A 72,089-nucleotide genomic window follows, 5' to 3' on the forward strand; every position below is an offset into this window, starting at 1 on the left:
GGTGGCGTCTAATTGGAGTTGGCGGATGTGTTTGAGGATGATGCATTGGATGCGGAGACTGATGGGGTGGTAGGTGAGGACTTTATTGTGTTGGGAGGGGAGGTGTTTAGAGCAGTGGAAAAGGGAATGGAGGTGGTGCAGCAAAGGATTGTCTGGATTACAGAGGGAGGAAAAGCACATTGTTCAAAATAGGTGGACATCTGGGATGCTTGCAAGTGAAGCGTCTCCTCCGCCGAGCCGAAGTGGCAGAGGCGGAGGAATTGGGAGAATGGGATGGAGTCCTCACAGGATACTGGGAGGATGGGGTGTGGTCCAGGTAGTTGTGAGAGTCTGTGGGTTTATAGTAGATGTCCAACTGGAGACTGTCACCAGAGATGGAAATAGAAAGGTCAAGAAAGGGGTGGGAGGAGTCCAAGATGGACCAAGTGAATTTGAGGGCGGGGTGGAACGCCGCATCTGCTCGGATGAGGAGACATTCCTCCCTCCATTATCCAGACAGCCCTCTGCCGCACCACCTCCATTCCCCATTCCACCACTCATGACCCAATGGTAATCCAATGAAGAAAATGGAAATGGGCAGCCTGCCCAAGGCTCGAAAGGTTATTAATTATCCATAGAATCAAAGCAAGTCTGATCAGTGCCTCAGGAGGTAAGGGCAATAGATTGGATGAAAATGAAGTGTTTGAAATAAAAGGTCTGCACAGAAAGCAAAAAATCTTGGATAAGGAATTTGAACGTTAAGAATTGTAATTCTTCAATTCTCCACTTGGTGGTGCTGCAACAAGAATTTAAATTTCTCAATTACTCGCTGTTATATTTGTCACATTCGTTACATTTTCTGTTTTTTCCCACACTGAGGTTTCACTGACACCCCCCAAGTCAATGAATCATTAAAGTGATTTCTTTCTGGTATCTTGAGGATATATTTTGTACTAATATCTCTTTATGGGCCTTGGTGTCAAATTTTGTTTTTATTTATGCTCCACTGAAGACTCTAGGTATGTTTTACTATGTCTGAAGACATTTTGCAGGATTTTAAGGTCTCTGTGACTTAAGCATAAAAATCTAGGCTGATATTCTAATGCACTACTGAGGGAATGCTGTACTTTCAGATGTGCTGTCTTTCAGATGAAATGTCAAACTGAGTCTGCCCTCTCAGGGGGATGTTAAGGCTGACCTGGTACTAATCTGAAGAGCAGGATTTATTCTGTGTCGTGGTCAGTATTTATCCGTCAAAAATCACAAAATCTGATCCTCCTCATCACAATGCTGTTCATGGGAGGTTACTGTGTGTAAAATAAATTAGATTAGGTTCCCTACAGTATGGAAACAGGCCCTTTGGCCCAACAAGTCCACACTGACCCTAAATAGAGTAACCCACCCAGACCCATTCCCCTACCCTATGTTTAACTCTAAGGCACCTAACATTATGGGTACTTTAGCATTATCAATTCACCTGGACTGTACCTCTTTGGATTGTGGGAGGGAACCCACACAGACAAAGGGGAAATGTGCAAATTCCACACAGTCATCTAAGGTGGGAATTGAACCTAGACCCCTCATGGTGTGAGATAGCAGGGCTAACCATTGAGCCACCATGCTGCCCCAAAACAGTTACTTTAATTGTACTTCCTGCATTACAACAGTGGCTACATTATAGCAAAATACTTATCAGCCACGAAGCTGCTTTAAGATGAATGGTAGTCAGGAACAGTGATTGCAAATGCAAGTCTGTTTTTATAAAAGTTGTTAGTGCTATTGAGTATCAACATACTCAATTGGTTGCATTCAAATCCTTGTCAAACTCCACTGCTTTGTATCATCCAGCAGGAGTCACTGCAGAGTTTGCAACAACAGAAGCCCTGCCTGATTTCTCCATTTCTTATCTCAATAACATTGAGACTGCAGAATCTAGCTGAAAACCAGCTCGATCAGCATGGACTGAGCACGTATGCTTCCTCACCTTCCTGATTTGCATGAATTCCAAATATTGCACAGTACACTGTAAATACATTTAATCACTGCAGCATAGGAAAGATTGAGGAAGACTTAATTGTTTGTCCACTTAAAAATCACACTACTAAAAACACACTTCAGGCTGTTAAATACTTCTTTGTTTGGAGCAATGTTTATATTTTAAGGTCAGTCAATAGGTTCAGTCAGTACAAGTGCCTGAGAGTCTTTGTCATTGTAGGGTCCTGAAGAAACGGCTAGTGAGATAATTTGATGAATTGGTTTTAATTTTCTAAAACTCCCTTGATCAGAGGCAGCCCCATTAGATTGTAAGATAGCAGATATAACTCCTTTATTCAAAGACAGAGAAAGCAGAAAATTACAGATCAGTTAGCTTCACAACCTTTACTGGGAAAATATTTGAAACTATTATTAAAGACGTTATAACAGGACACTTAGATAAACTCAAGGTAATCAGGTAGAGTCAACATGGTTTTGTGAAAGAAAATCATGTTTGACGAATCTGTTAAAGAGTTCACTGATGTGGTAACACTTATTGTGCATAAAGGGAGTTATACTGCACCTCAGATTTCCACAAGGTATTTATAAGGTGCCAAGTCAAAGATTATCAATGGTGTTGAGGGGAGCACATTGACGTAGATAGGAAATTGGTTCCCAGGAAGCACAGAGTTGGTGTAAATAGATCTATTTTAGGTTGGCAAGATGTAATGAGTGATATATCACAGGGATTGGTGCTGGGACCTCAATTGTTTATAACCTTTATAAATCGCTTAAATGAAGGGATGGATGGTACTGTCGCCAAAGTTACTGATGAGGACAGAGGTTACAAAAATATTGACAGGGTGAGTGGTCAATGATGTAGCAAATGGAGTACAGTGTGAGAAAGTGTCCATTTGGAAAGAATAAGGAATAAACATAGAATCAAAATGGTGGGAGATTGCAGAGCTCTGAGATACAGAGGGATCTGGGTATCCTCATGTAAGATTCATAGGTTAATAGGCAGTTGCAGCAAGCAATTAGGGAAGCTTTTAGAATGTTATCATTTAACCATTTATCTGAGAAGGAATTGAATATAAGAGAAGGGAGGTAAAAGTTATTCAGTACACTGGTGAACGTAGTGTGCATAGCATAATGTGGTCACCTTGTTTCTGGAAGGATGTAATTGCATTGGAAGTAATCCAGAGAGAGTTTACCAGACTAATACTTGGAATGGGCAGATTGTCTCACGTAGAAGGGCGGGACAGACTAGGCTTGAATCAGTGGTGTTTACAAGAGTAAGAGGTGACTTGTTTAAAACATACAATCCTGGAGGATCGTGCCAGAGCATACATTGAGAATATGTCTCGTTTTACGGGTGAATCTAAAATTGGGAGGCCGATGTTTAAAAATCTGGGATTACACATTAGGCAATTTCCTTTTCTCACAGAGAGTTGTGAGTCTTTGAAACTTTTTTCCTGAAAATGTGGCAGAAGTTGAAGCCTTGAATATTTTTAAGGCAGAGGTTGCTAGGTCATCTGAAGAATTGCAGTATTTTACCAGTAACTTCTGCTGCTGGCTTTATAGATTGTAATGCACAAGGAGGTCAATCAATTTCTCTCAACGCACTCTTGAAATAATCCTTTGAAGAAAATAAGGTGAAGATTCAGAATACAGCATTCAGTAAAAAGATCTTACAAAAGCTGCTGGTACCTGGGTTTAAATAACAAATCAATTAATGTTTACCCACTGTTATAATGTCGGAGACAAAGCTAATTTGCCAGATTCCTTCAAACCCATATCACATTGACATTGAAGCCAGAGCCCCTGATCCAGAGACAGGAGCACTACCATGGCTGATGACCTATCCTACCAAAGTCACTGAAAATGCAGACAGGACAAATGAGAGTTATTCTGAAAAGATCCCTGGTAATTCATAACAGGCACTGACACCTGCAATTTAATGGTAGTGACTGGTTCTGACATTGGGCTGGAAAGCTGAGGGAACACACTCCATGGCCATTCTGGAAGTCTGATGTAAGTGAATTTTTATGTAATTGAATAGACAGCCAGGAATTAACAGCCTCATGGGATTGTGATTGCTGTCCCTTTAAGGATAAAGGTCTCAGATCCAAGAGCTCATAGCCAGAGGACTACAGCTCGACAGTACCAGCTGTGCCAACGGGAGTGGTGATTACTGTTGATAATGCACCTTGCCAAGGGCAGAAACCAGAGGTAGCCATGGAACTCAGGTAAGAAGTGGGTTAGCTTGCCAGGGCCAGCAAGGGAACGGTGAAGGCTTGACAGGGACGGGGGTGTTGAGAGTTGTGGGATGCGGTGGGGTCAGCCGACATTATTGAAGGGAGGAAGTCTTTGCAAGGAGACAGCTTTTCCTGTTGGTGGGGCACTGTAGGAACAAGGTGTACTTTTGGAAGATTGCAGCCTCCCCACCAATGGCATTCTTCCAGCCACTTGAGAGACTCAGTTGGCTTCTAGGATAGAAGGCCACCTTTGAACTTGCCTGCCCTGATTTAATTGAACAGTGAGGGCAGAGTTAAGAAGGTGATGAGCTGGCTATCCTTCACCTTCTGTCATGATTCTATGGATCTCCCACACCAGACCTCTACCCTCGTGCCCCAACCTCTGGACTGCACCCACACAGGTTGGATTAAATTCTGCCCATCTGCTTCAGGACAGATGAGGAATAAAGAAATTACCCAGAAAAACTGAAACTGTGAATGTGAAGTTTCATAATTGGTGATAGCTTTAACATAGTTAGCAATGGTAAACAGGGGAAAAAAGGCCTTTTATATATTAACAATGTATAATTTCACTCCTGTCTCCTCCAGAATGACTTGGCACAAACTTCAGACCAGAAGAAGTGTTTTATTTAGGAAAATAAATAATAAGCAGACATTAAACAAAACACTACATAACAAAAGCACACAAATTGAAGTACTAGCTGATTGCTACAAAATTATGAATGTGACAGAAACCAGCGTTCCCCATTCATGTAACTAGAACCTGTGCTTACCAAGCTTGATATGCCAGCCTATGTGAAAAATACATTTAGACAGCTCTCTCCTTACTCAATCTCCCCACAAAATCGTCCATAAATAAGAACTGCCACGTACTTGGCAACACAAACTTTTACTAGGAGTCCTTTTCCTAACGAAATTATATCTGTCAGTGGTAGGGTGGCACATTTATTGCACATTGTAATAAGTTCCAGCGCATTGGAATTTGTCATCATATTTAGGGTTTAAGGTTACACTCCAAACGAGGTGGAATGCCTCTGTTGTAATGCTCGATAACATGTTCTGCTGCACTGTACTTACAGCATTTCAATGTTAAGGAATCAGAACAGATGATCCTCCAAGGTCATATTTGTTCCCTCAACACTGGAAAGTGTACCCTGTTTAATGCTTCCCAGATTGAGCAGCACTTTCTTTTCATTTTGTCCTTCACCATCTTTCTCTTCAACAATTGATTAGTGTTGATCACAGCTCTCTCCTCTATTTCAACTCCGTTCTCTTCACTCAAATCACTGGCATTCTTCCTGCTGAACATGTCAACTATCCTTCAGGCCACTGAACACAGCAAAGGAACAAAAGAATCATTCTGATAAATGAAAATGTGTCCACTTGCCATTCTTTTGAATAAAACTTGTCCATTCTCTTGGTTTTCCGATTTTGCCTTTTATCTGTTGTTTTTCTCTCAATATTGAGGTTCGCTGCACTCATTTTGCCAGTAGCATCCAAGGAATTTTTGGTCTTTATCTTGGCAACCGTCTCCAGGTTTTTAACCCTCCCCATGGTTTATGTTCCCAGACACTGCTTAATTTAGTCTACTACTATTTTATAGAGCAAGGTCCTTAGCAGTTATTTACAAACATACCGTTCTGCTGTCCTTTCACATTTTTTGCAGGTTACGTAACAACACCAATGATACTTGCAACTACATCGTTCTATAATTGTTTCTGTATATGCATTGTATCCCCGACCACAGCACATCAGGTTACAGCTGTCGCTGTGCACAGAAGTCTTGTTGCACTGCCTGCAGATGAAGCAAATGAAGGAAGATCGGTTAAAAATGTCAAAACAACAAAAAAACTATTGTATTTACATGAAAGTAGACATGTAAATGACTGAATACATGTACTGGATAGAAATAGATCTGCCTCATGTATTATAGTCTCACCTGTATGGGTGATCCTAAACTAACGAGTACCAAAAACCTTATGTAAAAAAGACGTATCACCAGACAAATGCTAGATCTGCTCTGTTACCAGAATGTGGACGAAACACTGTGACCTTTACCTATCGTGGCAGAGGGTGGGCGTGGTTTTCTGCTCCTGGCGATCCAAATATGCAGACTCAGCTTTGACACATACAGTCCCCATTGGACAAATTTTCATTCATGGTGGCTCAGTGGTTAACACTACTGCCTCACAGCACCAGGTTCCCAGGTTCGATTCCAGCCTTGGGCGACTGTCTGTATGGAGTTTGCATGTTCTCCCCGTGTCTGCGTGGGTTTCCTCCCACAGTCCAAAGATGTGCAGGTCAGGTGAATTGGCCATGCTAAATTGCCCATGGTGTTAGGTGCATTAATCAGAGGGAAATGGGTCTGGGTGGGTTACTCTTCAGAGGGTCAGTGTGGACTGGTTGGGCCGAAGGGCCTGTTTCAACACTGTAGGGAATCTAATCTAATCTGTTTTACAGGAACACTGCCAAAAATCCACATTTCTTCCATGCTATCAGGGGATGATTTTAGTAACATCAACATAGTTTGCTTCCCTTCCTCCCCTATTGTTTTCTCTCACTTTGTTTCTCTTTGCTTTTCTTTGTGATTCCCATGGTTAAGAGATTTGAGAGCATTATTAAAGTTTCGTGAAAGGAAGCAACAAGCGATAGCTGCCTATTGTCCTACCATTTAATGTCCTTGTGTAATCTTGCTCTTAAAAGAATGATTCTCTATAAATGTTTTACAGCCCTTGTGAGGGCTGTTAGGGTCTCACATCAGTAGAGATTCCCGGTTCTATTCTAACTGCAGAAATGAGTAACACTCAAAATTACTGATGCAGTGCACTTGGTGAAAGATTGTGACAATCAGAAGGGAGACAAGATATAGTGAAATTTCTCCCCAAAATGGCTCATCTGATAAAATATTTGTTAGCCCCCATTCAAATTCATGGTGGCTCAGTGGTTAGCACTGCTGCCTCACATTGCCAGGGACCTGGGTTCAACTCCAGCTTCATGTGCCTGCGTGGAGTTTGCATATTCTCCCGGTGTCTTGCATGGGCTTCCTCTAGTTTCCTCCCACAATTCCAAGATGTGCACATTAGGTGAATTGCCCATGCTAAATTGCCCGTAGTGTTCAGGGATGTGTGGGTTAGGTGCATTAGTCAGGGATAAATGTAGCGTACTGGGGAATGGGCCTGGGTGGGTTACTCTGAGGGTTGGTGTGAACTTGTTGGGCCAAATGGTCTGTTTCCACACTGTAAGGGTTCCATGATTAAATTCATGATGAGAAATATCATTGGGCAAGAACCTGGCAGGTGGGCAGCACCTTTAGAATGGAATATCAGCCAAATGTATCCCATTTTTGCCAGGAGATAAATAAATCTATCATATCCATGTTAATAAATAAAGATAGAAAATGAAGATAACATTAGAATCACAGTTGGTTCAGGCTTTACCTCTCATGAGTACCATAGGAGCCTTGTTTTTCACTTGCTGTGCAGTAGTCAGGTGATCCCACCAGATAAATCAGTTCATTCTCGCGAACTGGTCGGATATCAAGCTCTTTAGGCACAAGTTGTTTTCTTGTGCCAACATAACGGTGAATCACTCTGGTGGCTGCCAGATATTTTGACTTAAGATTAACAGCAATCTTGTTTAGTTCCTGTAATCCCTTCCAGCAGGTCTTTACAGAACATGAACCAGAAACACCATGACATTTGCATTTGGTTTCCAATGAATCAATCAATGCCTGGTAAGAGAAAATTGAAACAAGGTGCTGAAGTAATGCATGTTTACACTGGCTCTCAGTTGGGAGAGCTAACTTTCTGGATGTTGGCACAATATTTTTTGGGTTGCAATATAGCCGAGCAATAGGAGGCAGAAAAATAATATGGTTTTCGCCTTAATAGCCATTTACCTGTCTGCCAACATCATTGTTGTGTTTATTCATCAGTCTGTTCGCCTGTGTTCCAGCTCTGTTGCCTTTCATTGGTGCATCTGCAAAAACAGAGCCAAGCTGCAGCCCATAGCGGAGGTTGTCCCCACAACCACCCCACCTGAAGTCAGGCCCAGGAACCTCAGCTGGGCTGAGACCACAGGAACAAGTTGGCAACTCGCCAGAAGCACAGAATCGAGCTATGGAATGACTGAGTGCAGCAGAAGAGAGTGCATACACGAAGGATGATTCTCGTGTTCCTGCAATACATGTAAAGAGAAGAGGTATGAAGACCAGTCAAATTTCACAGTTACTAACTCATATGATTTTTATGTATACGCACATTTACTCTTTGGATGATATGTTTAACCTGCCCTCTCAGGTAGATGTAAGAATTAACATTGCATGATTTTGAAGTGAGACTAGTTCTCCCAGGATCCCTTAACCACCTACAGCAGTAACACAGATTAACTGGCTCTTATCACATTGCTTTTTGAAAGATTGCACTTCAAAATCACTGAAACACTTTGGGATATCCTGCGGCTGTGAAAGATGCTAAATAAATGCAATCACTTTTAAAAAGATCTTCAAACTTTTATTTTTTTAACATCTAGTTATATTAGTTATATTAACTAATGCGATTAGTTATACATACCGACCCGATTGAAAAAAGAAATAAGAAATCTAATGGATCTTCAGTTGTCATGTTTTTAAGGGATAGCTGATATTGGTGAAGCACTGTCAAGACTTTTGTCCACATTAAGTCTCCAAGGGTCAACAGAGTGAAAAATGTAATCTTTCTGATAGTCTGAATCTACTCTTCATCAATACCTCGCTAACACCGCCTGTCAGTAAAACCACCTACAAATGCAAAGAACTCACTCCAAACTCCAAATAACAGAACTACGATGACAGAGAAGCTCTATTGTGGCTGATGGTTCAAAGAGAACTGGTATGCTAAATAAAACTGGGGCCTACAATTAAAGTTGTAGGACTGAAGATGACTGCACAGTGGTACAGTGCAACAATGGTGTAGAGGCGTTTTAAGATGAGGCTCTGACTTTAAAAGTGAATAAAAAGCAGAGACAGTAATGCAAGCTTCCTGAAGTTGGGGCATAATATTTTGAGTATTCACCACCAAGAAACATCTATTTACAAGTGTAAAAGAAGAAACTCCTACTTTCAAAACTCTTGATAAGACATTCACAAGATATTTGACATCTTTTTAGAATGCTCAATTGAATCTCAAGCAAATTCTGGGTCAACTACACAGTGATTTTGATAAAACCAGACAGCAAGAACAAAAGTCTGTTCTTTGATTGTTATCCTTTATAAAATCCTGTGCATTGGCACAGTTGAGCACATTTCCCATCTCACTCACGCATGAGTAAGACCACTTTACTCATGCACCCTTTGTTTTATGTGTCATGTCTTATTCCAGCTTTGCAGGGTGTAAAAGGTTACAACAGTTCTGTGTTTTTTTAAAATCTATTCAATGGCACAAAATACAAAGAAAGACATTATTCAGAAAAATATCATGAGGCACCTCAGTGTGATTCTATCTCAGGCACAGATAGTAATTACTAATCTATGTCTAATTAGAAACATTTCACTTCAATTGTAAGAAGAATTCAATTAAATTCAATTGAATTCAACCTTTAAAATACTAGCACAACTTCAAAAAGGAGAGTATTAACAGAGAGACTTACATGTACATTTTTTTTTTAAAGACACAGATATCAGGACAGGTTAAAACAGTGTGTAAAAAAAATCAGATCAGAGGTTTAAAATGCAAAAAAACAGGAAATTAAGCTAAACATATGTTCAATGCTGCTAGATCATTTTCTCTGGGCACCACTGTTTTGGAAGGAAGTGAAGGCTTTGTAAAGGGCACAAAGAGATTTACTAGATTGGTTCCAGGGATGAATCATTATGGCTATATGAGCAGAATGGAGAACCTAGGATCTTTCTCCTTCATGGCAGGCTAACAGGGAGATTTAGTAGATACATTTAAAATCTAGATGGTTTAGTTAAAGGACAATAAAGGCAACTGTTCCCAATGCCTGAAGCATCAATAACTAGAAGATTAAAAAAACACACACAAAATGCTGGGGAAACTCAGCGGGTCTGGCAGAATCTTTGGAGAGAGAAACAGCCTGGTATGTATCTTTTTCAGAACCTAAATTCTTTAAAAAAAAGTCATGTTGGACTCTGAATGTTAATTCTCTCTCCACAGATGCTGCCAGACCTGCTCAGCTTCCCCAACTTCTCGGTTTATAGCGTCCTCTTCTGCTTCTCTGGGATGACAGTGTTGTGTATTTCCATGTTATATTTTGGTCTCATTCAATTATTTTGCAAAACATATCACCTTGCACATTTGTGCACTAATTTCAGCAGCCTGTCTGTCTTCTTCACTGTGTACTACGTTTCACAAGCTCACACAAAGAGCAAACTGCAATGACAGAATATTCTGTTTTGTTATGCTACTTGACGGATAAACATTGGCTAGGACACGAGAGAAAAATGCCTTGCACTTCCAAAATAATGTCAAGGGATCTATTGCATCCATTCCAGGGGACAGACAAGGTCTTGGTTTAATGTTTCTTCCAAAAGATTGCATTTCTAACAGTGCAGCACTGCCTAAGTACCATCTTTGGCTTTTGTGCTTCAGTCTTGTGGTGGGATCTAACCCCTGGGCCTTGAAGGTCAGTTACAGTATTGCCAACAACCAAACCACAGAACCTGCTGTCCTTTGGGGTAAGTGGTGTTGAAATACAAGGTTCTATCAGTTCAAGATGATGTTGAAGTGTTTGAGATGACAGTATCTGAAGAGCACCAAATTTCCCAATGCCCTGCCCACTTTTCCCTCACACATTGAACACACACACAATTATTACCTTTTCAACTGCTGTATTTCACAACATGCTGTGTGTGATTGCCTTTCAAAATTTATTTCTTGTAATAGTAAATATTAATTGAACTTATTTGAAATCCTGAGCACATATTGAATTTCAAGTTCCTTGCAGAGTTAAGTGTGTTAATCCTAGGCTAGCAAGCTGGTGCACAACGAGGGACTGCTGTACAGTCAAACATGCTTATCAGTTGGATAGGATTTTAAACTGAGACCTCTCATGCCCCTTCTGGTGGATCCCTTGCCATTATTTGAATGGAGGTGTCACTCCAATATTTGTCCCTCAACTATTGAGGGACTAATGAAACAAGATTCTCTCATTGTTGAGGGAGTTTACTGTGTGAAAATTGGCAGCTACATTTTGATAAGACTACACTTTAGCTGAAAACCTTTTGGGGAGCGAATGGCACTCTTTACACACATGCCATAAATTTTCCTAAATCACATGTTTTTGTTATGGCCATCAAGAGGATAACACTTTTAATAGTTAAAAATCACACAACTCCATGTTATAGTCCAACAGGTTTAATTGGAAGCACACTAGCTTTCGGAGCGATGGTCCTTCATCAGGTGGAGGAGCGACACTCCGAAAGCTTGTGCTTCCAATTAAACCTGTTGGACTATAACCTGGTGTTGTGTGATTTTTAACTTTGTACACCCCAGTCCAACACCAGCATCTCCAAATCACCCTGTCCATGCCCTTCATGATCTTATAAATCTCTATAAATCCCTGGAGCCTCTGACGCTCCAGAGAAAACAGCCCCAACCTATTCAGCCTTTTCCTAAAGCTCAAACTCTCCTGGCAACATACTAGTAAATCTTTTCTGAACCCTTTCAAGTTTTACAACATCCCTTCTATAGGAAGGAGGATGAATTCTATAGGATTGAATGCAGTATTCCCAAAGTTGTCTAACCAGTGTCATGTACAGCCACAACATGACCTCCCAACTCCTATATATCAAAGCCTTTTTCCCAGGGTAGGGGATCCAAAACTAGAGAACATAGGTTTAAGGTGAGAGGAGAACGATTTAAAGGGGACCTAGGGGGCAACATTTCAGAGGATGGCATTTGCATGGAACGAGGAAGTGGTAGAGGCTGGTACAATTACAACATTTAAAAGGCATCTGGATGGGTAGATGAATAAGAAGGTTTGAGAAGGATATGGGCCAATGGGACTGGATTTATTTAGGATATCTGGCTGGCATGGACAAGTTGGGCAGAAGGGTTTTTTTTTCCCACGGGACTCTATGGGACTTTTAAACGGACTGTATGCTAAATCTGCAGGAAACAGAAACGCGCTGTATTTACCTCTGTTTAAGTCTGGATTGAAGCGGGGGGCTAACTGGATGGAGGAGCAGTTCCACCTCATGTCTGCCATGGCTTTCTGACAAACCAGACGTGTCTGCTGCGCCGCGAACACGATACTGGGCATGAGGTCCAGGTTTCTCCGGCAGAGTTGCTGCTGCTCTGGGACGAACCCAGGCCGTTTACAATGCTGGGTATGGTTCCAACCCACAGCGGTACCGCTGACTGCGATGGCGCTGTCCGAGACATAAAGAGACTTGTTCGATGTCTGGGTACGAACTCCGTTTGCAACACTCAAAAAAAAATACACATCCAACAAAGATTTACACAACTTACACATGCAAAGCCAAATCCCAATAAATAACTCTGGGACAAGTGACCCACGAATTTTCGATTTCCATTCTCATTATAGAAGCATATAGAATGTGAAAATCCAAATTGTTTTATTTTGAAATCTGTTCCATCTCAGACCACATAATTAAACCTTTCAGGGACAGAAAGTGGTACTCACAGCCACTGTATAGCGCCACACAGCCGCCACTGAACAAACACCAACAAAAGGTAACCTATTCGAATCTCCATTTTCAAGTTGGTCAAATAAACAGGCGATGGGGCTCGCTACAGACAAGAGTTCTGTCTCTAAGGCGACACCTGAAAGATAAGAGATATTTGTAAATAAACCGAGCAGCTGCCTCTTGACATTTGCATTAATCTCTGAATAGGCCTGGGCAGAATCGCCAGCGGAAAGACTTTGACCCTTCCTGGCTGACATATTCTATGGTGCATGTGGGCCAAAGCAAAGAAACCGAAGTGGGACAGTACCAGCTCCACTTCCAATCGACTCAGTCCGCACTCACACTGCTGCCGGATTGACTGCAAACGGAAGGCTTGGCCAGTTGGAAACGTGACTCTCGCTTTTCACCTCGGATTTGAGGTTACCTCGTTATGTCGTTGACACGAATTTAAACATTCCCCCCCCCCCCCCAGTCGCTGAGATGAACTCCGCCCGCTCTGGATTGATTGCAGCCGGTAGCTGAGGTCGGTGTTTCAGGGCCCCGGTTTGCTGGGGTAACCAGCCATCTGTGTGTCTCGGTGAAGTTTGTGAGGGGGGCCCGGAAAACGCCAGCTTTTATAGGTCTGGATGACGCGAGCTGTCTCCATTCCAGCCAGCGATGTGGCTTTCAGGTGCAGTGAATGGAGCTGACGGCAGCTGCGGGAACATCAAAGCGGCTGCAGACACGGATTCCTATTCATGTTAATCTCGCGCTGGGCAAATACACATAAATCCAGCTCCTGCCAACCCCCTCCCCATGGGATTTGCCCCCAGGGCAGGTCGGCAAAACAAACAACCATTATTGTAGCCCGAGAAACTGGATCCGACGTTGATATTCATGCACGGTTTGCAGAAGAAGCACTGACATGGACTCGGTTCCCAACCCAGACCTACTTTAAACCCCGGACAAAAGCAAGTTACTGCGGATGCTGGAATCTGAAACCAAAAGAGAAAATGCTGGAAAATCTCAGCAGGTCTGGCAGCATCTGGAAGGAGAGAAAAGAGCTGACGTTTTCGAGTCTAACTGAGCCTTTGTTAAAGCTGCCAGACTTGCTGAGATTTTCCAGCATTTTCTCTTTTGGTTTCTACTTTAAACCCCGCAGTCAAATAACATTCCTGAACACAACCGGTCCATTTTTAAAACCAACCAGACGGGTTTAATACGTCCAGCCGCTGTCCAGGTACGCAATAGGTGCTGATCACCTCTCTCTCTCTCTCTCCCCCCCCCCCTTCCCCATCGCCTCTCGTTTACAGTCGAACGAATAATTTAATTTCCCCATCGCTCCCGATACCAACTAGTTTATCAAATGTTATGTCTTCAATACGCACGGCTTTACAGTTTCCCATGTTGAAGTAATCTCCTCGTTGGTGACAGACAAGAAGGGAAATGAAATCAATTCCAATATACAGTACACGCTTGGTACACACACAGCACCATGACTATCTTGTCCTCAAAAAGAGGGAGCTCCATCTATTAGTTATTAATCCATCTATTAATAGCTCCTGTTGTAGCTGTAAATTCTTCTTGGGTTGCCCTGTATCCATTTTGTGAGGTTAGCGAGGGGATATATTTAGTTCAGTTGGCCTGACTAATTTGGCAAAGGTCCATCAGTCGAGACACTGTATAAGCTAATTAACGGGAATGCGGAACTTTTATATCTGCCTCCCATCAATGCTCCGTAGTGCACATAGGGCCAGACATTTGGAAGATTTCACTTTGAAGAATCGGTGCAACAATCTGCTGAGCCTTTGAACTGTTTTTGAAATGAAGGTTTGTGTCAAACTTAGAATTAGCATGAGAATGGCAGAGAGATGAAACAAACAGCGGCGCGCAATCATCGTTTTAAAAAGGGGGCAGATAGCACATTCCCAGCATCTAACGCATACTCACAATACCGGGTATTTGTCCCTACCAGATTAACCGTAGACAAAGCTGCTGAAAATAAAACGTTGCAAAGTAAGGTATGTTTGTATAGCAATCCCTATGTGGAAAGCAGCTATTTAAAACTCGCTTTGATTTAGTTGTGAGGAAACATTACTGTATTGTCTTTTCCCCATTATCATTCCTGTGTTTGACTGTTGAGAAATAAAACTTTCACTGTAATGTCAAAAGCTTTGTTTTATTTTGAAACAAAATTACAGTAACCAATAGGATACGGAAATAGTTTGAAACAAAAACAGCAACTGCTGGAGAAACTCAGCAGCTCTGGCAGCATTTGTGGAGAGAAAGCAGACTTCCACTCAAATTCCAGGAATTCAGATTTTCAATATCTGCAGTTCTTTGATTTCTTTAATGAAAATAATTGTATTCTTGGGGAAAATTCTAGCCTACACAATGAAGGAGACATTTATTCTGCTAATGTAGACTGTTTTCGTAAATGGTTCTCTCTCCTTTGCTACTCATTATCAAACTTTCAAAATCAGCATCATCACTCATTCCTCAAAATATCACTCCTGACTCCTCTGTTGTAATGTTCCACCTCTAGCTTCCCTAAATTCAAAAGCATATGATAGCTTCTCAAATGCTTGCTCATCTTTCCCACTGCTACATGTTGATTCTCTCCAAAGAGGTTTAAGAGTTACAATGAACTGGCCCTAATCAAGGTCAGAAGTGACATACTTTGTGGCTGTATCCCTCCTGACATTTTTTGAACTGCCTGAAGCCATTGATACAGTAAGGATGCTCCCACACCTCCCCCTCACCATGATCAAAGGCCCCAAAGGATCCTTCCACATCTGCTGGAGATTTTCCTGCACCTTCACACACGTCATCTACTGTGTCCATTGCTCCCAAAGTGGTCTCCTCTACATTGGGTAGACAGGTCACCAACTTGAGAAACATTTCAGGAAACATCTCTGGGACATACGCATTAAACAACCCCACCAACCTGTGGCCGAATACTTCAACACCCCCTCCCACTCCACCAAGGACATGCAAGTCCAGGGCCTCCTTCACCACCAGATTCTAGCCACCCAACGCCTGGAGGAAGAACACCTCATCTTCCATGTTGGGACCCTCCAACCACATGGAATCAATATCGATTTCACTAGTTTCCTCATCTCCCCTCCCCCCACCTTATCCCAGATGCAACCCTTCAACTCGGCATCATCCTTTTGAACTGTCCTACCTGTCCATCTTCCTTCCCACCTATCCACTCCATCCTGGTTCCGACCTATCACCATCATCACCCCCCCCCCCGCCACCACCACCTTTGTATTCCTAGCTATCTTTCCCCCAGCGGCACACCTCCTCCTATTTATCTCTCATCCCCCTTGGGCCTCCCTCACATTCCTGATGAAGAGCTTATGCTTGAAATAGCGACTCTCCTGCTCCTTGGATGCTGGCAAATGGGACTTGATTTATTTAGGAAATCTGGTTGGCATGGATGAGTCAGGCGAAAGGGTCTGTTTCCATGCTGTACATCTCTGCGACTCTGAACAAAACATTCCAGTTAGCTGTCAGTCATCATATCACTTGATATTTCTCCATGGCAATATCTCTGTGTTTTAAGAGTCCACTGTGAACCAATCAGAACTCTTTTCTCACATAGTATATCCATGTTCCCTTTTAAACTATAATTCTTGTGAATTGTCCTAAACATTGAAAAATGAAAGGGTTTAATAAGCACTGTTGTTTTTCAGCTATACTCAAGTTCTGTGCTACCAGACAATTAGTCATTACTTTGTTAAAATAGCCCTAACTTTTCTGGTGTGTATTAGCAGATAATGAGCATTTCAAATTCATTTCCTTAAAGGTGTTGTAATGACTAATCTATTACCAAAGTGCTAATATAAAAGAACCTGTAGAGGAGTAGGATACCTCAAAAATAATTTTTGTATCAGAACATAAAGCTGCAGATATGGGATTAGCAATAAAACACACATTTCTTATGCAAAAGAAACAGAAAACATTGAAGAAACCAACTTATTTATGTGTAACTGATTTCTAAAAAACACAGTAAAATAAAATATCCCATGAATCCTAAAAGTACATCATTATTCATAGTTAAACATCACACAACACCAGGTTATAATAAAACAGGTTTATTTGAAAAAAACAGTTTTCGAAGTGCTTCTTCTTTATCAGGACCATAAGGTACAGAATTTAAAGCAAGAGATTACAGTGTCATGTAGCTGAAATTATATATTGAACAAACCTAAATTAAGTCTTTCATCTTTTAGAATGGGTTTACTGGTTTCGGTTTTTTAATATGTAAGTCCCAGAACTTCTTTTAAGTCACATTCTCAAGATAACCTAAGGTTTTATAACAAAAGGTGCCATCTCAGCTCAGACAGTGCTTTTAAAGTTGTGAGGTCAGAGTCTGTCTGTATCCCAATTTTGAGTCAAACTGGTTCTATTTCCAAAGTGGAATTTACAAAATATTACATGGATTGACTGCCTGCAGATTGTGCATTTTTTGAGCAGAATATATATGCAAATATAATTCTGCAAATACAAATTCACCCCATAGACTTATATGTATGTGCACGTGCAGGACAGAGAGCCAGCGCGAGAGAGAGAAAGGGACAGAGAGAATGTGAGTATGTGCATGTGAGTGTAAGTGTTTGCACGTGTGCAAACTTGGTAAAGCGTGTGTGTGTGTGTGTGATGGGGTATAAGCCTGTGAGAGGGTGCATGCGTGGGTGTAAGTGTGGGTGGTTTATATGTGTCTGTATGAGAGAAAGTGTGTATATGAGAGATGACCTGCATGAGTGTGTGAGTATGTAAGAGTGTGTGTGAGAGAGAGAGAGAGTGTATAGTGCAGTGGGGTCACCTGTAGTGTGACATGAACCCAAGGTCCCAGTTGAGGCCATCCCAATGGGTACCGAACTTGGCTATCAGCCTCTGTTTGGCAACTTTGCATTGTTGCCTGTCCCAAAGTCCACCTTGGAGGATGGTCACCCAAAGGTCCAAGGCTGAATGTCCCTGACCATTGACGTGTTCCCTGACTGGGAGGGAACATCCCTGTCTGGTGATTGTTGTGTGGTGTCCACTCATCTATTGTCGTAGCGTCTGCTTGGTCTTGCCAATGTACTATTCCTTGGGGCATCTCTGCCTGTAGCGTATCAGATAGATAACGTCGGCCGAGTCACATGAGTACCTGCTGCGTACATAGTGAGTGATGTCCCCATGTGTAATGGTGGAATCCATATCGACATTGTGACATGTCTTGCAGTAGTTGTCATGACAGGGTTGTACGGTGTTCTGGTCAATGTTGTCCTGAAAGCTGGGCAGTTTGCTGCAAACAATGATCTGTTTAAGGTTTGGTGGTTGTGGTAAGAAGTGGAGGTGTAGGGAAGATGTTCATCCTCATCAATAATGTTTTGCAGACTGTGAAGAACATGGCATTGTTTTTCTGCTCCCGGGAAGTGCTGGACAATGAAGGGTACTCTAGCGTTTGCAATCGGTGTATGTCTCCTGAGGAGATCATTATAGTTTCTTGCTGGGACACATTGGAACTGACAATCAATTAATTGAACATCGTACCCTGTTCTTATGAGCACCTTCAGGTGCCCGTCACGATCGTCCTCATCTGAACAGATCCTGTGTATGCATAGGGCTTGTCCATAGGGGATGGCTGTTTTAGCATGTTTAGGGTGGAAGCTAGAGAAGTGCAGCATTGTGAGGTTATCCATGGGTATCCAGTAGAGTGAGGTGCTGAGGTGCCTGTCCTTGATGGAGATGCATGCGTCCAAGAATGAGACAGATACTACTCTTTGCACAGATACTACACATACACAGGGTCTGTTCAGATGAGGAGGAACGTGATGTACACCTGAAGGTGCTCAAGGATGCCTTCGTAAGAATAGGGTACGATGCTCAATTCATCAATCACCAGTTTCGAAGTGCTATAGTGAGAAACTGTAATGACCTTCTCAGGAGGCAGACTGTGGTTGCAACCAATAGGGTACCCTTCATTGTCCAGTACTTTCTGGGAGCTGAAAAAGTAGGCCATGTTCTTCGCGGCCTGTGACACATTGTCGATGAGAATGAGCACCTTGCCAAGACCTTCCCTACGCCTCCACTTCTCACCTTTAAACAACCGCCAATCATTAAATGGATCATCGTTCGTAGTGTTGTGGGGGAAAACACCAGTCTCGGAGTCAGAATCAGGGTTCAATGACAGAGTTTATTGCACAAGGAAATACCGGAGCTCTGGGGAGAGAAAGACACCAACAGCACTGAGGTCAGCTGCGAGTCTTCTCTTGACCCGGAGCACACATCAAGAAACTTTTATACCTCTGCGATACAATAGGTCAGTGATGAGATTATTGTCTTTGTAACATGGTTTGTTTATGGTAATCATTGCAGAATTGTTGATAGTTTCGATACAGTCTTTGTCATTTCCAGCGCAGCCTTTGTTAATTTCCATGTGTCATTGTCAGTTTCAATGTAGACATTGTCAGTTTCAGTGTCCACATGGAAATCCATTGCTGTAGTAATGGGTGCTATTCGCCCTTCCTGAAAAGGATGATTACTGCATTCCTGGCTATTAGCATTTCATATTGAGTTTGTATCAAGATGTTCACATTTCTATAAGAGGTGTTGGCTGGACCTAGACACTTCAGTGGGCAGTTTTCATTACTCATGTGTATTCTCTCCCCCACCTGTCTTAAACTAATAACTGAGTTGTGAGTGCATTGTGCTAGCATTCTGGTGGCTCCAGGCAGTGTCTGTATCTGCTCTACTGTTTCTCTCCATATTGTGATGCAGCGGCCATTTTGTGTGTCAAATTGGCCAACTGATGGCTCAGCGGCCATCTTGTGTGTCCATGTGCCTAGTGTCACCCTGCACTGTGCCATCTCCCTCTTCAATAGCAAACTGTCCAGCCTTCAGGACAACATCGACCACAACACTGTACAACCCTGTCATAGCAGTCACTGCAAGATGTGTCAGAGCATTGACATGGATACCACCATATGTGTAGGGACACCATCCACCATGTACGTGGCAGGTACTTATGTAACTCGGGCAATGTTGTCTATTTCATATGCTGCAGGCAAGGATGCCCTGAGGAATAGTACATTGGTGAGACCAAGCAGATGCTATGACAACAGATGAATGGACACCACACAACAATCCACAGGGAGGGACGTTCCCTCCCAGTCAGAGAACACTTCAGCAGTCAGGGGCATTAGGCCTCAGACCTTCAGGTGACCATCTTCTAAGGTGGACTTCGGGGTAGGCAACAACGCAAAGTGGCCGAGCAGAGGCTGATAGCCAAGTTGGGTACCCATGAGGATGGCCTCAACCGGGACCTTGGGTTCATGAAACACTATAGGTGACCCCACTGCACTATACACTCTCTCTCTCACACACAGACACGCACACACACATTCTTTCATACTCACACACTCACGCAGACCCTCTCTCATACACAAGCTCTCTCTCATATGCACATGCTCCCACACTCACACCCATGCAAGCATCTTCTCACAGGCTTATACTCCATCACACTCACACACACACTTTACCAAGCTTGCTCACACTCTCTCACATGCACTTGCATTCATGCGCACACTCACATGCACACACTCACTCTCTCTCTCACACTCTCTCCTGCACATGCACACACATATACATTGATGGCGTGAATTTGTATTTGCAGAATTATATTTGCATATACATACCATTTTGCTGAAAAAATGCAGAACCTACAGGCAGTCAATGAAGGCGTCAATCCATGTAATATTTTATAAATTCCGCTTTGGAAATAGAACCATTCTGACTCTAGATTGGGATACAGACAGACTCTAACCTCACTCCTTTAAGGCATTGTCTCAGCTGTGATGTCACCTTTTGTTATAAAACCCTCAGTTATCCTGAGAATGTGGCTTAAAAGAAGTTCTGAGATTTACATATGAAAGAAACGAAACCAGCAAACCTATTCTCAAAGATGAAAGATTTAACAATCTAGGTTTGTTCAATATATCATTTCAGCTGCATGACACTGTTATCGTTCGCTATAAAGTCTGTGTCTTATGGTCCTACTTGACAACTACCTAATGAAGAAGCAGCGCTCCGAAAGCTAGTGCCTCCAAATAAACCTGTTAGACTATAACATGGTGTTGTGTGAATTTTAACTTTGTCCACCCCAGTCCAACACCGACTTTTCCAAATCATGTCTTTATTCATGTCAGAGAAAATTGCCTTCTTTATTACCTATAGAGCTTGATTTTACTGTGGTTTCAAATCCCAGAATTAAGAATCTGATAGCCTCTTCCTGGAATCTTCGTACAACTGAGGGTAAACTTTTTAAGCTTCAAATAACCCCTCAGGATTTTAACACTCTTGTGTTAAAGTAACCTATTGTTAATAATTCTAAACTATCTTCTACCTTTCTCAGCAGCCATCACTTTACATTTCCAGTGTAAGCTAGGAAACCTGCAGAACTGATACTAACAAAGAACTTTTTTGCCCAAGTTAGGGTGTTTCCCTAATTAAAAATCACAGATCTTCTAGACTGGGACACAGCAGTTTCCTTTGTTTGCTTCAAAATTTCTCGATGTAAACAAAAGCCCATTGCTCTTCAGAAAGTCTTTCTCTCAGGTGGGTTTAAAGTAAATCATCATGACTACAGAAATACGAGTTAATCATTAAACTCCTTCTGGCACACAGAAAATCCATATGCCACTAGTTCAAAATCATAAATCCAAACTGAAAAATAAGCTTTATTTATATATAAATCACATATTACATCACAAAGGGCAGAGGTGCTGTTTGGCAGTAATTAAGATTTAAAACACCATTGAAAAATTCACAAAATGCTTATGTGCAAAGTAGAAAACATTACAATTACACACCATTCCATGTAATTCCCATTCAAATCCATTGAAAATGGACTGGCGTAGTTAAGTGGGGCTAGACAAATCTGACAGCAATTTCCTGATTCCCACAATTATGTGCACATGTATAAATGCCAGTACTCTCTGTCTGAATTATGTCATATTAATATGAGCACTGATTGCCTCAGCATTGTTCTTACTACAAAACCGGGATCATTATGGTCCTAAGGCAAAAACTGAGTAATTTGCCAATGCATGAGAAATTCCTATCAATACATTGATGAATTTGTAACAAATCAAGACAATATGTTGAATAATCCTTTAGTTAATCTGCAGTTGGAATACTGTTTCCTGTTGTGGGCACTTAATTATAGGGAAGACGTAAAAGCATCGTAAAAACAGGCGAGATAGGTGCACTAGGATCCTAGCATATGCAAGTGATTATGATCATAAGTGACGGGAAATTAGGGTTATTTTTATGAGCACCGAGAAAGATAAAGGGTAGATTGAGGGGTCTTCAGATTTTGCCAAATTTATAGTGAAAGACCTTTTTCTAATAAAAGATAGCCATAAAGTCATAGAAATGTACAGCACAGAAACAGGCCCTTCAGTCCAACTTGTCCATGCCAACCAGATATCCTAAATAAATCTTGTCCCATTTATTATCATTTGGCCCATATCCCTCTAAACCCTTCCTATCCTTATTTCCATCCAGATGCCTTTTAAATGTTGCAATTGTACCAGTCTCCACCACTTCCCCTGGCAGCTCCACCACCCTCTGCATGAAAAGGTTGCCCTTGAGGTCCCTTTTAAATCCTTCCCCTCTCACCCTAAACCTAAGCCTTCTAGTCTTGAACTCCTTTACCCTGGGAAGAAGACCTTGTCTGTTCACCCTATCCCTATCACCCTAAGCCTCCGACGCTCCGTAGTGGCAAGAATCCACTAATCCAAGATAATGAAGACAAAATAAAAGGGAAGTAAAGAAATAAAGAAAAATATTCTTTATGTAGAGAATGATGAGAATTTACTATTTGTTACAAATTACTAGTTAGGCAAAGTCATTAAATTATTTCACAATAAAATTATAGGATATGTAAAATAGTGTAATATCAAAGACTATGGGGATCAAGCAGAGAAGAAACATTAAACTAGGTATTTATGTAGAGAAAGGTACTGACACAGACTTGGTGACTTTAATGGCTTTTTTATACATTCATGGACTCAAACACAAAAACCAGAACGGACACTGCAGTGCAACATTGAATGGGTGCTACACTGTCAGAAGTGCCATCTTTAAAATGAGACATAAAGTTCCTTGTGTTCTCCGAGTGGCTGTAAAAGATTTCATTGCACAATGTAGAAGAAAAGCAGGGGAATTCTTCCTGGCATCTTGGCCAATTTTCATTTTTACTTGGTTGTTATCATCTTGATGTGTTTGAAAGCACATCATAGCTGCCACATATCCTGCATTGCAGCAGAGACTGCATGTCAGAAGAACTTCACTGGGTGCTTTGGGACATTTTGTGGCCTTGAAGGGTGCTAGACGAATACAATTTTTACTTTCTGTAATATTTGATGATTAATTGAAACGTGTATGTCATTGAAAGTCTGATAATTGAATCAAATGTTCACTCTAAAATCCTTAGATTGAATGCCATGATTGCATGAAACAGTCATGAGTGGAGGTGCATCCTTTGTTACAGAGAAGTAACTGGGAAAAGAAAGATCAAATTCATCTGTATTAGAGTTGATGTGAGGGAATGTAATAGGCCATGCGAACAATTAGTATGAATTGAAAATCAGTCAGATCCTCCTGAGAGTTGGTGACTTTCTGTAAAACACATCTAGTGTTTTATAACTCTTTTAAATGGTTCAAAATTTTCCTCTATTACAGGACAGAAGTGCATGATAGGATCACTATCACAGTTGCTGATAATAGCCGTTGAATGACTGTGTGCTTCCATGACTATTTTAGCAGGTTAACATCATTGTTGCAACCTTGCATAGAGGAATATCATAAAAATATGTAAAGTGTTCCTGCACTATAATAGCCCTCATAAATAGCAAACCCCATGTGCTTTAAGGCTTTAAAAATAGAAAATACTTGAAATGAAAAGGTTAATCATCATCTAAAAGCGGAAGAGATAAGTTAATGTTTTGCTGACATCATCTAATAACACTTTAGGTCCCACATGTATACTAATGTCACTGAGCTATGCCTCATCAATTCATCTCTCTCAATTTCAACAGTGTCTTTATGTTGACAAACTGTTTGTACCACATCAAGTCTGAGGTGAGCCAACATTTTCTCAAATCAAACATTAGGAAAACTGAAGCCATTGTCTTCACCTGAACCACAAATTCTATTTCCCAAACATATCTCCATCTCTGACCAGGAGGGTCTCAAGCTGAACCAAATGTTTGCAATCTTGGCTCTTCTTTGACCCTGAACTGAGATTTCGATCCCATCACCTCTCTGTATTAACTCCCTTCTCTGTCCTTACTTTAGCCCTTCAGCCTCTGAAACATTTATCGATGCTATTCTCACTTCTAATGCAACTATTCAAATGTTCACTTGACCATCCATCCCTCTTTCACCCTCCATAAATATGAAAATCTATCATCCAAAATTGTGTTCTTCGAACTCTAGACTCTTGTGGATTTCCATTTTCTCCTTTCCACTATTGGTGGCTGTGATTTAGCTATCTAAACTGTAAGGTTTGAATTTCCTCCCCAATCCTTTCAATCTCTTCACCTCTCCCTCTTGAAGGTTTTTCTTCGGACCTAATTCTTTGACCAAACTTTTGAAAATATGTCCTAATTTCTCCTTCTTTGATCTAATGTTAATTTTGTCCGATTACACTCTTGTGAATGCTCTTGGATATTCCACTACATTAAAAGTGTTATTTAAATGCAGTTGTAGAATATTCATCAGAATTTATTTGAAATTTGTTTCGATAATATTGGTTTACCTTTATCCCAAAATGAGAGGATTGAAAAATGCAAATACTGTAGTTAAATCAATCAACATTCATGTAACTCACTGAGCAGCTCATTTGCCTTCCTCTCAACAAAGAAAAATGAAAGTGAATTAATTTGTTTCTGTGAGCATAGCATTAATTGTGGATTGAGATTATTTTTGGCACTTTAAGGCACTTTTTGAGATGTGTGTGTCATGGAAAGACTAGCATTTATTGCCTATCCCTAATTGTCCTAAAGTGCTGAGGATCCATCTTCTTGAATTGTTATGGTCCTTCGCATGCAGGTACACCCACAATGTGGTTAATAAGTGAATGTCAGGAATTTGTGCCAACAGTAGTGAAGGATCACTGATATAGTTTCAAGTTAAGCTGGTGAGTGGCTTGGTGGAAATCTCTGAAGTGGTGGAATTCCTATGTATCTGGTATCCTTGTTGTTCTGGATGGCAGACATCACGGATTTGAAAGGTGCTGACAATGAACCTTGCTGACTTGCTGCAGTGCATCTTGCAGATGTTACACACTGCTGCCACTGTTCACTGATATTGGACAAAATAAATGTTCATTTTGATGGATGGCAAGGATAAGTGGCGTGTCTTGTCCTTGATGTTGATGTGCTTATTAAGTATGAGCCACTCACATCTAGGCCAGTGGAGAATGCTCAGTCATACTACTGACTTATAACACATAGATGATGGATATGCTTTGTGGACTCAGGCATTACTTTTCTCAGAATTCCAAGTCTCTGACCTTACTTGTGGCCACAATATTTATATGACTGGTTCCATATCACTTTCCGGCCAATGGTAAACTCAGGATGTTGATTGTAGTTATTGGTAATGTCATTAGATGCTAAGAAGTAGTAGTTAGGTTCTCTTTATGAAGATGTCATTGCCTGACAATTGTGTGCTCTGAATACAGTTTGACATTAACAGTCCAATCTTGAATATTAGAGGGAAAGTGAGGACTGCAGATGCTGGGGATCAGAGCTGAAAATGTGTTGCTGGAAAAGCGCAGCAGGTCAGGCGGCATCCAAGGAGCAGGAGAATCAATGTTTCGGGCATGAGCCCTTCTTCAGGACTAAAGCACCAATGGTATCGTTTCGAAGTTTGTTGATGACACAATGGTTGGTACAGTAGTAAGTTCTGAATGGGACATAAGCAGCTACAAAGGGTTAGAGATAGGCCAAGTGAATGGGCAAAAATCTGGAAAATGGAACATTGTGGCAAAATGTGATATTGTTCGTTTTGGCAGGTTTGAAGCATATTATATAAACGGTTAGAAATTGCAGAGGTATTTGGATGTCCTTGTGCCTTTGCAAAGGGCTTTTACTCAGATGTAGCAAGTAATTAGGAAAGTTAGTAGAATATTATGTTTATTGTGAAGGGAATTGAGTATAAAGGTAGAGGTTATGCTTCAGTTATACAAAGCATTGGTGAGACCAGATCTGGTGTACTGTGTACATATTGACTTCCTTATTTGCAGAAGGGTGTAAATGCTTTGAACAGTTCAGAGGTCCACTAGACTAATATCAGAAATGGCTGAGTTGTTTTATGGGGATAATTTATCCAGTCTAGGTTTGTATCCACCAGCGATTAGAATTGTAAGAGGCAACTTGATAAATGATCCTGAAGTTTTGGCAGGGTGCGTGTGGAATGGATGTTTTTGTTTTCTGTGAGAATCTAAAACTAGGGGTCACAGTTTCAAAATTAGGAGTCACCTGTTTAAGAAGAGAAAGGGATTTTTTTTCTCTCTCAAGAGCATTGAAAATCTTTGGAACTTTCTTCCTGAAAATGTGAAAACAAAAAGGTAGATAATTCCTGATAAGCAAAAGGTGTTGTGAAAGATCTTTGAAAGTAGATGGGAATGTAGAGTAATCATGATCTTACTGAATGGCAGAGGGAGAAACCAAGTGGCCCGCTCTTGTTCCTAATTCGTATATTTCATATGACTTTTTGAGGTTATATTCTCAATGAAATCTACTTTTATCTTCATGTTTCAGGCATGCAATTCTATTTGGTTAGAAATAATATGCTCCGGTAATCCAAAAAAGCCAACAAAAATAGAAAGTGTCATGTGTCCTAGTTTTATGGAAAGGAGTTAAGATCAATATAGCAAGAATGTGATGCTTCAGGTAATACAGTCATAGAGTCATAGAAATGTACAGCATGGAAACAGACCCTTCGGTCCAACCCGTCCATGTCGACCAGATATCCCTAACCAATCTAGTCCCACCTGCCAGCACCTGGACCATATCCCTCCAAACCCTTCCTACTCATTTAACCATCCAAATGCCTCTTAAATGTTGCAATTGTACCAGCTTCCACCACTTCCTCTGGCAGCTCATTCCATACACGTACCACCCTCTGTGTGAAAAGGTTGCCCCGTAGGTCTCTTTTATATCTTTCCCCTCTCACCCTAAACCTATGCCCTCTAGTTCTGGACTCCCCGACCCCAGGAAAAAGACTTTGCCTATTTACCCTATCCATGCCCCTCATAATTTTGTAAACCTCTATAAGGTCATCCCTTAGCCTCCAATGCTCCAGGGAAAACAGCCCCAGCCTGTTCAGCCTCTCCCTATAGCTCAAATCCTTTAACCCTGGCAACATCCTTGTAAATCTTTTCTGAACCCTTTCAAGTTTCACAACATCTTTCCAATAGGAAGGAAACCAGAATTGCACGCAATATTCCAACAGTGGCCTAACCAATGTCCTGTACAGCGCAACATGACCTCCCAACACCTGTACTCAATACTCTGATCAAGAAAAGAAAGCATACCAAATGCCTTCTTCACTATCCTATCTACTTGCGACTCCACTTTCAAGGTGCTATGAACCTGCACTCCAAGATCTCTTTGTTCAGCAACACTCCCTACATTAAATGTATAAGCCCTGCTAAGAATTGCTTTCTCAAAATGCAGCACCTCGCACTTATCTGAATTAAACTCCATCTGCCACTTCTCAGCCCATTGGCCCATCTGGTCCAGATCCTGTTGTAATCTGAGGTAACCCTCTTCGCTGTCCACTACACCTCCAATTTTGGTGTCATCTGCAAACTTACTAACTGTACCTCTTATGCTCGCATCCAAATCATTTATGTAAATGACAAAAAGTAGAGGACCCAGCACCGTTCTTTGTGGCACTCCACTGGTCACAGGCCTCTAGTCTGAAAAACAACCCTCCATCACCAGCCTCTGTCTTCTACCTTTAAGCCAGTTCTGTATCCAAATGGCTAGTTCTCCCTGTATTCCGTGAAATCTAACCTTGTTAATCAGCCTCCCATGGGGAACCTTGTCCAACGCCATACTGAAGTCCACATAGATCACATTTACTGCTCTGCCCTCATCAATCCTCTTTGTTACTTCCTCAAAAAACTCTCAAGTTTGTGAGACATGATTTCCCATGCACAAAGCCATGTTGACCATCCCTAATCAATCCTTGCCTTTTCAAATACATGTACAGGATTCCCTCCAACAACTTGCCCACCACCGACATCAGGCTCACTGGTCTATAGTTCCCTGGCTTGTCCTTACCACCCTTCTTAAACAGTGGCACGTTAGCCAACCTCCAGTCTTCCGGCACCTCACCTGTGGCTATCGATTATATAAATATCTCAGCAAGAGACCCAGCAATCACTTCCCTAGCTTCCCACAGAGTTCTAGGGTACAGCTGATCATGTCCTGGGGATTTATCCACTTTTGTGTGTTTCAAGACATCCAGCACTTCCTTCTCTGTAATATGGACATTTTGCAAGATGTCACCATCTATTTCCCTACAGTCTATATCTTCCATGTCCTTTTCCACAGTAAATACTGATGCAAAATATTTCGGCTGCAGCAAATACAACAGGTACACTCACTCCTGCTGACATTCAGTAATTTCTAAGCCTACAAGTGCTGCATTTTTTATATTCTCACTCTGCAGTAAATCTGATGGAATGTTTGGTTCATCTAAACTCTTGATAGGCGACGTGCCACTGCAGTTTCAGTGTGAATCTCGCTTTTACTGCATCTGGCTTTTATCTGACCTTTTGACCTTTAGGCAGCTAATAGGTTTTGCTAGGCGATTGGCTGGGCATATTTAAGACTTCATGTAATGTTAATTCTTCCAGACAAAAAGCCTTGGGTTTTTGAAGGTCAGTACATTTATTAACATCCTGTTCAATCCCAAATTCTGTTTGTGGTACAGGAAGGGAAAATGGGTTGATCAGAACAGTAATCTCAATTCGAAAGGGTGCAATTTATTTCTGGAAGCAATTTTTCAGATCTCAAGATAGCCACTTTTATTTTCTGCACGGTTTAAGAAAGACATGATGGACAAGTTTTTTTACACAGAGGACGGTTCACATGTGAAGTGACCATCTTGAGGAAGTGGTCAATGTGGATACAATTATAATGTTTAAAAGATTTTTGGATAAGTACATGGATATGAAAGGTCTTGAGGGATATGGACCAGGAGCAGGTTGGTGGGACAAAATTAGTTTGGGATTATGTTCAGCATGGCCTGGTTGGACGGACATGTCTGTTTCCGTGTTGCGTGACTCTATGACTGTATAGATATTGAACTGCCGTTTTAAAATTCCCTTTCTTATTTTCAGGGATTCACATTGCATTTGCTTAACTAAGAAATGCAGTGCCCTCTAGACTTAGTACACTGTCAAAGCATCAAAACATCAGAAACTGTATCATCTGAAAATACCTTTGAGGTTTGAATGCGAACAAAGATACGTAATAATCATTAAATTCTTAATAATTCATTGGAATGTCTGACAGGATGCAAAAGGAGAAATTGAGCAACAATAATTTCTGCAGCTTCAAGATGGAAGGGAAATATGTTAGGATTGGTAGTCAATGAGATAGGCAGATTTTGAAGAGGAAATTGGAATAATTTGCCCAGGAATTCCAGAAAACAAAAGTGAAGACCCTGCCTCAACAGTAATGCAGAGGGATAGGAAACACATAAAATACCATTGTTAACTTGGAAGAATGAACAATGCACAGAGTAGGATATCTGGAAAGATTTGCAGTAGCAGAAAGAGGCACTTTTGCATGTTTTGATACTGATAAGGAAATCGGTATGAAAGACCACATACATGGGCTGATTTGCTTAAATTGTGCAGTATTTTGGTCCAATTCTATCTAAAATAATGTGCATAGTTTTGGCCAATCAAATCGTCAAGTTTGGTTATTTTGGAACTAATTGTTGATGTCAGAAGACTGATTCTGTGAGAGACTGTAAAATCTTGGGCTTTTAACACTGAAATGAAGTGACTGATTGGTGACCTCATTGATATACAAAAACATTCATTTCTGTTACGTTTCTTATATCGAGATTTCTTATGACATTTTAAAATGCAGAAGAAAGCTAGTGGAAATTAGGCAGATGGCAAGAAAACAACAGAATAGCGAGATTAAGTGATTAAAAGCACAATTGTAATTAGTTTTGAAGGTGTGAAGGGAAATGAGGGTATGTAAAAAGGAAAAAAAAATTAAATTCAGCAAATTACTTCAAATTAAAGAGTAGGACCAGAATTTAGAGCTTTGTCCTTGTTTTCATTTTGACCTTGAGCTGAGCTTCTGAATCTATACCCTGTCACAAAGATCATCTGCTTCCACCTCTGTAATACAATGTTTTTAGGTATTATAGAGAGATGTTACATTGTAACACAATGTTTGTGCCCTACCTAAGCACATCTACTGGTGAAACTCTTAGTCATGTTTTTTGTTACCTTCATGTACCTTCTTTTGGTTACCTTCTTTTGGTTGTATTCTATCGACCAACTTCAAAACTGCTGCTCATAACTCACACCAAGTTCCTCTGATCCAGCACTCCTGTGGTCACTCACCTACACTGGTTCTGAGTCCATATTCAATGCTCCTTCTAGTCTCACCTCTCCCTATTTCTGCAACATCCTCTAACTCTCCAAATCTCATCTTGATTATCTCATACTTCTGTTGTCTTATTGTTGATAGCTGTGCTTTCAGCTGAAGTGCTCTTAATCAAGATTTCCTCTCTGCTTCTCCATCTCTCTCTCTCTCCCCTTTGACGTATCCTATAATAACCGTCATTAATCACATTGTAGGGATCATTTCCAACTTGTTCTCCATAGAATTGGTGTCAATTTACATCTAATTGCCTTCCTGTAATGTACCTTGGATTTATTTCCCTACGTTAAAGACATGGTGTTAGAATTGCTGTTAGGTGTTTCCAGGTCTTTTTATATTACTGAGGCAACCACTGTGCTGCTTCTGACACAGGAGATTGAGTTGTGAGACAGATATTATCCCACCTTTGATGTAATTTGCCAATTCGGTCCACTTTATGTTGCACAATAGGTCAAAGCTTTCACGTTAACTTTGAATTGCATACACCCGTAATTCGGGCGCCAGGGTTACAGTGGTGTAAACACCCCTATCGATGTTATTCAGCATGATATTGAGTTTGGAAAAATAAACTAAAAAGTGAGCATAAATGCTATGAAGCAAAGTTAGTGAGCCTTAATTTCCTTATTAGTAACATCCTTCCCCTCTGTCTTTATTGTCTCAATAATAAGTCGAGTAAATGCACATGGGGAAAAATCTCACGCTAAAAATTTGGCAGAAACCGGGTCTGTTCAAAGATTGTCACTTCGAACAAAATCAGCACATGCTGCCTTGGTTTCTGAGTGCATCCAGCAATTCATCCTTTTGAAAGAGCGTACGTTGTCTTAAACGTGCATCTTGAGACATGCAGAGAAAAAAAATTAAAGTGCATTTCATCAAAAAAAAGGCAACTGGGTTGCATTAAAATCCATGGAGTAGCAACTTAAGTCGGCATTGAACATTAAGCTAATTAACAAAGGAGTTGTAAAAATATATGTGTGTGACTGGCGCTGTCGCAAAATGCGTAGTCAGTCTTTGTTGTGCAAATTTCCTCCCGATTTACTCAGCAACATTAGAACACTGTTGCGTATCACAATGTGTTAAAATCGGATTGAACGGTGAAGATCATCATAGAATTAAATTAGAGAATCATTACAAAAATAAAGGAGCCCTAGCAGCGGCACGGAAGCTAACATTCCGGGTCAGTCATGATAAAATGAAACGATAACAAACCCGGAGCAAAACCGATGTCGAGCTGGCAGTCGGATTGCTGAATTATCAGTGAAGAGTAGGATTGTCTCTTTGAGTATCAGAAATCCTGGATTGAAATCCCAGGCGTGTTCTGTTTTACTTTTTCAGAAGATTCAAAAAACAATAATAATAATCTTTAAATGAAAAATGGACATTTAGTTTAAAAATAAACAAAATGGGCTCGTCCGGGATTTGAACCCGGGACCTCTCGGACCCAAACCGAGAATCATGCCCCTAGACCAACGAGCCAACCTTTAAATATACACACAAGTACTGCTAAAGTTAGTGACACTGAAATATTAACAGGATAATTTATATTCGGGAGAAATGGATTCATGTGGTCAATGATGAAGAAACAGCAGTTTTACTCACTGTCAAAGCCGGACAGTTGCTTGGGGGGGGGGGGGGGGGGGTCAATGTTGCACTTTTAAAAAACACACTGTAGCAAATATTTAACCATGAGCTCCCTTCCCAATGAACATTCATAGCTATTTGGAAAAACGGGCGTGTCTTACACAGCTCTCTCAGTGCCAGAGACCCCTAATGACGAGGCGCTGTTGGCTCTATACGGAAGACAATAACCAAGTCTTGTAGCAGCGGCCGTTTTTTCGGGTAAAACATTGCTGCTCTTACCGTTCTGCGATATCAGCAAAGTTTGTTTTCAGAGAATAGAGGGCTGATGCAATGATGATTAATCTTGCTCCCTATTCCTAGCAGCGTCCACCAATTCAAGGCAATTGAAAATTAAAAGAGTCAAATCCAAATCCAAATGCAGGGTTTTAAAAAATATTAAGTTAACCCACAGATATGGGAAAGTAGTTAGGTATTCTTTAATGCAATAGTTTTTATTGATCACATTTGGTCAGGTTCATTCAGAGTTCTTTAGAGGAGGAAAGCACTCTGTTTTCCTGTTTGGAGATATTAATTTATTTTCTTGAGAGGGTAAGAGGGTAAATCGCTCAGCAAGTTATGTGCATGACAATCAGTTAACCAAACAAATACAAATCACAATGTTAAAAATCACACAACACCAGGTTATAGTCCAACAGGTTTAATTGGAAGCACACTAGCTTTCGGAGCGACGGTCCTTCATCAGGTGATTGTCAATTAACCCTGTTGGACTATAATCTGGTATTGTGTGATTTTTAACTTTGTACACCCCAGTCCAACACAGACATCTCCGAATCAAATCACAATGACATCAAGTTTGCATGATAATACTAAAAATGACATAACTGCAGAATTTTGCTATCGTGTTGGCTCGTTGGTCTAGGGGTATGATTCTCGCTTAGGGTGCGAGAGGTCCCGGGTTCAAATCCCGGACGAGCCCAATTTTATTTCAATCCAGGGGAATTTTTAAGTTGCAGAAAGAATTGAAAAGCCTGTTGCTAAACTGTACGAAGTATCACGGCTTGAAATACATTCAGTTTTATTCAGTGTAAACATAAGGATAGCATGCTAGACTTTTTAAAAATTATTGGTTAGGCCACAATTCAAATATTATGACCCTTCCTTTATTCATTCAGGGGATGTGGACAAATTCTGGTAACCACACTTTAACAAGAAAGTGATCACCCAGAAAAAAGTTACAGGAGGGATTTTCTAGAATGATACCATGGATGAAGGATCATAGTAACATGGCCTGGATTTTAATAGCCCTCTGAGGAAAGGCTTGGAAAGTGGCAAAATGGCACAGAAAGCTGAAGTAATGTCTCTGTGGCCTTCCAGTCCCCAGGCCATGCGACCAGCAGTTGGGAAAAACAGCATCCTGAGCCCAACTGAGTCAGTGCTTCAGTGGCCAAGTCAGTGGTCCTTCCCCTCCTCTGGTGGCATTTTAAAAGCAGCTGCTTGGGAGAAGGTGTTGCCTGCCCCAATGGGTTTCAGTGTGGGGACCACCTATCCTGTGCCTTTTGACCCAACTAGAGACCCCCTAACAGCAATGGCCACACCCATACACCCACTACATGTCAGTGGCACTGTCTATCTCAATGAGGCTTTTATGGCGCAGTAAAACATAACAAGGGTGCCCCTAGCTGTGGTCCAGGTTCAAGTCCCATTTCCTGCAGGGATGACAAAACAGATTCATTAGAAAATGTTTATCCTTCGCAAAGTGTGGTGCTGAAGACCCTCTCATTATGATCTAACCAGGACTTTGTACTGCTGAATTGTATCCCTCTCGGAGTAAGAGCGAGTATTCTGCCAGCTTTTTTGATAATTTTCTGTACCTGTAAACAACATTTCAATCAACAATGTACTTAGGTTCCCAAGTCAATTTGGATTTTCAGTTTCAGACATTTTTTCCCTGTTCTATTGTCTTTGGTTCCAAAGCTTTTAGACAACCTCCCATTTGTCCAGTCATTGAATCTATCAATATCTCTTTGTAATTTCATGTCTCAAAGTGCTGACACAGGTTCAACAGACCAGACCAAATGATGTCCTTCTGTGCTGTAAGATTCTATGATTCTATAATTATCCCTTAAACTAAAAATGAAGATCCACTCAGTCTGAAATACCAGGTCATAAAATCTTGGTTGACAGAACAATATCTGAGTCACCATACTGTTATGAAATGTTGCCATACTTTTGGGTGAGTTTGATTAGGAAAGAAAAGAAGATGGTTATATAGCATCTTTCATGACCTCAGGATACCCCAAATGGCTTTACAGAAAATTAAACATTTGTGAAGTCCCAGTGCAACCAAAATGAACACAACAAAGTCGGCAACAGGAGTAAGAAGTTTTCACTATTTGAAAAAGTCCTATTTTAAACTATTATTTGGTCGCCATTTCATCAACAAACATTCATTTTCGATGGTCTCCAGTCTGACTTTCTATCTATTCCAATCACATACATCCTGTAATCTTTCTCTGTTGATCCAGAATATTGTCAGATTTCATTGATACGAGCACCCTGTAGAGTCCAAGCCACTGAGAGATTAGTGTAGAGCCATGTTCATTGAGTTAAACAGAAACACATGCCTTGACTTTTTAGATGGTGCAGGTCGGTTACAAGATAGTGAGTAGGGCTTAGGCTTATTCTGTAGGTTTGATTTACACTCTCTGTCTTACCCGTTTGGCTCATCTTGTCTCTTAGTTATGATTAATGTGGGCATTTTTGCACCATAAATATATATACAGACTGTAACACTTTTATTAGCCTTTGTAATTCAACAATTAATGGTTTGCCATGCCATTCCCAAAGTAGATGCTGAATAAGCCTTGCCCTGAAATTGCACAGGGATTCCATCGTGGCTGTGACAATAGCAGCCTACTGGACTTCCCAGGAGCCAAAGAACTAAGCCATATTCTTCGCGACCTGCAACACATTATCAATGAGGATGAGCATGTCGCCAAGACCTTCCCCACACCTCCACTGCTTGCCTTTAATCAACCACCAAACCTCAAACAGATCATTGTTCATAGCAAGCTGCCCGGCTTTCTGGACAACTCCATACAACCCTGTCACGATAGGCGCTGCAAGACGTGTCAGAGTGTGGACATGGAACCACCATCACACGTGGGGACACCTCCCACCATGTACGTAGCACGTATGCATGTGACTCAGCCAACGTTGTCTATCTCATATGCTGCCTGAGGATGCCTGAGGCATGGTACATTGGTGAAACCGAGCAGAGGCTACGGCAAAGGATGAATGGGCACCGCACAACAATCAACCGACAGGAGTGTTCCCTCCCAGTTGGGGAACACTTCAGTGATCCAGGACATTCGACCTCGGACCTTCGGGTGACCATCCTCCAAGGCGGACTTCGGGACAGGCAGCAACGAAAAGTGGCCGAGCAGAGGCTGATAGCTAAGTTCGGTACCCATAGGGAGGGCCTCAACCGGGACCTTGGGTTCATGTTACACTACAGGTGACCACCATTGCACTGTACACACACACACACAGGCACTCCGATACATATACACACACACTCCTACAGACACACACACTCCCACACTCATACATGAATCCTCTCGCATACTTAGACACTTTACACTCACCCACACACACATATACACTCTCTCTCACACTCACAACCCCCCACCCCAGACAGACAGACACACACATATATACATATATGTTTGTAGGGTGAATTTGTTCTTGCAGAGTTACATTGTACTTTGCTCAAAAACTGCATGAATCCATGTAAGACTCTGTTATCTCACTTTTTAGATTAGAATCAGTCTAAACATTGTGGCACAGACAGGGAACACAGGGGGCGAACACCTTCAACATATTACATGGGCTGACACCAATTGTTACAATCAACGAGGTAAAAACAATGATTGCAGATGCTGGAAACCAGATTCTGGATTAGTGGTGCTGGAAGAGCACAGCAGTTCAGGCAGCATCCAAGGAGCTTCGAAATCGACGTCCTGATGAAGGGCTTTTGCCCGAAATGTCGATTTCGCTGCTACTTGGATGCTACCTGAACTGCTGTGCTCTTCCAGCACCACTAATCCAGAACCAATTGTTACAGTTAACCTGAGAATGTAACTTTTTAAAAAAGTTTTGTGATTTATATATGAAAGAAGTGAAACTATCATGGTCATTCTAACAGATGACAGACTCAACAAACAATCAAGGCATTTTTCAATGTATAATTTCAGTTACATCACACTGTAAACTTTTGCTATAAATTCTGTGTCTTACAATTGTGTACTCCACAACCACCTGATGAAGGAGCAGCGCTCCGAAAGCTAGAGCTTCCAATTAAACCTGTTGGACTATAACCTGGTGTTGTATGATTTTTAACTTTGTACACCCCAGTCCAACACCAGCGACTCCAAATCATATTAAAAAAAGAGTGATTTCTGTGGAAGCATACTGAACATCTGAATAATTGAAGAGTTTATAGCTAATCAGCAGTATGGCATGTAGAGGTTATGAATATGTCCTTAACATTATGCAGTATCACTCCCCTTCATTTCTGTATACTCAGCATCTTTCAGGACGAATTCACTTCCAGCTAACAATAGACTGTAATGAAGAACCATGCTTCAAATGCCAAAATTGGGCTCCGGTCACTTTGACAGGAGCAACATTAATAATCAATATGAGAATGATGGATTATAAACTCAGACTGATAATCAAGCCCTTTTTGGTTGCTTTTAAATGATGCGGAGGCCCAGAGGCTTTCTCCATGCAATAGAAACCTGTCCCATGTAATGTTGTAATCTCATTAAAGATCATGGGTCAGTCTAATTCCTCAGTATTTCCACAATATCTGAACTCACTGCCAGTGAGGGCGATTAGTTTGATTGAAAATTGTTATTTTTACTTTTCTTCAGAGGATGTTTCATCAGAATGAAATTACATGAAATGGTCAGACTCAAGCCATTTGAAACAAAAGAAATGAGCTGCATGATTGCAAGTGGGATCTGTGTTTTCACTGGATTATAAATCTTTTTTAGAAAAACAGAGCCAAAAATATAGCTCATTGTTTTCATTTTCCCTTCAACCTTCTCAACTCAAAGATTTGAAATTCCTTTACCTCTTGCTTCTCGTTTAAGATTCTTCTTAAAATCTTGCACTTTGAAAAGACTTTGACTTATTGTACATAATGTCACCTTCTCTGTGTCGATTGTGTATCAAACTCTTGTGAAGTCTTTTGGTATGTCAAAGGTGCTGCATAAATTAAAATTTTGATTTGATCTAATTTATTATTGCCACATGCATCAAGATATAGTGAAAATTATTGTTTTCCATGTTATCCAGCCAAATCATACCTTACGTCAGTACTTCAATCAGGACAGATTATTGGTTATATTTACTCCTAGGAATTTGAAGGCCTTGCCCATCTCCACCTCAGCACCAGAAGGGCTATTGCCCAAAACATTGATTCTCCTGCTTCTCAGATGCTGCCTGACCTGCTGTGCTTTTCCAGCACTACACTCTCAACACTAACAGGGGCATGTTCTCCACTCCCCTTCCTGAAGTCGATGACCAGTCTTTCATTTTGCTGACATTGAGGGAAAGATGTTGTCTTTATACTGTGCCACTGAGCTCTCTATCTCTTTCAATGTACTCAGTCTCTATTTGAGATCCAACCCACTATGGTGGTGTCATCAGCAAATTTGTAAGTGGGGTTAGAGCTGAATTTGGCCACAGAGTTGTGAGTGTATAAGGAGTATAATAAGGGGCTCAGTACGCAGCCTTGCGGGACTCCGGTCTTGAGGATTATCATGGAGGATGGTTGTTGTCCAGTTGCAGATGCATGATGGTATAGCCCAAGAATCCCAGGGATGTAGGGCTTGTCATATGAGGAGCGGTTGATGACTCTGATACTGTACCCGATGGAGTTTAGAAGGATGGAGGTTAGGGGTGGGGGTGTGGGGGAAGCAGGGGAAGTTGATTGAAACTTACAGCATTCCACGAGGCCTGGATAGAGTGGACTGGAGAAGATGTTTCCACTAGTCAGAGAAACTAAGACCCTAGGGCATTGCCTCAGAGTGAAGGGATGAACTGAGGTGAGGAAGAATTCTTCAGCCAGAGGGTGGTGACTCTGTGGAACTCATTGCTGCAGAGGGCTGTGGAGGCCAAGTCATTGAGTGTCTTTAAGACAAAGATAGATAGGTTCTTGATTGGTAAGGGGATCAAGGGTGACAGGGAGAAGGCAGGAGAATGGGGTTGAGAAACATATCAGATATGATCGAATTGGCTAAATTCAGATTCAGTGGGCTGAATTACCTAATTCTGCACCTATATTAACAACATTTAAAAGGGATTTGGCAAATATATGAATAGGAAAGGTTTAGAAGGATATGAGGAGAAAGTGAGGTCTGCAGATGCTGGAGATCAGAGCTGGAAATGTATTGCTAGAAAAGCGCAGCAGGTCAGGCAGCATCCAGGGAACAGGAGAATCGACGTTCCTGAAGAAGGGCTTATGCCCGAAACGTCGATTCTCCTGTTCCCTGGATGCTGCCTGACCTGCTGCGCTTTTCCAGCAACACATTTCCAGTTTAGAAGGATATGAGCCAAGTGCAGGAAAATGGGGTTAGCATGGATGAACATTTTGATGGGCCTGGACCAGTTTAGGCTGAAGGATCTATTTCTGTGCTGTAGGACTCTATGACTCGATGACTCACTATATCTTATGGCTTTGCCCCCTTACCCAGAGATATCAGGATTACGTTGCTTCGGTCTTGCTTTGCTGTTTAGCACAGACACCAAACCAGGAAGCTGGTGATGGCAGTCAGGACTGTCAAGGGGTATAGCCTTTACTCAGGGGGATCCTGGCAGAGTGAACCAACAGTAGGCTGCAATACCAGTTCAGGGGCCTGGGCATGCTCAATCAGTCACTCGGGCCGCTCAAAATCAGGAAGATCTCCACATAATGGGGCAAAGAGATGCAAGGATGAAGGCCAGCATGGTGACTCAGTGGTTAGCACAGCTGCCTCATTGCGCCCTCGGGCAACTGTCTGTGTAGAGTCTGCACGCTCTCCTCATATCTGTGTGGGTTTCTCTAGGTGCTACCACAGTCAGAAGATGTGCAGGTTAGGGTGGATTAACCATGGGATATGCTGTGTAACAGGGAGTGGGTTTGGGGGGATGCTGTTCGAAGGTTTGGTGCAGACTCAATGGGCTGAATGGCCTGATTCCACACAGTAGAGAACTATGTTGGGGCAACAATGGGATTCATTGCTCATCCTGGGCTACCACCAATCTGGGGTGAGAGACGGGTAAGTATTTTGGAAGGTGCAAGTGGGAGGCACAGTCAGCACCCTTGGCTGTTGGGAGGTACCCCAAGAGAGCACACCCTTTGTGTGAAAAAGTTACCCTTTAGGTCCCTTTCCCCGCTTCCCTTAAACCTCTATAAGGTCACCTCACAGCCTCCTACATTGCAGTGAAAAAAGTTCTATCCTATCCAGCCACTCCTCATAACTCAAACCTTCCATTCCCAGTAACATCCTGCAAAATCTTTTCTGAACCTTGTCCAACTTAATAATAACCTTCCTATGATCGGACGATCTCACCAACATTCTGTACAACCTCGAGGAGAAAGTGAGGCCTGCAGATGCTGGAGATCAAAGTTGAAACTTTATTGCTGGAACAGCACAGCAGGTCAGGCAGCATCCAGGGAACAGGAGATTCGACGTTTCGGGCACAGGCCCTTCTTCAGGAATGAGCAGAGAGTGTTCAGCAGGAGAAGATAAAAGGTAGGGAGGAGGGACTTGGAGGAGGGGAGTTGGAAATGTGATAGGTGGAAAGAGGTCAAGGTGAGGGTGATAGGTCGGAGTAGGATGGAGGCGGAGAGGTCAAGAAGAAGACTGCAGGTCAGGAAGGCGGTGCCGGGCTGGAAGGATCCGGCTGAGACAAGGTGGGGGGAGGGGGGATGAAGAAACTGGTGAAGTCCAAGTTCATCCCCTGCGGTTGGAGGGTTCCCAGTCGGAAGATAAGACGCTCCTCCTCCGACCGTCGGGTTGTTGTGGTTTGGCGGTGGATGAGTCCAATGACCTGCATATCCTCGGTGGAGTGGGAGGGGGAGTTGAAATGCTGTGCCACAGGTTGGTTGGGTTGGTTCGTCCGGGTGGCCCAGAGGTGCTCTCTGAATCGCTCCGCAAGTAGGCGGCCTGTCTCCCCAATATAGAGGAGGCCACACCGGCTGCAGCGGAGCTCCGCAAGTAGGCGGCCTGTCTCCCCAATATAGAGGAGGCCACACCGGCTGCAGCTGCAGTTCAAAATACGTACAACACAGATGGCCTCCTTCTTCAAGGACTGCAATTTCCCCCCCGACGTGGTCGACGGTGCCCTCCACCGCATCTCCTCCACTTCCCGCTCCTCCGCCCTTGAGCCCCGCCCCTCCAACCGCCACCAGGACAGAACCCCACTGGTCCTCACCTACCACCCCACCAATCTCCATGTACAGCGCATCATCCGCCGTCACTTCCGCCACCTCCAAACAGACCCCAGCACCAAGGATATATTTCCCTCCCCTCCCCTATCAGCTTTCCGTAGAGACCACTCCCTCCGCGACTCCCTTGTCAGATCCACACCCCCCACCGACCCAACCACCACTCCCGGCACCTTCCCTTGCAACCGCAGGAGGTGCAACACTTGCGCCCACACCTCCCCCCTCACTTCTCTCCAAGGCCCCAAGGGAAACTTCCATATCCGCCACAGATTCACCTGCACCTCCACCCACATCATCTACTGCATCCGCTGCAGCCGGTGTGGCCTCCTCTATATTGGGGAGACAGGCCGCCTACTTGCGGAGCGATTCAGAGAGCACCTCTGGGCCACCCGGACGAACCAACCCAACCAACCTGTGGCACAGCATTTCAACTCCCCCTCCCACTCCACCGAGGATATGCAGGTCATTGGACTCATCCACCGCCAAACCACAACAACCCGACGGTCGGAGGAGGAGCGTCTTATCTTCCGACTGGGAACCCTCCAACCGCAGGGGATGAACTTGGACTTCACCAGTTTCTTCATCCCCCCTCCCCCCACCTTGTCTCAGCCGGATCCTTCCAGCCCGGCACCGCCTTCCTGACCTGCAGTCTTCTTCTTGACCTCTCCGCCTCCATCCTACTCCGACCTATCACCCTCACCTTGACCTCTTTCCACCTATCACATTTCCAACTCCCCTCCTCCAAGTCCCTCCTCCCTACCTTTTATCTTCTCCTGCTGAACACTCTCTGCTCATTCCTGAAGAAGGGCCTGTGCCCGAAACGTCGAATCTCCTGTTCCCTGGATGCTGCCTGACCTGCTGTGCTGTTCCAGCAATAAAGTTTCAACTTCTGTACAACCTCAACATGATGTACCAGCTCCTATACTCAATGCCCTGGCCAACGAAGGCAAGCATTCCAAATGCCGCCTTTACCGTTGTATTTTCATGCAGAGAGTGGTGTCATAGACTCATAGAGATGTACGACATGGAAACAGACCCTTCGGTCCAACCCGTCCATGCCGAGCAGATATCCCAACCCAATCTAGTCCCACCTGCCAACACCTGGTCCACATCCCTCCAAACCCTTCCTATTCATAAACCCATCCAAATGCCCCTTAAATGTTGCAATTGTACCAGCCTCCACCACATCCTCTGGCAGCTCATTCCATACACGTACCACCCTCTGCGTGAATAGATGGCCCCTTAGGTCTCATTTAAATCTTTCCCCTCTCAACCTAAACCTATGCCGTCTAGTTCTGGACTTGCCGATCCAAGGGAAAAGACTTTGTCTATTTATCCTATTCATGCCTCTCATAATTTTGTAAACCTCTATAAGGTCACCCCTCAGCCTCCGATGCTCCAGGGAAAACAGCCCCGTTCAGCCTCTCCCCATAGCTCAAATCCTCCAACCCTGGCAACATCCTTGTGAATCTTTTCTGAACCCTTTCAAGTTTCACAACATCTTTCCAATAGGAAGGAGACCAGAATTGCAACAAGATTCCCCATGGGAGACTGATTAGCAAGGTGAGATCTCATGGAATACAGGGAAAACTAGCCATTTGGATACAGAACTGGCTCAAAGGTAGAAGACAGAGGGTGGTGGTAAAGGGTTGTTTTTCAGTCTGGAGGCCTGTGACCAGTGGAGTGTCACAAGGATCGGTGCTGGGTCCTCTACTTTTTGTCATTTACGTAAGTGATTTGGATGCGAGCATAAGAGGTACAGTTAGTAAGTTTGCAGATGACACCAAAATTGGAGGTGCAGTGGACAGCGAAGATTACAACAGGATCTGGACCAGATGGGCCAACGGGCTGAGAAGTGGCAGATGGAGTTTAATTCAGATAAATGCGAGGTGCTGCATTTTGGGAAAGCAAATCTTAGCAGGACTTATACACTTAATGGTAAGGTCCTGGGGAGTATTGCTGAACAAAGAGACCTTGGAGTGCAGGTTCATAGCTCCTTGAAAGTGGAGTCACAAGTCGATAGGATAGTGAAAAAGGCTCTGGAATGCTTTCCTTTATTGGTCAAAGTATTGAATATAGGAGTTGGGAGGTCATGTTGTGACTGTACAGGACATTGGTTAGGCCACTGTTGGAATATTGGTGTGTGTATGGAATGGTGGAGGCTGGTACAATTACAACTTTTAAAAGACATCTGGATAGGTACATGAATAGGATGGGTTTAGAGGGATATGGTCCAAGTGCTGACAAAATGATATGGTCCAAAATGATATCAAAGATGTACATTTAATTCTTATGCTATCTGTGGAGGTGCATGGGATTGTAGAAGACCGCTGCATTCCATTCTCAACACTTGATGCTAAATACTGTCCCTTAAGATATATAATCCCTTGGCTAAGTGGTTGGCTAATTATATTACCTTGTTTAAAAGAATTGCCACATGTTAAAGAATATTTTTCATCATCAATTATTGCTGGAAAGACCACATATAAAATCCCGAAGGTTTAACTGATTGGTTTTCTTTCCAACATCCTTCCCTAAATACAATACTCTCAGGCATGTAGATGCAAAAGTACCAATGGACATTGTCCAAGAGTAATTTTTGGTCATGAGGGTTGCCAGGTTATTCAAACAGGTGATGCATCATATGTGGCTCAATCCTGTATTTGCTGAGGGTGTTCAGACCCTTCTTGACCAGCAAAGAACACTATATAATGAAGAGGAACAGATCCCCTCTCTCAACACTCAAGATACTTGAATAATGCAGTCCGCTTGATTGGCATCACATCCACAAACATCCACTCCCTCTGCCACTAATGCTCAGTAGCAGCAGTGTCTACTATCCTACAAAATGCACTGCAGAAATTCACCAAGGTGTCTAAGGTAGCATCTTCCAAACCAACTATCACTATCACCCAAAAGTATAAGGGCAGCAGATACGGGAACACAATCACCTGCTCCTTCCCCTCCAAGCTACTCATTATTCAGAGTTGGAAATGAATCACTGTTCTTTCACTGTTGCTGTGGTAAAATATCAAAATCCTGGAATTCCCCTCTAAATAGGATTGTGGGTCTGCCTACACCATTTACAGTAATGGTTCGAGAATGCAGCTCACCATCACCTTCTGAAGGACAACAGGGATGGCTGATAACTATTGGCCGAGCCAGCCATGCCAGCATCCCATGAATGAATAAAAGAGATTCTCTCTTGCATGGAATACTAAAATTCATTCTCATGTTCCCCGTGGGCAAGATTGCTAACTAACCATACAAGACCTTAAGCTCTGGACTTCTAACCTTCTGTGTTTTTATTATCTCATACACTGAATCATACTTTAAATTGATGTTATAAAGCTACAACTGTGTGCCAAATTACCTAAATTCACTGCCAGTAAACAGCAACTTAAATAAAAGCAAAATACAGTGGCTGATGGAGATCTAAATTGAAAAGTAGCTCCTGTGGTGAGCCAACATGTACCAAACAGGAGAACAGTTTTCATCTTTGTTCTCTCAGATTTATGCCTGGAATTTCTTGGTAGGACAAGATCATTGACTCAAAGGTCCTGAAGCAGGCTAATTCCATCAGCATACAATCATTGCTAAGTCAACAGCATCTGTGCCGGTTCAGCCACATTCAATGAAAGGACATCGGCCCTTTATCTCTGCATGGTGAATTAGCCACTTGGTTGTGATCTCTTGGGCATCCATACCTCTGCTACAGGGACACCTGTAAGTGTGATATGAAAACAGCAGATCTTGACACTGGCAAATGGGGGACAGCGCTGATGGTCTAGACCTCTAGAGGCTGACTAACTGGAATGGCATTGGGAAAGGCAAGCGACTAAAGTTTGGGGCAGCTGTGCCAAGGTGCGGTTGAGAAAGACCACCACCTAAGGTCTTACTGCGGAAGTCAAATGGGAGTCCATTCAGATCCTCCTGGTGCCTCAAATATACGTTAATATAGTGTTGTATAAGTAAGAAATGCCCAAATGCAAAGACTGTAGAGAATTGAGCTGCTCTCGTGATTATGTATGTATATAAAGATGTTTTATGAATAAAGTATATTTTTGAAGTTAGAAAAATAATTGGGAGAGGTGAGCAGAAAACTTCAACTGGTCAAGAAAAGGGCCCAACAAAAACAAAGATGAATCATGCGCACTGCCTTCCTCTGCAGTGAATGTGTCAGAGCCAGCCATGCCAGACTGGATCTCCTGAACCACACCAGGTGACCATTGTCACAGACTTGACCTCTGTGATACAAACCATCATCTTTCAAGATGGAAGTAGCCTGGTTGTTGCTGAAGTATAGTCAAGGTCATTTTATAATTATACTGCTTGACAGTCTATCCCCAGAAATGGCGGCAGATGCTATCTGACCTGTTGAGTATTTCCAGCATTTTCAGTTTTAATTTCAAATTTCCTCACCTAGAGTATACATCAAAACTTAAATAAATTTACTTTTATTGGTGCCATATAAGTAGGAAATTTATTCAAGTACCTCCATGTATTCTGTCTGAGATGTTTAAACAAATTATGCCACAATTGTTTTAGAGACAACATTGCTTAGTTTTTGAAAGGATGTTGTATTTTGCAAATTAGCAGGCAAGTGCAACATCCTTTTAAAATACATTTCACGGTATAAAATGGTGTTGCATTTTCAAACCTTCTTTCCTGATCTTTATCATTAGTCATCGTACAATGTCCTGTCATTACATTACAAATGTGTGAGCATACATTAATATTTTATGCAGTTGAAGGCGAGAATAGACTTGTGAGTCACTAATTTCAAAGGCGTGTTTCATTATGTCTGGAAGGCTCCCCAACAAGATGTATGGCGTTTACAGAACCCCTAGAGTGAAACTGATGCATGATTCATGACAAGTCAGGCTAATTTACTAAAGATGAGCACAGGGACTCCGCTTTCTAACCATTTATCATACCAAGGTTCTCTGGGAAACACTTGGCATTCGCAGACAATTAAGTGTTCCCTCAAATAATCAAAAACGCTTCCCATTAATTTTGAGTTTCAGTGCTAAAGAAATAAAGAAAATAGTCACAGGAAGATTAAGAAAGAAGACTAAAGACTTGGTAAAGAGATGGATTTGGGAGAATGTTTAACACGGCATATGGTAGAGTTCTTAAAATGGTGAAGGTTATAGAGGGTGGGGTTGAGGAGGCTTGGAAGGAACCACTTGGAAGGCACAGTGGTTAGTACTGTGGACTCACAGTGCCAGAGACCTGGGTTCAATTCTTGCCTCAGGCAACTCTCTGTGTGAAGTTTGTACATTCTCTGTGTGGGAGTGCTCTGGTTTCCTCCCATAGTCCAAAAATGTGCAGGTTAGGTGAATTGGCCATGCTAAATTGCCCATAGTGTTGGTGAAGGGGTAAATATAGGGGGGTGGGTTGTCCTTCAGCAGGTTGGTGTGGACTTGCTAGGCTGAAGGGCCTGTTTCCACACGGTAAGAAATCTAATTTGAAGTTGTTAAGTTTGGAGAGGGTAAGCACATTTTACATTACACAGAATAGACCATAAGACATAAGAGCAGAAATTAGGCCATTGAGCTTGCTCTGCCATTCAATCATGTCTGATAAGTTTCTCAACCACTTTCTCCCTGTCACTCTTTATACTCAAGAGCCTAACTATCTCAGCCTTAAATATACTCTATGACCTGGCCTCCACAGTCTTCTGTGGCAATGAATTCCATAGATTCACTACTTTCTGGCTGAAGAAGTTTCTCCTTATCTCTGTTCTAAAAGGTCTTCCCTTTACTTTGGTCTGTGCCCTTGGGTCCTAGTCTCTCCTACCAATGGAAACATCTTCTCAACAACCACTCTGTCCAGGCCATTCAGTATTCTGTATGTTTCAATTAGATCCTCTCCCCATCCTTCTAAATTCCTGATTGGGAGATGCTGGTGTTGGACTGGGGTGTACAAAGTTAAAAATCACACAACACCAGGTTATAGTCCAACAGGTTTAATTGGAAGCACACTAGCTTTCGGAGCGACGCTCCTTCATCAGGTGATTGTGGAGGGCTCGATCGTAACACAGAATTTATAGCAAAAATTTGCAGTGTGATGTAACTGAAATTATACATTCTTCAATGTATAATTTCAGTTACATCACACTGCAAATTTTTGCTATAAATTCTGTGTTACAATCGTGCCCTCCACAATCACCTGATGAAGGAGCGTCGCTCCGAAAGCTAGTGTGCTTCCAATTAAACCTGTTGGACTATAACCTGGTGTTGTGTGATTTTTAACCTTCTAAATTCCATTGAATATAAACCCAGAATCCTCAAACATTCCTCAGATGTTAAGCTTTTCATTCCTGGGACCATTCTTCTGAACATGCTCAAAGGCCAGTCCATCCTGAGATATGGGGCCCAAAACTACAGAATATTCCAAATGTGGTCTGACCCGAGCCTTATAGAGTCTCATAAGTACATCCCTGCTTTTATATTCAAGTCCTCTCAAAATTAATGGCATCATTGCATTTGCCTTCCTAACTACTGACTCAGAGACCAAAAGTGTGGCTCTGGAAAAGCACAGCAGGTCAGGCAGCGTCCAAGGAGCGGGAGAATCGATGTTTTGGGTATATGCTCTTCATCAGGAATGTGATTTTGGCCTTATACCCGAAATGTCGATTCTCCTGCTTCTCAGATGTTGCCTGACTTGCTGTGCTTCTCCAGCGCCATACTTTTCGACTCTGATCTCCAGCATTTGCAGTCCTCACTTTCTCGTAACTACTGACTTAAACTGCGAGTTTACCTTGAGAGAATCCTGGACTAGAACTCCCAAGTCTCTTTGCACTTCAGACTTCTGAATTTTTTCCCCATTTAGAAAATAGTCCATGCCTCTATTCTTCCGATCATAGTGCATGACCTCATACTTTGCCACATAGAGCATAAAGCTGAAAATGTGTTGCTGGAAAAGCGCAGCAGGTCAGGCAGCATCCAAGGAGCAGGAGAATCGACGTTTCGGGCATGAGCCCTACTTCAGGAAGAAGAAGGGCTCATGCCTGAAACGTCGATTCTCCTGCTCCTCGGATGCTGCCTGACCTGCTGTGCTTTTCCAGCAACACATTTTCAGCTCTGATTTCCAGCATCTGCAGTCCTCACTTTTTCCACATATAGCATAAAGACAGCCCCTTTGATCCAACCAACCTCCATCTTGGATTCTATGTTCCAGTCAGACCACTATTGACTGCTGTTATTTATTGCTGAAAAGAGTCAGAGGACTGAACCTTATGTCACAGAGTCATAGAGATGTACAGCATGGAAACAGATCTTTCAATCCAACCCGTCTATACCGACCAGGTATCCCAATCCAATCTAGTCCCACCTGCCAGCACCTGGCCCATATCCCTCCAAACTCTTCCTATTCATATAACCATCCAAATGCCTTTTAAATGTTGCAATTGTACCAGCCTCCATCACTTCCTCTGGCAGCTCATTCCATACACGTACCACCCTTTGTGTGAAAAAGTTGCCCCTTAGGTCTCTTTTATATCTTTCCCCTCTCACCCTAAACCTATGCCCTCTAGTTCTGGACTCCCCCAACCCAGGGAAAAGACTTTGTCTATTTATCCTATCCATGCCTCTCATAATTTTGTAAACCACTAAAAGGTCACCCCTCAGCCTCCAACGCTCCAGTGAAAACAGACCCAGCCTGTTCAGCCTTTCCCTATAGCTCAAATCCTCCAACCCTGGCAACATCCTTGTGAATCTTTTCTGAACCCTTGCACGTTTTACAACATCTTTTCGATAGGAAGGAGGCCAGAATTGCATGCAATTCATCCAGTGTTTCTGTCTGCTAAACCGAGTGTGTATTCTTGTGCAGTCAATCCAAACTTATCTCATTAACTATGTAACACACTCCTCTGGCAGTCTACTACTAGCCTGATTCATTGAAGCTGGAAGTACTCACCACTGCTGGGGTATGCCTAGGATCTCTGGTGCCAGTGTCATCTTTAAAAGGCCAATGTGCACTCAGTCAAGCATTGTCAGTCCAGAGGCACCCTGCAGAGTTAATGACATTTACTCTGGACATGGCAGACAAGAGAAATTAGGTGAAAGCGAGGACTGCAGATGCTGGAGATCAGAGTCGAGAGTGTGGTGCTGGAGAAGCATAGTAGGTCCGGCAGCATCTGAGGAGCAGGAGAATCGACATTTCGGGCAAAAGCCTTTCATCAGGAATGAGGTTTGTGAGCTGAGGGGATGTTGAGATAAATGGGAGGGGGGGTGGGGCTGAAGGGAAGGTAGCTGAGAGTGCGGTAGGTAGACGAATGTGGGGATAATGGTGATAGGTCGGAGAGGAGGGTGAAGCAGATGGTAAGAAAGATGGACAGGTTGTTCAACAAGAGAAATTGATGCATTGCTCTGCAGACAGCGACTTGGGAGGCTCTGGAGGATGTGGTTAGTGCAGAGGGGGATGTCCTCTGACCCCAGGACCACCAAAGGAGGCTCCAACACCAGTCCCTGCCAGTCAGGTTAGTGCAGTCTTAACTATCTGGAGAATTGCCCAGCATTGTAGGAAGAAAGACCATGACCTTCTCCACTCTGCCAGGGTAACTGCCACCATCTTCTCTCTGGTACCTCACATTCACTCTATCTCTTTTACTGTACCCACCTCACATCACAGCTGCCACTTTCACTATTGAGTGCAACATCTTCCATCATTCGAACTCACCACCCAATCCCCCTGTTATCCTGCCTGGGCTCTGTGCTGCCTACTCACTCACTCAGGACATCTCACCACAGTACCCGCACTTACAACAGCACTAACAGCCGCGTTCATTGATACAGAGAAACATGGAAAATAGATGCAGGAGTAGGCCTTTCGGCCCTTCGACCATGCAACACCATTCAATATGATCATGGCTGATCATGCAATTTTGTATGCAGCTCTTGCTTTCTCTCCATACCTCTTGATCCCTTTAGCAAGGGCCACATCCAGCTCCCTCTTTATCTAACAAACTGGCCCCAACAGTTTTCCATTCTGGAGAATTCCACAGCTTTACAACTCTGCAAGTGAAGAGATTCTTCCTTATCGCAGTCCTGAATGGCTTACCCCTTATTCTTAGACTATGACACTTAGTTCTGGACTTCCCCAACCTCAGGAACATTCTTCCTGCATCTAGGCTGTCCAGTCCCATCAGGATTTTATATGTCTTATTCAGTCCCTCCTTTTTTTCTCACTCCAGGAGTAAACAGTGCAGAAAGAGCCAAGCCAGCCAGTGGCATGTTTGATATTCAGCACCTCTCTCCCCATGAGGAAAGGATCCTGACTCTGACTGTTCCAAGCAGCTAAATGACCATGCCTAAGCCCCTGCACTAATACTGGAGACTTTCCTTGACTTACTGTAGTGGGATCTCTGATTGACAGGTGTTTCTCTGAGGATCTCCCCCACCCCCACCCCCACCCCCACACTAACATTTCAGATTTGGCTGTTTGCAGTAAATATAGTGTGTTTGCTGTGTAAACTGCTAGCATATGGTGTAGGTGTAGGATTGAGCCAGAAATATGCCATACAGCCAGCTGTCCACCTCCTTTTACTGATGACTGCTGACCAGCAATGACAAACTGCCTGGCTTTGAGCTTGTGCTGAACAGCAAGGGAACGCAGCAGTACTGTCGGCCTTTCAACTGCGGCTGAGGGGACAATGTGCTGAAAAGCAAGGCATGGACACTACGATTATCTAGGTGAGTGAGAGCTGAGAGAGTGAGTGTACAGTCCTGAGATTCAACCTGGTGCAGTCCATGAGCTGACCCAGTCCTTGCACACAAAGTCTCCTTGCAGCAGTATTCCAATGATAGTTAAATAAAAACTACTGTGGATGCTGGAAATCCGAAACAATTGCTGGAAAGGCTCAGCAGGTCTGGCAGCATCTGTGGAGAGAGATCAGAGTTAACGTTTTGGCTTCTGAGGAAGGGTCACTCGACCCGAAATGTTAACCCTGATCCCTCTCCACAGATGCTGCCAGATCTGCTGAGCCTTTCCAGCAATATCTGTTATTGTCTCCAATGATAGTTGGGAGCATGCTTCAGAGTGAAGATGCATTCTATAAGTGGACCAGAGATGTGGTGCCATGATGGTACAGAGTCCAACAGGTGTTGGGTGCTAGTGTCTGTGGATATAGGGTGCCTGCAGCCTGTGCACTGGAGGTATCTTGAAATATTGGTGCTGGGCATTCAAGGTGATAATCTGGAGGAGTAAGTGGTGAACTGGAACCACCAGGTACCCACTCTGACTGTCACATTGAACATTCCTGTAGCCCAGTTTCGATCCAACTGGTGGTAGGATAGTTAATGAAAAGAGATAATAAACTCAGTTAATAGGTATCTCGCCTCTCCCTAATGAATATCTGGCTTTGACATCTGGAACTCTGTTGGAAAATACAACTGGTTGCTCCCAACATCAATAGTAGGCCTCGCTCAACGTCTCACGTGATAATCGCGGATTTCTTGCCATAGCCCACATTGTTGAGTACCCATAAAATGATTCCTGGATGGCTGAAAAGAGAAGTGTTGCTGAAGATTCCCACTCATCAGGACACATGCAGGATTGCCAAATTCGAACAAATACCACAACTTAGACTGCAAAAGAAAAAGATGTTGATTGGCTGGCAAGTCAATTAGCACAAAATTAAACAATTGGCTAATTGAATCAGACAGCATATCCCTTAATCGCAATAGGCAAAATACAGATTATACCCAACCAATGCTGACAAAATCCCCAAACAAAATGTCTGCTTATGGATGTGAGTGAGTCAATATCAATCAATTTAAGATTATCAGTCAGGTCATTTACTCTTGCTGGAAGTGCCATAGACAGGGACATATACATTGCAAGCAAAAGTGTAGTGCTTCAGTGGCTTAGTGATTAGTGCTGTTGCTCGGGACCTGGGTTCAATTCCAGGTGACTATCTGTTTGGAATTGGTGTGTTTGGCTCTATATTGCAGTGGGTTTCCTCCTGTAGTCTATGAATTTGTGGGCTAGGTGCATTAACCATGGGAAATGCAGTGATAGAGGAGTAGGTCTGGGTGGGATGCTTTTTGGAGGGTTGGTGTGAACTCGATGGGCTGAATGGCCTTCTTCTGTGCTGGAGGGGGCATTCTATGAAAAGAGGTATGTTTGAGTCTTGTGCCACTTTTAAGTTATCTGGAAGCCTATAATTCTCCATTGCTTTCTACCTGAGGCCAGTCACAGTCGACCTGACAATTATTCAGCTCCCCAGGGAATTTTCCAGATGATTCAGAGACAGATGACTGTGGTCAGATACCTTGCATCATGACGTCAGCAAAAACTTGGCTTGCACATGGGAATAGAATTACCTGAAATAAGAGTTTCTGAATTTAAAGTGATGACTGTGTTAACTCATCAAACATGACCGAACCACAAACTACAGTTCAATCTTTAAGAACTGCAGCTTGATATTTTTCATGACTTTTTTAGCGGTGGTTTTCATTTACTTGAAAACGTAACAATTTCATTTCAGTGTACAAATAAATATATAGTTCCCAACCAACTGTATATGGCTGGGTATTACAAGCTTCTGATCTTTTTAAATTCATTCATGAGATGAGGGCATTGCTGACTGGGCCAGCATTTATTGCCCATCCATAATTGCTCTTGGGAAAGTGGTATTAAGCTGTCTTCTTGAACTGCTCCACTTCATGTGCTATAGGTAGACCCACAATGTTGTTAGAGAGGAAGTTCTAGGATTTTGACGCAGCAACACTGAATGAATGGAGATAGATTTCCAAGTCAGGATGGTGAGTGTCACAGGTGCTGGTGTTCCTATGTATTTGCTGCCCTTGTCCTTTGAGACAGAAGTAGTCGTAGGTTTGGAACCTTGGTGAATTTCTGCAGAGCATCTTGTAGGTTGTGCACACTGCTGCTACTGAGCACTAATGGTGGAGGAAATGGATGTTTGTGGGTTTTGTGCCAATCAAGTGAGCTACTTTGTCCTGGATGGTGTCAAGCTTCTTGATTATTGTTGGAGCTACACCCACGCAGGCAAGTGGGGAGGATTCCATCACACTCCTGACTTGTGCCTTACAGATGATCAAGAAGCTTTGGGAGCCAGGAGGTGAGTTACAGACTGTAGGATTACAAGCTTCTGACTTGCATTTGTAGCCTGTATTTATATAAGTAGTCCAATTCAGTTTCTGCCTCATGGTAACAGAAGTGTTTAACCTCTGTGTTGCTGGACAACCTATGCCCGGCCATGATAATAAACCTGTGACATCTTGTTGAATCAGACCGAACTGCTAGTGTTTATTTGACCGATCGCAGAACCGAGGGACCCCTCCCAAACATTGAGATCTTCAGTCACACTATTTTATGTTAAAGGATGATAGTTAGATCCTCTTTAGTTGTAAATAGTCATTTGTATGCTGTGGATGTTGCTTACCACTTTTCAGCCCAAGCTGTGCAGATTTTACTGCACTTGGACATGGACTGTTTCGGTATCTGAGGAATTGCAAATGGTGCAGAATATTGTGCCACCATCAGCAAATGTCCCTATTTCTAATCATATGGTGGAAGATCATTGATTAAGTAACTGAAGATGGTTAGGCCTAGGACACTACTCCGAGGAATTTGTGCAGTGATGTCCTGGAGCTGAGACCGCTGGCCTCCAGCAGCCCACCCCTCCAACCGTAACAAGGACAGAACGCCCCTAGTGCTCACCTTCCACCCTACCAACCTTTGCATAAACCAAATCATCCGCTGACATTTCCGCCACCTCCAAAAAGACCCCACCACCAGGGATATATTTCCCTCCCCACCCCTTTCCGCCTTCCGCAAAGACCGTTCCCTCCGTGACTACCTGGTCAGGTCCACGCCCCCCCTACAATCCACCCTCCCATCCTGGCACCTTCCCCTGCCCCACCATAGGAATTGCAAAATCTGTGCCCACACCTCCTCCCTCACCTCCATCCAAGGCCCTAAAGGAGACTTCCACATCCATCAAAGTTTTACCTGCACATCCACTAATACCATTCATTGTATCCGTTGCTCCCGATGCAGTCTCCTCTACATTGGGGAGACTGGGCACCTCCTAGCAGAGCGCTTTAGGGAACATCTCCGGGACACCTGCACCAATCAACCACACTGCCCTGTGGCCCAACATTTCAACTCCCCCTCCCACTCTGCCGAGGACATGGAGGTCCTGGGCCTCCTTCACTGCCGCTCGCTCAGCACCAGACGCCTGGAGGAAGAACGCCTCATCTTCCGCCACGGAACACTTCAACCCCAGGGCATCAATGTGGACTTCAACAGTTTCCTCATTTCCCCTTCCCCCACCTCACCCTAGTTCCAACCTTCCAGCTCAGCACTGACCCCATGACTTGTCCTACCTGCCTATCTCCTTTTCCACCTATCCACTCCATCCTCTCCTCCCTGACCTATCACCTTCATCCCCTCCCCCACTCACCTACTGTACTCTATGCTACTTTCTCCCCACCCCCACCCTCCTCTAGCTTATCTCTCCACCCTTCAGGCTCTCTGCCTTTATTCCTGATGAAGGGCTTTTGCCCGAAATATCGATTTTACTGCTCCTCGGATGCTGCCTGAACTGCTGTGCTCTTCCAGCACCACTAATCCAGAATCCAGCAGCAACAACCAGGTTCCTTTGTTTCAGGTATGACTCTGAGCAGTGGAGAGTTTTCCCTGACTCCCATAGACTCCAGTTATGCTCGGGCTTCTCATTGTCAAATGTGGCCTTGATGTCAAGGGCTGTCACTCTTTCCTCACTTATAGAATTCAGCTACTTTGTCTTTGTTTAAACTAAAGCTGTAATGAGGTCATGAGCTGAGTGGCCCTGGCAGAACCCAAACTGGGCATCACTGAACAGGTTATTGCTGAGCGTGTGCTGCTTGATAGCACTGTTGATGACTCCATCAATTTACATTCTCCATTCTCACAGGTCTTTCTGTGATAATTCCAATTTTTATTTCGACAGTGCCTTTGATATGAAAAAATATTCCAAGCTGCTTCGCCAGAGTATTATGAAATTACATTTGACACTGAATCCTACAAGGAGCTATTAGGGCAGATGGCCAAAAGCTTGGTAAAAGTTTTATGGACCATCTTAGGAAAGTGAGGTAGGTAGTGGAAGAAGTGTAAATTAAGAAAAAAAATCTAGGCATACCTAGTAATAGTGTAGCAATTAAAATCAGGGATTCTATAGAAGCACAGAGATCTTGGAAAATCTCTGGATAAAGGAGATTACAGAGTTAGAGAGTGACAAGACTATGGAGGGATTTGAAGTGAGAATGAGAAATTTAAAGTCAAGGTATTTCTTAACTGGCAGCCAAAGGTCACCAGTGAGCTGATAGATAATTGGGACTTATTGCAATCTTGGATATAGGAGGCAGACTTTTATGTGCTCTCAAGTTTTCAAAGAGGAGGCCAGTCATGATTGCATTGGAATTATTGTGTCTTGAGATAACAAAGGTATGGATGATGGTTTCCGAAACAAGTGATCTGGGACAGTGACAGAGGCATGAAGGGATGAAAGCTGTCTTATTGATGAGACTGATACTTAGTTGGAAGCTTGCTTCAGGGTTAAGTTTGACACTGAGGTCGCCAGGTTCAGCGTAAGTAGGAGCAAATTGCAGATGTTGGAATATGTACTGAAAACAAAAAATACTGGAGGTCACAGCAGGTCAGGCAGCATCCATGGAGAGAAAGCAAGCTAACATTTCGAGTCTAGATGACTCTTCATCTTCCCTTTAGTGAAGCTAAAAGAAAGGGAAGATGAAGAGTCATCTAGATTTGAAATGTTAGCTCTCTTGTTGCCCATGGATGCTGCCTGACCTGCTGTGATCTCCAGTCTGTTTTGTTTTCAGGACTGGTTCAGCCTAACACAGCTGAGGAGAGGAATAGAGTCCGTGACTGGGAACGGGAGTTTGAACAGGAGGCTGAAGATAATTGATAGGTACGAGTGGAACCAGGTGAGTGCAGTCCCATCCCACCAGACAGCAGTGGAGAGGAATTGGAGGGGAATGGTAAGATCAACCCTGGTCTGATATACTCTCTGGCCTTAGCTTTACATTTCCCAATATGCCACACTCGCTGCTGCTCATCAAGAAGCGTGTTATAGAAGGAACTTCACAGAACTTTCAAAGTTATTTAAACTATTTTTATATCTAAAATGGAATCCTTTGATCTAAACCACCCCTATTCCCAAGCTGATGCTCTTCATGCATGCTGACATGATGATCCAACTGCAGACTGATGACTGATTCAGGCATTGATATGTACTGTTTTATCTATAAATGTAACTATTGTCAAGAGGTTTCTGGTATCTTTAAATGCTTTTCATTGTCAGTGGAGTCAAGATTAATGTGATCAATGTAGGGGGCATTGTCTCATATTCTGATTAGGTCACCACTGTTTCTGCATTATGTGAGAAATCTGACAACTCATGACTTTTATTCCCATCACTTCGGTTTTATTTGATATTTATTGCAAAAGAGACCAATGCAGTGCCAATATGTCTGCTTCAGGACAGACCTGGAGGGGGTCAGTTAGCTCAGTTGGCTGGACAGCCATTTTGCAATGTGAGTGATGCCAACAATATGAGTTCAAATTCTGTATCAGCGGAGGTCAGCATGAAGGTTCCACCTTCACAACTTTGTCCTTCACCTGAGGCATGTATCCCTTCAGTTAAATTCACCACCAGTCATCTCCCTGTAATGAGAGAGCAGCCCCACGGTCCTCTGGGACAACAGCGACTTTGTTTATGCTCAGTAACATCTCACCTTAAATATTGAGGTCTAGATTCCCAGCAAACGCAACATGGTAACATAGAATTCTAACCCCACTATCGACTTCTTAATCTCACTATATGTTAATATATGATCGGAAATGACATTAATTTGATACATTTAAAAATAAACCACGAAAATCAAAACAATGTAGAGAAAAATCATACCATGCCTTGGCCATTTTGTGTACATTCCCAGTACGCAAATCAATCTTTATGGGCACCTTCTTCAAGTAATTGAATCAAATAACTCTGGTGCTTCGGAGTTTGTGGAGAGAGATTGAATCTGACATTCCTGCTGACCCTGGCCAGCAGCTGGTGATCCTGCTGGTTCGTTTGTGTATGTGGATGAGAAGAGCAACAAACTTCAATGCGATGGCCCTGAAAGGCCTTTAGAATAAAGCCTCAGACTCTAATGAATTACCCCAAGTCTGCAGGTGATGGGAGTATGCCAGAGATCCAGCCTTATGGTACTGTCTGCTGTTTTACAGCTCCTCCCATCCCCCACTCCATCCATTTCCATGCCCACTGCTGTGGGTCTTCAGGGATTGTTCGCTTGATCGTGATACTTGTAAGGCTCAGGCAATCATGAAACCATTTTTCAGGAATGTTTATTATAGAGTAAAGGGGAAGAATGTGGTAGAAAAATAAAAATCGAGAGTGTGGCTCTGAAAAAGCACAGCAGGTCAGGCACCATCCAAGGAGCAGGAGACTCGACACTTTCAGGCAAAAGCCCTTCATTAGCCCTGCTTCTCAGATGCTGCCTGGCCTGCTGTGCTTTTCTAGCACCACAGTCTTGACTCTAATCTCCAGCATCTGCAGTCCTCACTTTCTTGTAGAAAAATGAAAGTCTAACCCCAGAAAATCATGATGACCAGAGTGGAGGGATTGTGTATGAGTTAGAATGGGGTGCAGTAGTTTGACTTCTGCCTGAAAGGGATGCAAAGTTTTGTCAGTGACAGTGCCAGTGGCATAAAGCTGACAATAAGAAGCTAAAAGCATTTTGGCTGTTCAGAAATTTGGATTTTGTTGAATTGGCTGATAACGGGTATGGTCTCAGTGAGAAAACCCTGATTACAACCCTCAACTGGGATCTTAGGTTCATGTCAATCTATAGATGACCCCATCTCACACACACACACACCTCTCTCTACCCCCCTCCCCTCCTCCGCCAGACGCATACACGCACATACACATATAAGTCTATGGGGTGAATTTGTACTTGCAGATACATTTTAATTTGCTCAAAACACACACAATCTGCAGGCAGTTAATCAATATGACATTTTATACATTCCTACTTTGGAAATAGAACCAGTCTGACTCAAGATTGGGATACAGACAGACTCTAACCTCACACCTTTAATGCATTGTCTGAGCTGAGATGTCACTTTTTTTTAATATACTGATAAAACTTTAAGTTATCTCAGGGCTGTACTTGGAAGAAATTCTGGGATTTACATGTTAATCAATTGAAACCTGCATCCCCATTCTAAATGATTAAAGACTTAACAGCAATCTAGAATTGTTCAATATCGCATCAGGTGTATGATACTTTGATCTTTTACTATAAATTCTGTGTCCCATGATCTTGCCCTGACAAAGTAGCAACACTCTGAAAGCATGTACTTTCAAATAAACCTGTTGGACTATAACCTGTTGGTGTGAATTTTAACTTTGTTAACCCGAGTGAGGTACTGCACATGCTCCCACTGGTCTGAAATATTCTGTCACAACCAGGAAAAACACCTTTTGTCTCATAAAAATTCTTGTAAAAAAAGTTATTTCTCTTGATTGGTGTCATGCTGTGTGTTCTCTTGCTGGTGAATCAGAATTTTGAATTCAAGTCCCAGTGTACAGATTTAACTTATGATTTGGACTTGTAGATCTGTGCAATACTAAGTGAGCCCAGTACTGTCAGAGGTGTTGCCTTCACCTGTTAAAATAATGACCCCTGCCCCAGCAGGAGATGTAAAGGCTCTCAGAACAATTCTTCAAAAAAGAGCAGGAACACACAAGAATAGAAATTGCTGCAGAAACTCAGCAGCTCTGCCAACATCTGTTGATAGAAAACAAACAGTGAACATTTTGAGTTTTAGTGATCCTCACATCCTGCCCAATTGTTTTCCCTTAGCCATGTTACAAGTAAAATTGTCTGGTCATTTTCAGCACTTTTAGGGCCTTGACATGGTGACACAATCTTTGAGGAGAAAGTGAGGTCTGCAGATGCTGGAGATCAGAGATGGAAATGTGTTGCTGGAAAAGCGCAGCAGGTCAGGCAGCATCTAGGGAACAGGAGAATCGACGTTTCGGGCATTAGCCCTTCTTCAGCCCTTTCCTGAAGAAGGGCTAATGCCCGAAACGTCGATTCTCCTGTTCCCTAGATGCTGCCTGACCTGCTGCGCTTTTCCAGCAACACATTTCCATGGTGACACAATCCCATAGTTTGGAACCGGGGGAATCTGTACCATTGGGACGGTCTCCACCTGAACTGATCTGGAACCAGTGTTCTAGCGAAAAGGATAAATAGGGTGGTCAGTAGGAGTTTAAACTTATGAGTCGAGGGAAGGGAAAGCAAAAGCGACAGGGAATATGGAGTTAAATGGAAAGATAAGCAGCAGGATAGCATGTGTGCAGGTGGGTTTAAGCTCGAGGCAGACTACGAATGCAGCAAAAAGGAAGGGTAACTTAGGACATCTTATGACTTCCAATATCTCTAGTAGTGATAAGAAAGTTAGCATTAAGGCACTTTACCTGAATGCTCTTAGTATTCATAACAAAGTAGATGAATTAACATCACAATTCATTGTGAATGACTATGATGTGGTAGGCATCACAGAGATGTGGTTGCAGGGGTTCAGGACTGGCAGTTAAACATCCAAGGATTTACAACTTATCAAAAGGACAGAGAGGTGGCAAAGGGGGCGGAGTAGCCTTGTTAGTTAAGAATGAAATTAAATCTATGGCACTGAATGAAACAGGATCAGAGATGTGGAGTCTGTGTTGGTGGAGTTGAAGAACCACTAAGGCAAAAAAAACCATAATGGGAGTCATGTACAGCCCTCCTAACAGTGATCAGGATCAGGGGGTGCAAGATGTACCAGGAGATAGACAGGGCATTTCAGAAAGGCAAGATCACAGTTGTAATGGTGTTACAGTTAAATAAAGGTAATTACAGGGGCATGAGAGAGGAACTGATGAAAATCGACTGTAAACAGAGCCTAGCGGGGAAGACAGTTTAGCAACAATAGCAGGAGTTTCTGGGTGTAATTGAGGACACAGTACAGAGGTTCATCCTAAAGGAAAGAAAGATTATCTGGTGGGGGGGATTTGACTGCTATGGCTGACAAAGGAAGTTAGGAAACGTATCAAAGAAAAAGAGAGAGCCTATAAAGTGGCCAAGAGCACTGGGAAATCAGAAGTTTGGGAAGGCTACAAAAACAACAGAGGATAACAAAGAGAGAAATAAGGAAGGAGAGGATTAAATATCAAGGTAAGCGAGCCAGTAATATTAGAAATGATAATAAAAGTTTCTTTCAATACATAAGAAACAAATGAGAGGCAAAAGTAGACATTAGGCCGATCCAAATTGATGCTGGAAGCCTAGTGATGGGAAATAAGGAAATAGCTGAAGAACTTAATAAGTACTTTGTGTCAGTCTTCACAGTGGAAGATATGACTAATATCCCAACAACTAAGGAGAGTGAAGGGGCAGAGTTGAGTTTGGTAGCCATTACAAAAGAGCAAGTGCTAGAAAGGCTGAAAGGTCTAAAAATTGATAAATCTCCTGGCCCCAATGGGCTACATCCTAGAGTTCTGAGGGAAGTGGCTGAGGAAATAGTGGAGGTATTGATTGTGATCTTTCAAAAGTCACTTGAGTCAGGGAAAGTCCCAGATGATTGGAAAATCACTGTTGTAACCCCCTTATTCAAGAAAGGATCAAGACAAAAGATGGAAAATTAAAGACTGATTAGCCTAACTTCGGTTGTTGGTAAAATTCTAGAATCCATTGTTAAGGATGAGATTTCTAAATTCTTGGAAGGGCAGGGTCAGATTAGAACAAGTCAGCATGGATTTAGTAAGGGGAGATCGTGCCTGACAAACCTGTTAGAATTCTTTGAACAGGTAACAAGTAGGTTAGACCAGGGAAGCCCAGTGGATGAATTATCTATCTGGACTTCCAAAAGGCCTTTGATAAGGTGCCACACGGGAGGCTGCTGAGTAAGATGGCGGCCCATGGTGTTTGAGGTGAGCTACTAGCATGGATTGAGGATTGGCTGTCTGACAGAAGGCAGAGAGTTGGGATAAAAGGATCTTTTTCGGAATGGCCGCTGGTGACAAGTGGTATCCCGCAGGGTTCAGCATTGGGGAAGCAGCTGTTAACTTTATCTATTAATATCTGGATGAAGGGAGTGGGGGCAATCTGGCGAAGTTCACCGATGATACCAAGTTAGGTGGACAGACAGGTTGTACTGAGGTGGTGGGGAGGCTGCAGAAAGACTTAGAAAGTTCAGGAGATTGGTCCAGGAAATGACTGTTGAAATTCAAGGTGAGCAAGTGTGAAGTCTCGCACTATGGAATAAAGAATACAGGCAAGGACTATTTTCTAAATGGTGAGAAAATTTTTAATCCAAAGTACAAGGGGATCTGGGAGTGCTAGTCTGGGATTCTCTAAAGGTTAACTTGCAGGTTGAGTCTGTGATTAAGAAAGTGAATGTAATGTTGTCATTTATCTCAAGAGGGTTGGAATATAAAAGCAGCGATGTTCCTCTGAGACTTTATAAAGCTCTAGTTAGGCCCCATTTAGAATACTGTGCCCAATTTTGGGCCCCACCCCTCAGGAAGGACATACTGGCACTCGAGTGTGTCCAGCAGAGATTCACATGGATGATCCCTGGAATAGTAGGCCTAACATCCGATGAATGGCTGAAGATCCTGGGATTGTATTCGTTAGAGTTCAAAAGGTTGAGGGGAGATCTAATAAAAACTTATAAGATAATGCATGGCTTAGAAAGGGTGGATGCTGGGAAGTTGTTTTCGTTAGGTGGGGAGACAAAGATCCGTGGGCAGCATTAGAATTAGAGGGGGTCAATTTTGAATGGAAATGAGGAGACATTTCTTCAGCCAGAGAGTGGTGGACCTGTGGAATTCACTGCCACGGAGCACAGTGGAGGCCAGGACGTTAAATGTCTTCAAGGCAGAGATTGATAAATCCTTGATCTCACAAGGAAGTAAGGGTTACGGGGAGAGTGTAGGGAAGTGGAGTTGAAATGCCCATCAGCCGTGATTAAATGGTGGAGTGGACTCGGTGGGCTGAATGGCTTTATTTCCACTCCTATGTCTTATGGTCTTATATTAGACCATTGAATTCACTTCAAAGCTTTTCACTAGCTCTGTAGAGATTTGGTATGTCCTAAGGATATATAAGTTTTGATAATTGAATGTATTCAGAAATGTGCCACAAGGTATTCCTATATTCAGAGAACTGGTTAGGAATGGTCTTGATATTATCGAATAACTGATTGCCTCTGCTGTTTGAATGCCCTCATTGGTTAATGTGGAGGTGCCAGTGTTGGACGGACAAAGTAGAAGTCCCAGGGCTTCACCTGACACAAAGCTTGTGATTTTAAATAAACTTGTTGGACCTGGTATCATGGGTCTTCTGACCTCATTGTTTGTTGCTGACCCTAAATCCTACAACAAATGATTGTTTTCAAAATAACTCAAGACAATTCCTAGGATTCCTCAGAGTTGACTCTGGACTTCGTAAGGCTTTTGACAAGGTTCCCCATGAGAGACTGGTTAGCAAAGTCAGATCTCATGGAATACAGGGAGAACTAGCCATTTGGATATAGAACTGGTTCAAAGGTAGAAGTCAGAGGGTGATGGTGGAGGGTTGTTTTTCAGACTGGAGGCCTGTGACCAGTGGAGTGCTACAAGGATCGGTGCTGGGTCCTCTACATTTTGTCATTTACATAAATGATTTGGATGTGAGCATAAGAGGTACAGTTAGTAAGTTTGCAGATGACACCAAAATTGGAGGTGTAGTGGACAGCGAAGAGGGTTACCTCAGATTACAACATGATCTTGATCAGATGGGCCAGTGGGCTGAGAAGTGGCAGATAGGGTTTAATTCAGATAAATGCGAGGTGCTGTATTTTGGGAAAGCAATTCTTAGCAGGACTTATACACTTTATGGTAAGGTCCTGGGGAGTGTTGCTGAACAAAGAGACCTTGGCGTGCAGGTTCATAGCTCCTTGAAAGTGGAGTTACAGGTAGATAGGATAGTGAAGAAGGCGTTTGGTATGCTTTCTTTTATTGGTCAGAGTATTGAGTACAGGAGTTGGGAGGTCATGTTGTGGCTGTACAGGACATTAGTTAGGCCACTGTTGGAATATTGTGTGCAATTCTGGTCTCCTTCCTATCAGAAAGATGTTGTGAAACTTGAAAGAGTTCAGAAAAGATTTACAAGGATGTTGCCAGGATTGGAGGATTTGAGCTATAGGGAGAGGCTGAACAGGCTGGGGCTGTTTTCCCTGGAGCGTCGGAGGCTGAGGGGTGACCTTATAGAGGTTTACAAAATTATGAGGGGCATGGATTGGGTAAATAGACAAAGTCTTTTCCCTGGCATTGGGGAGTCCAGAACTAGAGGGCATAGGTTTAGGGTGAGAGGGGAAAGATATAAAAGGGACCTAAGGGGCCACATTTTCACACAGAGGGTGGTACTTGTATGGAATGAGTTGCCAGAGGAAGTGGTGGAGGTTGGTACAACTGCAACATTTAAGAGGCATTTGGATGGGTATCTGAATAGGAAGGGTTTGGAGGGTTATGGGCTAGGTGCTGGCAGGGGGGACTAGATTGGGTTGGGATATCTGGTCGGCATGGACGGGTTGGACCGAAGGGTCTGTTTCCATGCTGTACATCTCTATGACTCTATGACTCATCAAAGAAGTATCCTTTCTTTTCTCATGAACAAAGAACAAAGAAAATTTACAGCCCAAGAACAGGCCCTTGGGCCCTCCATGCCTGAGCCAATCCAAATGTACTGTCTAAACCTGTCCGTCAATTCCTAAGTATCTGTATCCCTCTGCTCCCCACCTACTCATGCATCTGTCCAGACACATCTTAAATGAATCTACCGTGCCTGCCTCTACCACCTCTGCTGGCAACGTGTTCCAAACGCCCACTACCCTCTGTGTGAAGTACTTGCCGTGAGTATCCCCCTTAAACTTTCCACCTCTCACCTTGAAAGCATGCTGATTTTATTTTCCTTTTTACATGTTTGTTTAAAATTCTCACCTTCACCTTGATCCATCACAACCTGCAGGAGCCTCTGGACTGATGGGGTAGATCAGACTGAGTCATCGAGCCACTGGCTGCTTTCCTGGAGACAGAGAAAGATGATGCCGCACAGAATGAGAGAGAAAGCCTTTTGATGTGGTGGTGTTTTCCTGTCTGCACAATGAGTCAATGGGGGAATGGCTGTGGCTCATTTGTTATGCGGTGTAAACACACCTGGGGATCTGAAATTCAAACTATCTAGTCAGCCCATGCAGTGTCTGAACTGGCCCATTATGGTGCGGTGGGGATGGTGTGAAGGGAGTGAAAATTGCAGATATAAGAAAATGATTAGATAGGGATTGGCAGATACTGTATTTCCCTTGGAAGATAGAAAGCTGAAGGAATATTTGATTAAGGTCTACAAGTTGTGAGGGGCCTGGATATAATGGATGGGACGGACCAATTTACCTTTGAAGAGGGGTCAGTGACTGTAGGGTAGTGAGTCAAAATTAGAGTGGTGCTGGAAAAGCACAGCAGGTCAGGCAGATTCCGAGGAGCAGGAAAATCGATGTTTCGGGCAAAAGCCCTTCATTAGGAGATCTCAGTGAGTCTCTCTCTCACTCTCCTCTGCCCTGAAGTTCTTCAACCTTTCCCGCTCCCCAGTTGCTGCCTGACCTGCTGTGCTTTTCCAGCACCATTCTAATCTTGACTCTAATCTCCAGCATCTGCAGTACCCACTTCCAACTGTAGGGCATAAATTGGTCAGTGAGGAAAGGATTTTCATCTGAAGAGTGGTAGGGGTCTAGAACTCACTACCTGAAAGGGTAGTTGAGGCAAAAACCCTCTCAACTGACTTAAAAAGTGCCTGAATATGCACCTGAAGTCCATAAGCCAAAGATACAAACTTTGGAAAATGGGACTAGGCTGAATGGTTCCTTTTTCATTAGGTGTAGACGTGATGGGTAAGTGACATCCATCTCTGTCTTGATTTCTTGAATATTTTAAATATATGAAGAGAAGGAATGTACAAGGATGTGTGGAAAGGATGAGGGAGTGATTGTACATGAATGCCTCCATAGAAAGGCCATAGAATGGACAGGATGGGTCAAATGGCCTTGTTCTGTGCTGAGATGATTTGATGATTCTGCGCTGCTCTAAGTAAGACAAAAGAGGCATCCCGTCAGTAGCAGTTGGTCAACAGACAGTGTGGATATAATTCCTGGGGTTCCTGCCTCTTGGCTGGGAAACTGGCAGAGCAGTCTGCCAGAAACGGAGCTTCCAAAAACCTTTAAATCTGAAAATGTGTTGCTGGAACAGCGCAGCAGGTCAGGCAGCATCCAGGGAACAGGAGAATCGACATTTCGGGCATAAGCCCTTCTTCAGGAAGGGCTTATGCCCGAAACGTCGATTCTCCTGTTCCCTGGATGCTGCCTGACCTGCTGCGCTGTTCCAGCAACACATTTTCAGCTCTGATCTCCAGCATCTGCAGACCTCACTTTCTCCTCAAAAACCTTTAAATGTCTTTTGAAGAGCAGACTTCACTCCATCTCCAAGACAAATAACAAAAAGAGGATAAGCCTGGTTTGGGAATCCCAACTCAAAAAGCTTGATTTAGAATGTAACATAATTCTAAGGGTTTGAAACACTAACTGTGTTGAACGTGTTCAATGAATAGCCTTTTAAAAGCTGCTTAAGTTGTAGTCTCAGGAGAGTGGTGATCAAATGACTATCATGTGCCATTATGTATTTTCCGTCCATCCTGCAGTTGCTGCACTTTAATGCCTCATGGAAGCTAGGGTCTGGTGATTTATGTAAAAGAGTAGAATCTGGCTCTATGTGTTCAAAGATTAAGTGAACAGTTCACATGAGTTTGCAAAAGCTTTGACACCTTCAGCAGTACCTAGATCCCCAGGGCCCATATTAGAGATTGTTATTGGCAGTATGGGAGTTATGGGCGGCAATTAATGATAATCCTTCCCTATATATGTGTCAATTGTCTCTAATCAAAACGCGCACTCCAACCTGAATAAAAGCATCCAGTAAACATTCAACAACTCCATGCGAACAGGAACACATACTTCACAGCAGCTAATTATGCCACCTCACCTTTTGTTATCTAACTGAGTCGCTTGTTCTTCCCTTTACTGAAGGTGCTGTCTCACACTGGGCAGAATACTATAGACACATGGTCATTCCAGAGTCCAAGTGATAATGCTACTTGTACAAGCCTAAATCCTTAGTGTGAACAGCATGACAGACAGTGTGAAAGTTTCAGGTGGGAAGATTGTGCTAAAAAGACTAAAACCAAGTTTGAGTTAAAAAAACACCTGACCAGACTCAACGGTACATTAAAGTTGCTTTTTTGTCTTGCTAATTCTCTGTTCCAATTCTTCCCTTCCATCAAAATGTGTCACCTGGTTCTCATTAATATGTACAGGCCTTGACAGTGACTATCAGAAGCCTACTGCACAGGAGCTAGTCAATCCTAATTCTGTGCTAACACTGGGGGCCACATGGGATGAAACGCCTGTTTTTAGGTTATGCCTTTGACTCACTCCCATAGATTTTCATCAGGAACGGGAGCTCAAGATGATTTTCTTTCTCCCTTTCCATTGTCAAGAGTATCTGGAATAATATAGCTTTCTACAGCTAAGATCAGTTCTCAGCCTGTTGCAACAGACCTGATAGCAACAACATCCCTGATTGACTAGTGGCTAAAAAACACCACTTAGCACAATACTCAAATACAATAGAGGGAGTCAAATAACTCAGTTGAAAAGTGAACAACAAAGCATTGAGCAGAAATTGAGGGTCACAAGTTTAATCTACAATCTATACAGTATTACTAGATAGCCTTATTAGCAGTTATATCACTCCCAATCACTACCTTCCAGCTGTTGGAAGATGACAGTATTTGTCTTCATTAAGAGAGTTAAAAATCACACAACACCAGGTTATAGTCCAACAGGTTTATTTGGAAGCACTAGCTTTCTGAGCGCTGCTCCTTCATCAGAAAGCTAATACTTCCAAATAAACCAGTTGGATGATAAACAGGTGTTGTGTGATTTTTAACTTTGTCCACCCCAGTTCAACATCAGCACCTCCATTTCATTAAGGGAGACCGTGGGAAAACCCATATGATTTATACTGTCAAGCTTCAAAATAGGTGATGACCACTGGTGTGAGGCATTGGAACATAGTTGTACACCAGCAAAAACTTGGACTTTTAAAATGTTTTTCACATCCTAAAGATGATGCAAAGTGACTTACAACCAATGAAATATGTCAGAAGTGTTTCAGCATCCAACCATCTATTTCAGGTGGCGTATCTTCCTGTGGTGCACTGTTACTGATGGCTGAAGAGGCCAATCCTCAAAACGCAGGTTCAACCTGAGATTCTCCACTTCTGACAGTTCCAAATTTAAGAATGGAGTGAGACAGGACTGTTTCCAAGCCCTTACTCCATTTGGAATCTTCTTTTGCATGAACCTGACCATTTACTGTTTTTATTTTAGGGGCCAAATCCATGTTCCAGCACACACAGGGATCCTCCCAACTGCACCCAAATTCTCAAGGAATGCAGTCTGCAGGGAATTGTGTTGCCAGTGGTGTAGCCTTCCTGGGAATGAGGGTGGACACCTGTGAAATGCAGTGTGACTGAATTCTCACTCAGCTTTTTAGGGGGGGTGGGGGGGGGAGAGTCCTTTGAAAAATGGGAACTGTTTAACTATGCACTGTAGAAACTATCATGCTCTTGAACCCAGTGTAATTCAATGTGGACGAGCTTACATTTGAGAAGAAAGAGATGCATAAAAAGATTAAAAAAATGAGGCTGTTTGAATTCTCTTCAAATTCTTTCAGATAAACAAGTCTTTTGTATTGACCAGAAGAAGGCATCCCTTTGAAGACGAAACCCATTTTCATGTATAACACTTTATTGAAGCCTCTGGTATCAGTAAAGATCCTTCTCAAGGATAAATACAGTTTGCTCATCTCTAAATAGCTTCATGATTTGGAGATGCCGGTGTTGGACTGGGGTGTACAAAGTTAAAAATCACACAACACTAGGGTTACATTCCAACAGGTTTAATTGGAAGCACTAGCTTTCGGAGGGCCGCTCCTTCACCAGCAGTGCTCCGAAAGCTAGTGTGTTTCCAATTAAACCTGTTGAACTATAACCTAGTGTTGTGTGATTTTTAACTAAATAGCTTCATTAGTCTAAAATTAGAAAAAGAATGAATAGTACTGGCCAGAATAATTGGGCTGAAGTATAATTGTCTGTAAAAGTGCAGTTTTCTTTCTTTATTTTGAACACAGACAGTTAATAACAACCCAATTTATTAGGCGCCGGTGTTACCACTAATTTGTTCCATTGCAGATTGAGTTTTGTGTAGGTACTGACAGTGTAGATGTGTGCTAGCGTATAGTCTTTAAAGGTTCCCATAGGTAGGAAAGCTGAAGCCATGATAACATGCTAGTCCCCAAATTTACTAGGTTTACTGATCTCAATTTAATTTTACCTTGATTACACATAACTCACAATATTAGATTTTGAGTTCTCAGTGCCATAGCCACTACACAACCATACAATGTGGAGATAGTTGTTACTCTTAATGGCTTCTACTTTGGTCATTTGCTTGAAGAAAGTCGAATTGGTCGTGATGTTTCAAGACAACCTTGTCTTTTGAGTTGATAGAAAATGTGGCAAAAGCAACTTTTCTTTCAGTTTATTGAAGTGCATTTACTTTCTTATGTATAAGCTTTTTTACTTTCTTTCACTTACTGAAAATTGTTCTGAACTGTGAGGAATATAGCTCACACACTTATTCCCATCACAACCATAATTAGGTGGAGATAAATTGTTTCTGAATTTAGAGAGAGGTTGGCTTTTCAAGCATCATTTATTGCATGGACAGATTTTGTTAATTAAAAATCTATGTACTGTGAGGTAATAAATCAACTCATCATTTTAAAAGCAAATTGACTCCGAATGCATACAAAAGTGAATTTGGGAGAGCTAAAGGAATTACAAGTGTGTGCCATTTAAAATGTCACATGAGGTGTGTATTTTAAATATTATAAAATCAAAGGTTAGTTTATTACACACCTATTGCTGAAAAGTGGTAAATGCATAATGAAAATATTTTAACATAAGGATAGAAGTTATATGTGTAGATAAGAGGAGACTAGGCTCTAAAAATGGTTGTAAGCCTGGCTTGCTTGAAGACTCTTTTCCTAGAGTGAAAGGGTTGAAACCTGAAGTCAGATTCAGCAGCGCCAACTGCTTCTCTAGCCAAATATTCAAAGGTTGCTCCCACAGGTGGACTAAGCTCCTGGGTGTGACTGGAAACTCCTTTGTTTTCTTCACACCACTGCAGGCCGTGGCTTTAGGTAGTTTGACTGAACACATCCGTCATATAGCTGGCTTGTCTTCGGTACTAAGCTGTGTCTCCCTCTTAGAATTCCATCTTAGAAACAGCCCATTCAGCCCATCGAGTCCACACCAACCCTCTGAACAGCATCTCACCCAGACATAGAATCCCACCGTATCCCCATAACCTTCCATTTATCCCGGCTAGCCTACCAAGCCTGCACATCCCTGGACACTATGGGGCAATTTAGCATGGCCAAACCATCTAAACTGCACATAGAGTCGTAGAGTCATAGAGATGTACAGCATAGAAACAGTTCCTTCGATCCAATTCGTCCATGCCGACCAGATATCCTCAACTAATCTAGTCCCAATTGCCAGCACTTGGCCCACATTCTTTGAACTCTTCCTATTCATATACCCATACAGATGCCATTTAAATACCGTAATTGTACCAGCCTCCACCACTTCTTCTGGCAGCTCATGGGCCGGCTGCTGGCAGGTGGGACTAGATTGGGTTGGGATAGCCGGTCGGCATGGATAGGTTGGACCAAAGGGTCTGTTTCCATGCTGTACATCTCTATGACTCTATTACTCTACCATCCTCTGCATGAAAGTTTCCCTTTAGGTCCCTTTTATATCTTTCTCCTCTCACCCTCACCCTATGCCCTCTAGTTCTGGACTCCCCCACCCCAGGAAAAAGACCTTGTCTATTTATCCTATCCATGCCCCTCATGATTTTATAAACCTCTATAAGGTCTCTACAGAGGGCATAGGTTTAGGGTGAGAGGGGAAATATATAACAAAGATCTAATGGGCAACTTTTTCACACAGAGGGTGGTATGCGTATGGAATGAGCTGCCAGAGGAAGTGGTGGAGGCTGGTACAATTGCAACATTTAAGAGGCATTTGGATGGGTATATGAATAGGAAGGGTTTGGAAGGATATGTGCCAGGTGCTGGCAGTTGGGGCTAGATTGGGTTGGGATATCTGGTTGGCATGGATGGGTTGGACCGAAGGGTCTGTTTCCATGCTGTACATCTCTATGACTCTATGACTCTAAGGTCACCCCTCAGCCTCTGACGCTCCAGGGAAAACAGCCCCAGCCTGTTCAGCCTCTCCCTTTAGCTCAAACCCCAACCCTGGCAACATCCTTGTAAATCTTTTCTGAACCCTTTCAAATTTCATAAAATCCTTCCTATAGGAGGGAGACCAGAATTGCACACATTATTCCAGAAATGGCCTAACCAATATCCTGTACAGCCACAACATGACCTCCCAATTCCTATCCTCAATGCACTGACCAATAAAGCAAAGCATTCCAAACACCTTCTTCACTGTCCAACTACCACTGACTCCAGAAGTTGAAACTGCTAAGAGCCATGTGTTACAATGGCACAAGTCATATGGTGCATTTCCAGATCCATGTTTTGCAAAAAGCACATACACATTTAATCCATTTGTAGAGTTGTTGACAGGATGGTGTAGACTCTGAATCATATCATTAGGAAGTATGAACTAAAAACAATAAATATTTACTGTATTGATCATTGTTTGTAAACTAAAGGTTTGTAAACTAAAGGAGGGCAATTTATAAAATGGGTCAATCCATGATGTAATTAGAATGGCAGTGGCCAGCCATTTATACTGCTGGCATGCAGATATCTAAGCAGTGATAACATAGTTATGCAGTGTTTTTAAAAAACTAAAGCATTCCAAGACACTTCACAGGAATATTATGAAGTGAACTACGACACTGAATCATGGAGATATCTCGTCAAAGAGTAGAGTTCAAGGACTGTCTTAATGGAGGAAAACAAGGCAGGACAGCATTGTGGAGTTTGGGACGAAGGCAACTAAGGTACAGCCATCAATGTTGGAGCAATTAGAACTGGGGGAATGGCGAAAGGCCAGAAATAGAATGAAGAGGATAATGGTCTGGAGTAAATGACAAAGATAGAATAGGTGAGGCCATGGAGCGATTTGAAAACAAGAACAAGAACAAGAATTTTAAAAGCAAGATGTAGTTGACTGGGCACCATAGTGAGCATATGTTTTTGAGGAATCTCTTAGGGATTAAACATAGCATCCCAGGAAAGATGGGAAGTGACACTATGTTCAAGAATCTGGAGAGGAAAGGGAGTTTAGAGATGTAGTGGTATTTGGAAAGGACAGTGTAGTCATTTTTTTGAGGAGAGAGGTGATGATGGTAGATTTAAAACAGAGAGGCACAGTATCTGAAAGGAGGGAATTGCTTACAATGTAAGCCACCCTGGGAGCTAAAATGCGAAGTTGGTGAACAGCAATTTTGATGGGAATGGGATTGAGGGATTAACAGAGTTCAGAAAGGGCATGAAGGAGACAGAAGAGAATGAGAAAAAGATGTGAACTCAAGGTAGGGACATGGGCACTATTTGAGTGTTGTAAATTAAATTTAAAAAGCCATAGTTAACACAAAAGCAAAAAACCATGGATAAGTGAAACCTGGAAAATGTGGGGAACACTCAGGAGGTCAGACGGCATCTGTGGATGGAGAAATAAATTTTCAAACTCTAACTATTAATCTTTCATCAGAACTATTGAATTCAATGAATTATTTATTGCAGCTGATTTGCCACAAATGCATTCATTAAATAAATGTAACAAAGCCATTGGAATCTCTCAAATTGCATCATTAAATAAAAGCAGCAATAATTATCCAAGTAGAGAAAAATTATAATTAAGAAGGAAAGAGAGAAGGAAAAGGAAAGAGAAAGAGAGATATAGTGAGAGACAGGGAAAGAGAGGAAAGCTAAGAAGTTGCACTCAATGGCCCCTTATGGTCTCAGGATATTCTAAGGTACTTGCAGTCAATGAAATGCTTTTGAAATGTTATTATGTCAGAAATAGTTTGAGCACAGCAAGCTTTCAGAAACAAAATTAAGATAATGACCAGCTTTCTTATCTGTTGACCATGATCTATTAATTTCTTACCCCAACTTCCTATTGCAGGGTTATGTTAGTATAAAGTTAAAAAAATTAAACTGAAACAAACTAGAG

The 72,089-nt window shown here is 42.6% G+C and overlaps 1 protein-coding gene and 2 non-coding genes across 6 annotated transcripts; 1 reads left to right on the forward strand and 2 right to left on the reverse strand.

Moving 5' to 3' along the window:
• Nucleotides 1-4,821: 4,821 nt before the first annotated feature.
• Nucleotides 4,822-15,002, reverse strand: LOC122557354 (protein Wnt-11b-like). 4 transcript variants are annotated; one of them, XM_087991772.1, is made up of 6 exons: nt 14,226-15,002; nt 12,855-12,994; nt 12,347-12,579; nt 8,110-8,387; nt 7,649-7,941; nt 4,822-6,006 (listed from the first exon to the last, which is right to left on the reverse strand). In XM_087991772.1, the coding sequence occupies exons 2-6, from the start codon at nt 12,923-12,925 to the stop codon at nt 5,832-5,834; spliced, it is 1,050 nt and encodes a 349-aa protein (XP_087847898.1). In that variant the 5' UTR covers nt 12,926-12,994; nt 14,226-15,002; the 3' UTR covers nt 4,822-5,831. The 4 variants fall into 4 exon arrangements, with proteins under 4 accessions (XP_087847898.1, XP_087847897.1, XP_043560918.2 ...); XM_087991771.1 differs by lacking the exon at nt 14,226-15,002 and adding an exon at nt 13,283-14,147; XM_043704983.2 differs by lacking the exon at nt 14,226-15,002 and adding an exon at nt 13,201-14,147.
• Nucleotides 15,003-31,949: 16,947 nt separating this feature from the next.
• Nucleotides 31,950-32,021, reverse strand: trnap-ugg (transfer RNA proline (anticodon UGG)). Its single transcript has one exon. It is a non-coding gene; the product is annotated as a tRNA-Pro (tRNA).
• A 1,009-nt stretch (nt 32,022-33,030) lies between these two features.
• Nucleotides 33,031-33,102, forward strand: trnap-agg (transfer RNA proline (anticodon AGG)). The gene has a single exon. It is a non-coding gene; the product is annotated as a tRNA-Pro (tRNA).
• The last annotated feature ends 38,987 nt before the right edge of the window (nt 33,103-72,089 follow it).

This window comes from Chiloscyllium plagiosum, unplaced genomic scaffold (genome assembly GCF_037043375.1).
Source record: "Chiloscyllium plagiosum isolate Xiang-an unplaced genomic scaffold, Cpla_swu_hap1 HiC_scaffold_11, whole genome shotgun sequence".
Classification (NCBI taxonomy): domain Eukaryota; kingdom Metazoa; phylum Chordata; class Chondrichthyes; order Orectolobiformes; family Hemiscylliidae; genus Chiloscyllium; species Chiloscyllium plagiosum.

Excerpts from the sequence above, each read along its gene's own strand:
- LOC122557354 (XM_087991772.1), bottom strand. The coding sequence starts at position 12,925 with ATGGAGATTCGAATAGGTTACCTTTTGTTGGTGTTTGTTCAGTGGCGG. Across the intron at positions 7,942-8,109 it reads ACAATGATGTTGGCAGACAG|GCATTGATTGATTCATTGGA; the intron begins GTAAATGGCTAT and ends TTCTCTTACCAG. Across the intron at positions 6,007-7,648 it reads TCCTATGGTACTCATGAGAG|GCAGTGCAACAAGACTTCTG; the intron begins GTAAAGCCTGAA and ends CTTCATCTGCAG.